General features: G+C 37.9%; 2 protein-coding genes across 6 annotated transcripts; both read right to left on the bottom strand.

Annotated features, from left to right (window-relative positions):
• Positions 1 to 32,554: 32,554 nt before the first annotated feature.
• LOC104907435 (co-chaperone protein p23-1) lies at positions 32,555 to 36,724 on the bottom strand. Of its 5 annotated transcripts, none has more exons than XM_010696365.4 (6): positions 36,478 to 36,724; positions 34,283 to 34,463; positions 34,045 to 34,198; positions 33,926 to 33,960; positions 33,073 to 33,157; positions 32,555 to 32,922 (listed from the first exon to the last, which is right to left on the bottom strand). In XM_010696365.4, exons 1-6 carry the CDS (start codon positions 36,480 to 36,482, stop codon positions 32,768 to 32,770), a joined length of 615 nt encoding a protein of 204 aa, XP_010694667.2. In that variant the 5' UTR covers positions 36,483 to 36,724; the 3' UTR covers positions 32,555 to 32,767. The 5 variants fall into 5 exon arrangements, with proteins under 5 accessions (XP_010694667.2, XP_048499028.1, XP_010694666.2 ...); XM_048643071.2 differs by having other exon boundaries at positions 33,073 to 33,145; XM_010696364.4 differs by having other exon boundaries at positions 32,555 to 32,925; positions 36,478 to 36,723.
• A 15,207-nt stretch (positions 36,725 to 51,931) lies between these two features.
• Positions 51,932 to 58,776, bottom strand: LOC104907436 (histone-lysine N-methyltransferase, H3 lysine-9 specific SUVH1). Its single transcript, XM_010696369.3, has 2 exons — positions 56,124 to 58,776; positions 51,932 to 52,345 (listed from the first exon to the last, which is right to left on the bottom strand). Exon 1 carries the CDS (start codon positions 58,265 to 58,267, stop codon positions 56,147 to 56,149), a length of 2,121 nt encoding a protein of 706 aa, XP_010694671.2. The 5' UTR covers positions 58,268 to 58,776; the 3' UTR covers positions 51,932 to 52,345; positions 56,124 to 56,146.
• Positions 58,777 to 72,089: the final 13,313 nt, after the last annotated feature.

Below are 72,089 nucleotides of genomic sequence, written 5' to 3'. Positions count from 1 at the left end.
TATATAAATATAGTTTGGCTATGCTGAATGCATAATGGTGATATGGTGAATAGAGAATATAATGCTGAATAAATCAAAAAGTAATTGTTATTGGAAGGGATTAAGGGAATCTGAAACAACAACTAGCAGGTAATAATAGTGAATACTAAAAGAGATGGGATATAACCAGAAAATTCAATAACAATATGAGTAGGAAAAAGAAAGGGGGAGGAGCAACCACATTGTGAGGGACAGGGTGATTGGAATGATGAAGAATGTGTTGCAACTTATGAAATCCGTTCTTGAAGATGCCAAATCCAAAGACGAAATCGATAGCGATAACGAGGAGAATGAGGCAGATGCAGAACGATCTGTATGGAATGAACTTTATATTCCGACGACGAGACAAGACGGTGTGTGGTGTGAGCGACGGGAGCGAAACGAGACGGCGAGTACTAGTGGCATGAGCGACGTGTTGGTGCACGTGAGGAGAGACGAGAAACAAAGGGAGGAGAGGGTTGTGGTAGTTTGTGGTTGTTGGTGGAGTGGAGAGGATAGACGAGGGAGAAAAGGGCTGGGCTGTGGTGGCTGGTTCGAAACAAGGGAGGAGAAGGTTGTGGTGGTGGTTCGAAGAGAGGGATGAGTGGACAAAAAAAGTGAGGGTTGATGTGACATTTATGAGAGAGGAGAGAGAATGACGGAGAGGAGATTGTGAGAAACCCTAGCGCTGAACATTTTAAGCCCACCACGTGAATTCTTTTTTAAAAAAAAAGAGCCCACTAATGATAAAGGGCTGCGGTTAGCCCAAAAACCGCAGCCCTTTATTACTTATAGGGCTGCGGTTTTCGTCTAACCGCAACCTTCATTAAAAGGGCTGCGGTTTTTGCATTGACCGAAAGGGCTGCAGTTTTTTGGTTAACCGCAACCCTTCACTATTAAGGACTGCATTTTTCAAAAAACGCAGCCCTTGCACCGCAGCCCTTCTGTTTTTTTCCCTAGTGAATTTCTTGAGTTGATCAAGATTAGTTACATTGTGAAGTTCTGTGTCGTCCACGTCAATAAGTTGAGTTGCTCCATCAAAGAGGATTGTCTTGACAATCTATGGACCGACCCAAGTAGGTCTGAATTTACTGCGAGGATCTAACACATTTTCCCTTAATGCCTTAAGCACTAAGTCACCCTCTTTAATATTTCGGGGTTTGACCTTCTTATTCAAAGATCACACTATACGATTTTGATAAACTTCCACATGATGCAAGGATGCTAATCTTCGTTCATCGAGCAATATGAGCTCTTCGAATCTAGCTTTGACCCAGCCAGTTTCGGTGATTTGACTTTCCAAGACAATGCATACGGATGGTATTTCTAGTTCAATAAGTTGGACAACCTCTACTCCATATACAAGGGAATAAGGTGTAGCTCCGGTAGATATTTTAATAGAAGTACGATATCCTTACAAGGCAAAATGTAGTTTATCTGGCCCATCCTTATAATTTTCTTTCATTTTCTGGATAATGGCTTTGATATTTTTATTGGCAGCTTCCACAATACCATTAGCTTGGGGTCTATAAGGGGCAGATTTATGGTGCTTGATATTATATTTTTTAAGGACTTGCTCACCTTCGGCTTAGAAATGGGTACCTTGGTCACATATGAGTTCATGGGGTACCTCATAACGGCAAATGATTGTCTTTTACAGGTTTGGCTGTCAATTTGGCATATGATGCTGCTTCCATCTACTTTGTGAAGTAGTATATGGCTACAAGGATGAACTAATGCCCCCAGTACCTAGGTGGTGTTATTTTCCCAATATGTCAATTTCCCAAGTTGAAAATGGCCAATGTGAGGTAAAGGTATATAGTAACGAGGGTGGAACATGTTGCAAGTTAGCGCATAGTTGGGATCTTAGACAGGTTTTGACATAAAAATAATAGTTTATCTCCATTGTAGTCTAGTAGTAGCTTAAGCGAATGATCTAATGGGTTAACTTGCGTTTGTTCATGTGTGTACCACTTATTCCATTATGGACTTGATCCATAACTATCATGGTGTATAATTTATCTATGTAGAGAAGGTCCACATCTTGTGATGCTCTTTTGTATAGTATCCCATTATATTCGACATATTGGGAGGCCAGGACTCTTAATGCACATTGGGCTCTTGTTGAAGCTCTAGGTGGATATTGCTTTTCAATTAGGTAGTTGAGGATGTCAGTGAGCCAATGTTCAGAAAGAGTTTGATCTGTCTCGGTGTCTAAGGTTTGAATGTAAGCAAGCTCTTGCTGTCTCTCAATGCAAAAGGGCATTTCAGGCATGGTGCAAGGAATCCAAATTCTAGAGGCTAAACGGGCCATATATAGCCCGCATCGACAAATTGATTTTCTTCTCGAGTATGGTATGTGTATTGTATTTCAGGTATTTGTACCGCCATGGCTTCTGGATGGGCTTGGTATTCCAATAGGCTTTGATTTCTAACATTCCATGTTTTAGACATTTGGTTGATGATCAAAGGTGAACCACCATATACCCTTAGTTTCTTAATTTTGAGGGATACCGCGGCCTGGAGACTTATGATGCATGCTTCGTATTCGGTTGCATTATTAGTAACGCCAAAGTCGAGTTTAACATGTAGAGAAGTGTGTTTGCCTTCAGGTGATACCAAGAGTACCCCAACGCCATATCCTTTTTGGCCGGACGCACCAACTTTTATCTTCTGTCATTGATGTTCCACATTTATACATAGATTTTAGGTGCATTTAGGTTGCACAAGTTCATATTAGAGCATTTAGTTGCATATTTGCATGATTTACTCAAGTTTGCTTGTTTTGATGAATTTCAGGTGATATTAATGCAAATAAATTATGGTAAGCTAAGATTAAGTGAAACAAACATAAATAAAGAAGGTAGGTTGCATGAGGATCACAAAACGTCTCTTTGGGACGAATTTGGGTTAGAACGAAGCGAACAATCACTACAAGAAATATGAAAATTGACTCTTATGCACTCTTTTACTCATAATTTTAGATACACAAATGCTAATGGATTTATTCTGATTGGGTTGAAAAGTAGACTTGAAGATCTTTCCAAAGATTGGTCACACGCTATATTTCAACGAAAGACGAGAAAGTTATGAAGTATTAAAACACTAATACAGAATAAACAATTTACGTCGGATGCGAGCCGCCTATTTGCGTCGGACATGGGTTCGACGGCAGAGGCCTCGACGCAGATCAAAATCCAAGAACTGTGTCGGACAATAGTGCGACGCAGTTAAGCAGCAATCTGCATCGGACCCAACTACCATGCGACGCATATTGTCTTTCATCTGTGTCGCACATTGACCATCATGCGACGCAGATGGGGAAAGCAGCCCAGCAAACCACAATGATTTGCGTCGCATATGGGTTTGCATGCGACGCAGATTGTTAACTTTGTTTTTTAAAAAAATAAATCACATATGCGAGAAACGCATAGCATACAAAATACAGAACACAGTCTGAATACAAGAATGCCAAAAACAAAACTAAATCCTAAATTAAATTCATTAAATACTAAAAACGAAATTAAAAATTTAACTGACATAAAAACGCATAGCAGCGAGAAATGCTCAGATCTAACACAAAAAACGAAATTAAATCCGAAATTCACTTAAAGTATGCGCGAAATACAAAGTCAGATCTATACAAAAAACGAAATTAAACTTAAATATTCAGATCTAATACAAAAAACGAAATTAAAAAAAAGAACTTGAAAAAAAATCAGATCTAATATAAAACAATGAAAATGAACTAAATATATTATTAAAAAAACCTAAATCGCTAAAATATCGAAGTTGGTTCTTGTTCTTCTTCAAATCTCGTTCTTCTTTCATTTTCGTTCTTGAATTTGAGAAAATAATAGCGAGGAAATCGCCCTGCAATTTGGGGAAAAGATGAAAAATACCATGTTCGTTCGCTGAAGATTCGTTCGTTGTTCGAAGTGTTGTTGTTGGTGTCGTCAACACTGAAGATTCTCTCACTGAAGGTCATGGCGTCAAAGATTCGATCGTCGGAAAACGGAAAAGGGGCTCGGTTGATGCGAACTGAAGCAGATGTTGAAGAGAAAATGATTTGTTCAACGTGGAGAAGAGGGACGAAAGTGAGAGAGAAAGAGAGGGACTTCCTGATTCGTATTTGAGAAATTTTAGGGTTTGAGGGAGACGGGTTAAGAGGGACGAAAGTGAGAGAGAAAGAGAGGGAGACGCTAGGTTTGAGAAACTTTAGGGTTTGAGAAATGTTAAGAGAGAGGCGCTGGTTATGGGTTAGAAATAAATTGGGCTTTTGGGCTGATCTATGTCGGATGGGCCAAGGGGTCCGACGGAGATTTGCCTTTTGGAACGCATTTTAATAAAGTGCGACGCAGATATGGCTTAACGATGTGCGTCGGATGGGCTTCAGTGTCCGACGCACATGAGCGATATGTGTCGCACGTCTAGAGGGTACGACGCATATGGCTCTATTTTGCGTCGCACTCTGGCTCCCATGCGATGCAAATTCACTTTTTGTGTCGTTTCCGTTTTAGTGTGACGCACATGGGGGGATGCAAATCGTCCTTTTTCTACTACTGAAAATGAGCAGTTTTGGTATTCGTTGTGGGGATGTTTTACTTTTTCTGCTAGTTTTGACCTGACAAGCGCTCCACTGGGTGGGTACCGCCCCGGTATTCCGGGCTGGAGATTTTATGCGTTTTGAAGCGCGTGTTGCCCTCTTTACGATTTTAATATAAATACTTGTCCATTTAGTGGAGAAAAACTAAGTTTTCTTATGATTATTTCAGTCATTAGTTTTTTAAACACATTTATTCTCTCAAGAACCCTAGTTTATTATACTTTACAAATTCATTCAAGATTCAATAGAGTAATTGTTTCCGATATTCGTTCATCAATTGGTATTATTTCTCATCCCTTACTATTCCCTTTGCAATTCTTCTTTGTTATTTCATTATGTTCCCATCTTGTTTAATTGTGATTACGTTATTCTTAGTTATCTGTTAGTAATTTACTTTCTAAGGATTGGGGATCTATCTATTCATATGAGGGATTGATTGAATGATTGTTTAATTCATTGATTTATTTGATTCTTGCTATTGAGTTATTTATGTTAATGTATAAGCAGTTTGGCCAACTATGTTGATTACAGTTGCAATACAAATATAGAGCTCGAGAGGCCGGTAATATTTTGTATAGGTTCTCAATAGTAGGCTTAGCGATCTATAACCATGCGAGAGTGGCTCAGTGAGTTTCAGGGAGGTAATGTTCGAGAGAAATTACACGTGCTCTTGTTAGATTTTTTCATTAAATTCTTCTATCATTCTTAATATCCGAAATTGCATATATGGGAAGCATTCCCTAATCTTTCCCTTATTTAATATTTGTGATTTAATTATTTGCTTAGTTCAGTTATCAACCATTTTCATCTAATTTAGTTAGTATAATATTGGAGTTCATATATAATAGTATAGGTATCTCCTAGTGCATTCGATCATGACTTTTCTGACTTCTAGTTAGTGGAACTTAGGTTATTTAGATTAGGTGATACGACTTAAGTCAGTCAGACATGACAAGGTTTTCATTAGGAAATTCATACTCCGTGCCAGATTTATATACAAAGAAATCTACTAGGAAGTTTGAAACTACGTTGCCTTTGATGGATTTATGAGAATAAATTTTAAGTCAAATTCGGCCAACATTACTACCCAGCGAGACAGTATACTACTAAGGGACGGCTTTTCGAATAAGAACTTTAGAGGGTCTAGTCATAACACTATGTGGATTATGTGAGTGAGCTTAGAATCCCTAAGCTTCTTAGTTGCCTAGACTAGTATAAGGTAGAGCTTTTCTAAGGGAGTGTAACATAATTCATAGTCTTACGAGATTTTCACTAAGATAGTAAATGACACACTCTTTTCCATCAACCTCTTGTGCCAGCATGGCCCCAGCTGTCGTGTTAGTCACAGTCAAATAGAGTTTTAAAGGTTTGTCAAGTAAGGCATACGCTAAGACAAGTGTATTTGATAAGTATTCTTTGACTTTTCTAATGGCTTTTTGGCAATCCTCATCCCATTCGGTAGTGACACTCTTTTTAAGCTTTTTAAAGATAGGTCAGTTTAGAGATGAACCTACTGATGTATTGAATTTTGCATAAAAACCCCCTAATCTGCTTTTCATTTTTAGTTGGAGGCATGGTCAAGATGGGTTTTATCTTAGTAAGATCAATTTCAATCCGTCTAGAGGTGGTGACATAACCTAGGAATTTCCCCAAAGGCACATGTTTGTGGGGCGTAAGTCTCATGTTATATTTTCGATGTCTCATGAAGAACTTCTGAAGGGTGATATGATATCCCTCCATATCTTTGGACTTAACTATCATGTCATATACATAGACTTCTACCTCTTCATGCATCAGGTCATGGGGAAGCGTAGTTGGAGTTCTTTGATATATAGGTTGCCCATAGTTTTTTGATCCAAAAGGCATAACGATGTAGCAAAAGGCTCCCCACGTTGTGATGAAGGTGGTCTTTTTCATGTCTTCCTCGGCCATTTTTACCTAATCATATCCCGCGTACTCATTCATAAACGAGAGTAGGGCATGATTGGCAGTATTATACTAGGATATTTATGTGAAGTAAGAGAGATCCATCTTTAGGAGTTGCTTTGTTGAGGTCTCTATAATCAACACATCCTAACCCTTCCATCCTTTTTAGGCACAAGCACAACATTAGATATCCAATCAAGGTAGTTAGCTACTTTATTAACCAAAATGCATTAAGTTGTTTAGTAACTTGTTCTTTAATTTAAGGCTACGTCAGGTTTTATTCTGCGCAACTTTTCACTAGTACGAAAATAAACCATTTGCGTCGGACCTTGGACAACCATTTGCGTCAGACATCAGTCCGACGATACATGTCTCGAAGCAAATTAAGGATACATGATCTGCGTCATACAAGGACACTACGCAGTTGATGAGCTATTAGCATCAGACATTGCTCAACATGCGACGCAGATGGAGACACTAAGCCACATTAGCCCAGCAAGCCAAACTATATTTTTTTATATAAAAAAGTCCATTTGCGTCAGACTTTATCTTACATCCGACACAAATGGGTAATTTTTGTTAAAAATAAATAAATTTGTGTATATATGAATGAAATACAAGAATGGAATACAAAGTTTGAATTTACACAAAATTAAACCTAAAATCTAAGAATGAAATTTCTGAATGAGATGCACTGCCCAGAATTCGTGTGACACGAATTAAAGAATGAAATATACTTTTTGTTTTCCGAGGAACAAAGATTGATTAAAAAAAAAGTATATGAAAAAGACCTTGATAGAAAGCAGAAGATGCATAGCAACGAAATATTGAACCATCATCAAACAACTATGTTCAAAATCAATAAAAGGAAGATTAAAACCTCTAGTAATACACAATACAAAGCTTAATACGTCAAAATTGAATCAACTTCACTTAACTAAAAATGAAATTCAACAAAACTACATAAGAATCGAAAAACACATCAATCTTTCCTATTCAACCTCTACAATTTTCATTTGTTTCGTCAAGCACTTCACTAAATTCTCACTCGACAAATCAGGCTGAAGAGCATGACAAAACAATGCAGCAAAAAATATTGAACCATAATTAAAAAATTAAAAAACGAAAAACTTAAAGATTCAGATCTAACATACAAAAAACGGAATTAAAAAACTGAACCTAAAAAAATCAAAATCGGATGTAACATATAAGAACAAAAGTGCATACATACATATATATATATACATACATACATACATATATATACATACATACATATATATACATACATACATACATACATACATACATACATATATATACATACATACATATATATACATACATACATACATATATATACATACATACATATATATATACATAAATAATATTATATATATATATATATATACATCCATTAATATATAATATTACATACATATATATATATATATACATACATATATATATACTAATATATACATCAGTATATATATATACATACATACATATATATATATACACAACACACACACATATATATATATATATATATATATATATATATATATAATATATATATATATATATATATGTGTGTGTGTGTATATGTATACATATATTTATATATATATAACCTAGATCGCCAAAATCAGGTTGAACTTCGTTCCTGTTTCTTCTTCAAATTTGGTTCTTCTTCAATTCTCGTTCTTGAATTAGAGAAAATAGTAGCAAGAACATCGTCCTTCACTTTGGGGAAAAATCAATAGCAGCGAGGAATTCGCAGGACTCGTCGTGGAAGTGGTTGATGATGAAGTGGTTGTTGGTGTTGTCGTGTCGGAGGATTCAGTGGTTGTTGGTGTTGATGAATTGATTAATTATGTTGATGCATTCGTGAATGGTGAATGAAGACAAAGGAGAAGAACTGGTGGTATGAGAAAGAGAGAGAGAGGGAGATTATGAGTGACAGCTGCAAGAGATCATGTATTAATGTGTTTGTTAGGGTTTGAAATAATAAGGCGAAGTAGGCCTGCTTATCTGCATCGCCCATATAGCCCATGCGACGCAGATAAGGCCAAATCATTAATTCTGGTAAAAAAAAAGTACGTAGCATTTTTTAGGTTATCTAAAAATCATTCCAAATCATCTACGTCGGACGGGCCGTATAGTCCGACGCAAAAAACTTTTTGTACCACACTAAATAAACGCGCGACGTAGATAAGGGAGCATCCAGGGTGTAGATAGATGCAGTTATGTGCATCACATCTTCTCAGCACATGACGCAAATATCCGAATCCCAACATGTGAGATGCACATGACCAACGTGCGACGCAAATCGTGTTCGTCATTTGCGTCGTATCCTCATTATGATGCGACGCAAAAGACCGTTCCAGTCATTTGTTGTGGTTGTTTGCGTCACATGTTTTCTGATGCCCGATGCATGCAATTTGACTCTTCCTGAGCTTTTGCGTCAGTTTTTCGAGTGAAACAAATAAGTCGACGGCAATAAGCCGACGCAAATTGACAATTCTGTACTAGTGTTTGACAGACTTCATGCCTTTGATTAGAGGTATAGTATGCTGAGCGATTTCGCGACAATGCTTGACATGTTTAGAAGAACCATGCGAATACGTCGATATATTCAGTTAACGTTTTTGAGTAAATGTGAGTGTTCACATTCGTTTAAAGTTAATCCAATTTTTACTTTCTTTGGTTCATTATTTCCTCAAAGATTTATTTTTTCTGTTTCTTTGATGATTGGACTCTTATTTTTATGTTCTTCTAATGCTTTAATTATTTGTTTTTCAGATTCATTGCTGCAATCGGAAGCACACTAGGGGAAAAAAATAGGAAGGGCTACGCTGGAAGGGCTGCGCTTTTTCTATAAGCGCAGCCCTACTAGTGAAGGGCTGCGCTTTTCTTTCAAAAGCACAGCCCTACAGAACAGAAGGGCTACGCTTTTGAAGAAAAGTGCAGCCCTTCACTTTGTAGGGTTGCGCTTGTAGAAAAAGCGCAACCCTTCTTACATTCAGAAGGGCTGCGCTTTTTCTACAAGCGCAGCCCTACTTTGTGAAGGGTTGCGCTTGTTAAAAAGCGTAGCCCTTCTGACTTAGTAGGGATGCGCTTGTAAAAAAAGCGCAGCCCTTCTGCTATGTAAGGCTGCGCTTTTTGTTACAAGTGCAACCCTTCGTTAATTTTTTTTTATTGAATTAGTGCACGTATGTACAGTATCCAGAGCAATTCTATTTCCCTCTTTCCCTCCCTTAGAGTAATTACGAGTGAGAAAATCACCACCATGAGCGCGACCTAATTCGAGTGCACCACCACCACCACCACTGCTCACCACATTGCGCGACCTAATTCGAGTGCACCACCACGACAAGCACCACATTGCGCGACCTAATTCGAGTGCACCACCACTGCTGCCCACCACAATTTCGAGTACAGTGGGTTTGCGCGACCTAACTCGACTGCTCCACCACCACCTTGCGCACCACCCACCACGTGCAACCACGACCTCCACCATCACCACTACCCTTCTCTTCTATTCTCTTCTCTTCTCCACCATTTGAGTGGTTAATTAGGTATGAATTAATTTTGTTTTTAAGTTACTTTTGTTTTTCTTAATTGAATTAAATGATTAATGTGCAATATGGGTTTTGTCAATTGTAGGAAGAAGAGGCTAAGGAAGGCAAATAAAGTTCCAAGTATCTCTTTTCTCTTCATTGCTCGTTGTTGGTGTTAAGAGGTAATTAGCTAGTTTAACATGTAGACAAAGTTGATAATTTATTGATGTATATATGTATTTTTATAATGTATATTATAATTTATTGATATGAGATTGTATGAAAACGCAATGTGATTTAGCTATATATGAAATCTACAAGTTTTTGAATCATCATCATATGCCTAGATACCCGTTCAAGACTTACTCATTAGGAGTAAGTCATGAATAGTCCCGTTTGGGACTGTTCTTGGACGTTTGATCTCACTTAGGTGGTGAATGTGTGTCTTCTTTTCAATTCTGAGGAAATTCTTGGCTTATCGTTTCTCTACATTGTTCTCTGGGTACATATGTAGATAAGCAATTATCTACATTGTGTACTTGGAGAACTGTAGGGAAATGCTGCCAGATTTTCCTTAGAATTGAAAAGATGGCATATATATTCACTAGTGAGATTAGACGTCCAAGGATGGGTTAGGTTGGAGTGCAAAGGACCTTCGGCTGCATGCATACAATTGAACATGTCACTATCTTAGCTTGCTGTATACGTGTGTGATTTGAATATGTGAGTGTATGTACTTTAATAATGATTGATGCATTATAATGAATGTTGTGTTTAATTATTAGAGGTGGTCTTCTTGAATGAGATGGATCGTACTTGGATGTATGGTAGTCGTGAATCGATTGAGTTTGTGAATGGCGTCTCGGAATTCTTGGTCCAAGATGCCCCTCGAGGTACTCACTTTGCTCCCTTGGTCGAGCTACTTACTCGCTCCCTTGGTCGAGCTACTTACTTGCTCCCTTGGTCGAGCTACTTACTCACTCCCTGGTCGAGCTACTCACTCGCTCCCTTGGTCGAGCTACTTACTCGCTCCCTTGGTTGAGCTTCTTACTCGCTCCTTGGTGGAGCTACTCACTCGCTCCCTTGGTCGAGCTACTTACTCGCTCCCTTGGTTGAGCTACTTACTCGCTCCCTTGGTTGAGCTACTTACTCCCTCCTTTGGTTGAGCTACTTACTCGCTCCTTGGTTGAGATACTCACTCGCTCCCTTGGTTGAGCTACTTACTCGCTCCCTTGGTTGAGCTACTGACTCGCTCTCTTGGTGGAGCTACTCACTCGCTCGCTTGGTCGAGCTACTTATTCGCTCCCTTAGTTGAGCTACTTACTCGCTCCCTTAGTTGAGCTACTCACTCGCTCCCTTGGTCGAGCTACTTACTCGCTCCCTTGGTTGAGCTACTTACTCGCTCCTTGGTTGAGCTACTCACTCGTTCCCTTGGTCGAGTTACTTACTCGCTCCCTTGGTTGAGCTACTTACTCGCTCTCTTGGTTGAGCTACTCACTCGCTCCCTTGGTCGAGCTACTTACTCGCTCTCTTGGAGGAGCTACTTACTCGCTCCCTTGGTTGAGCTATTCACTCGCTCCCTTGGTCGAGCTACTTACTCACTCCCTTGGTTGAGCTACTTACTCGCTCCCTTGGTTGAGCTACTTACTCATTCCCTTGGTTGAGCTACTTACTCGCGCCCTTGGTTGAGCTACTCACTCGCTCCCTTGGTCGATCTACTTACTTGCTCCCTTGGCCGAGCTACTTCCTCGCTCCCTTGGTCAAGCTCCTTTTTTGCTCCCTTGGTCGAGCTACCTACTCGCTCCCTTGGTTGAGCTACTCACTAACTCCCTTGGTCGAGCTACTCACTCGCTCCCTTGGCTGAGCTACTTCTTTACTCCCTTGGTTGTGCTACCTACTCGCTCCCTTGGTCGAGCTACTCCCTCGCTCCCTTGGCAAGCTACTCCCTCGCTCCATGGGTCGAGCTACTCACTCGCTCCCCCAGGGCTTATTTGAAGTCTAGCTAAACCCATTGTTGGAGTACAGCTGCACCACCATGAGAATCTCTCCTCGCTGGAGCTCTAACTCCCAGGGCAATTCATGCCCAAACAGAGGCCAAAGACCTACCTTTAGGCACCTCACCGAGATCGAGTGGGGGATATCTCGTCCACCGCCGCCGCTGAGATCGACACCCGTCAAGAGCTACGGTGTCATACCCCTCGAGTGAACCAGGGGCCCATGGGTAACCTCGAGCGAGGTCTCTTCCCCGAGTCACCTAGGGCTTATTAACCCCTGGGTAACCTCGGGCGAGGTCTCAGAACTTCCTCGAGTTACCTGGGGCTCATCATCCCCTGGGTAACCTCGAGCGAGGTCTCTGAACTTTCTCGAGTTACCTGGGGCTCATTGGCCCATGTGTAACCGCGGGCGAGGTCTCAGAACTTCCTCGAGTTACCTGGGGCTCATCAGCCCCTGGGTAACCTCGAGCGAGGTCTCTGAAATTCCTTGAGTTACCTGGGGCTCATCAGCCCCTGGGTAACCTCGAGCGAGGTCTCTGAACTTCCTCGAGTTATCTGGGGCTCATCAGCCCCTGGGTAACCTCGAGCGAGGTCTCTGAACTTCCTCGAGTTACCTGGGGCTCATTGGCCCCTAGGTAACCTCGAACGAGGTCTTTTAACTTCCTCGAAGTGCTACTATTGGAGTCGACGCTCGTCAAGTGCTACGGCGTCCAGACACCCCTCGAGGTACATGGGGATCATTATCCCGTGAGACATCTCGAGCGAGGTCCAAGATGCCCCTCGAGATACATGAGGCCCATTATCCCCTGAGACATCTCGAGCGAGATCCAAGATGCCCCTCGAGATACATGGGGCTCATTATCCCCTGAGACATCTCGAGCGAGGTCCAAGATGCCCCTCGAGATACATGGGACTTATTATCCCTTGAGACATCTCGAGCGAGGTCCAAGATGCCCCTCGAGATACATGAGCTCATTATCCTCTGAGACATCTCGAACGAGGTCCAAGATGTCCCTCGAGATACATGGGGCGCATTGGCCCCTGAGACGTATCGAGCGAGGTCCGAAATGCCCCTCGAGATATATGGGGCTTATTATCCCCTGAGACATCTCGAGCGAGGTCCAAGATGCCCTTCGAGGTACATGGGGCTCACCAGCCCCCAATTCATCTCGAGAAAGTATCATCCCTCGAGTTCCTTGGTCTCACCGGCCTCCTACTCACCTCAAGGAAGTCCCATACCCCTCCTCCTCAGCGAAGTCATCTCGAGGAGGTTTCGTGTATGTCCCTCGAACTCTTGGAGCTCGCCAACTCTTGAAAGAGCAATTCCGCATAACACTCAATGAGAAGGAAAGTCCCACATTAAGAGTTATGCGTGGGGCTAATTGAATGAAAGGGGAGTCACATAGGCGAATCACTCGGTCTCCATAACACAAAGATATCTTCGGTTAATTAGTGATATTCTCGAGCGACACGACAAATAATTCTCATGGTTTTCATTTGAACAAGAATATTCTTTGGCACTCCCTCGTGCTAGTTGGTATTCTCAAGCTACTCACCTCGCTCGCTTGGTCGAGTTATTCACTCTCTCCCTTGGTCAAGCTACTCACCCTGCCCCCCTTGGTCGAGCTATTCACTCGTTTCTTTGGTCGAGCCACTCCCTCAAAGCCGCTCATAAAGCCACCCTCAACCTCGATGGCAATCCCTTAAAGTTATACCATCCTTCGAGTACGCTATGTCATGCCTCGGGTCAGTTCTTCGGCTCATGCGAATGTCATGCGAATCACATAAGTGAATATTTGCACGGTTAGTTCTTCGGCTCATGCAAATGTCATGCCTCAAGTTCATTAAAGAAGCTGATCGTCACGCAAAGACACAATCGTACACCATCCTTGAGGGCCCAGCTTGTAGCTCAAACAACCTGAACACGTCTCGAATGAGTCCAGTTGCAGCACCAATAGTTCAGCTCGAACATGGCACTGCCTCGGCTCATCTAGTCAAAATGCAACTCATGCTCCTTTTACCTCCCTCGACCTTTGTCCTAAATTCATGGGGCCACCTCAAAACTTAATCATCTTTCTCGGACAAGACTTCGTATGTTTGCAAGATTATCGCCTAAGCTCGACGAGTTGTAATGCTCAAGCAACATCCATGCCAAAGCCTTCTCTACTAGGTCATAATAAATAAATGGGCTCTTACATAATTAGTTAGTGGAATGTATATGAGAATGAAAAAGTCAACCCCCATTTGGTATCTTATAATGTGAGGTATATTACTCTCGTACTACAAAAGGCGGAAAATTCAAATGAATCAAACCTCACCACTGCAGCTACTCAGCTTAGCTTCGCATGGAGTATATTATAGAAGCCATGATCGCTACTTTCCTTCGAAGAACAGCCATCGAGCTCGTTAGAGAGTTTTTGCATGACCATGTCTCTTCCTCAAATGTCAAGTCCATCGAGCTACTGAAGTTTAGCATGGATCCTCCTCGTGCATATAATTTTGGCACGACGACGGCACACGAGTACCAACTCTATTGCAGCCCTTCGAGTACACACATTGGGTCTCAAAGTCTTCTCTCTCTCGAACATGGAGAAAAGGGGCCATTCGAGTATACCCACTTGGCTCATGTTCGTCGCAACACTCGGTTCATGCTCGAGTTCGGGTTTGCTTAGTTCATGCCTATGAAGTCATAGTCTTCTCGAAAAAGATACAAGTCTACTGCTAGCTTGAGCTACTCATCCCCTCTCCTGCTCGAGGCTCGAGCTACTCATCCATCTCCTTTGCTCGAGCACTCGACTGTCTCTCCTGCTCAAAACAATTTGTCAAGTCTCGGTCCTACTCGACGTCTTATCAATCCCATGTCACAAGCTTCCTCGTCGACGGCTAGCTGCACTTCCCTCGACCTTTTGATTGCATGAAGGCGCTTACGTTGTTCGAAGGACGCTAGTGCACGAATGGAGACTTCAGTATACTCGAAGTAAGTTATAAGCATTTGAAAAATGGAAATTGGCGCCTAAAATATCGACCAGTAGCACTATTGAATTGCTCTTAGTTATTTGTTATAAATTATAATGGCCCACATGGAATGCAAGTCAACGTTAATACTTGGGTGTCAATAATAGATGCTTACATTTCACGAGGCAACAAGTTACAACCTACAAATACATATGTTAGCAATTGGCACGTGCATTTTAAAAGCCACCAAAGTTGAATTCTAAATGCAAATTACAAAGCAACTATACTGGCACCTGGCCCACTTGTATGTATTCTATACTTGGGTCCACAAGGTCAAAGCTATTTTCGAAGTATAATAATCAGCGAAATTCCGCTCAACACACGATCTTCACATGGGTCTTCCATCGTATATTGAGCGTGGGGCTAATGTTTGGGCCCAAAAATATGGCGAGCCCAGTAACATGTGACAAGGTAAAAATACCCTCACCGGGAATTAAGCCTAACATATATAATACAATTTTTTCACCAAGTACCCCCGAGTTTTCAAAAAATTCACCTGGTACCCTCCATGTTTTCAAAATTCACCAGGTACACTTAAGTTTCAAACTAATACACGGGGTACCCTTAAATGCCCTTAATGACTAACGGCGTTAACCGCCGTTAGTCATTAACCCTAATTTTCTGTTTTAAAGCCTAATTAACCCCCTAATGCTAACCCTTAGCCTAACCCTAATCCTAAACCCTAAACCTAACCCTAACCATCCCTCCCCAACACTCCCACCACCCCTGCAGCCTCCCCCACCCCCACCCCCACCCCCTTCCCTCCTCCCCCCCGTCGACCCCTCCCCCCCGCAAGCCCTCCTCCTCTACCTCATCGATACCCCGTCCCCACCCCCCCACTTTCCTCGATTTCCCCACCCTCTCCCCACCATCTTTCCCGGCAACGAAAATCGATGGGGTGGGGGAAATCTAGGCAGCGACGGGGTGGGGGAAATTTGGGGAGCAACGATAATCGACGGGGTGGGGGAAACGTGGGCAGCGACGGGATGGGGGAAATCTGGGAAGCAACGAAAATCGACGGGGTGGGGGAAATCTGGGCAGCGAAGGGGTGGGGGAAATCTGCGGAACAACCAAAATCGACGGCGATGGCAGGGGAGGGGTTGTGAGGGTCGAGCGGCGGTGGAGGGGAGGGGGAGGGGCTGCGACGGTCGAGCGACGGTGAAGGGGTAAGGGTGGGGGGAGGCTACAGGGGTGGTGGGAGGGTGGGGGAGGGGTAAGGGCTGGGGTCGGGGAGGCTGCAGGGGTGGTGGAAGGGTGGGGGAGGGGTTCGAGTTAGGTTTAGGGTTAGAGTTAGATGTTAATTAGGGTTAATGACTAACGACGGTTAATAACGGTGGTTAACTTCGTTAGTCATTAAGGGCATTTAAGGGTACCTCGTGTATTAGTTTGAAAATTAGGGGTACCTGGTGAATTTTGAAAACATGGAGGGTACCAGGTGAATTTTTTGAAAACTCGGGGGTACTTGGTGAAAAAACCGTATATAATAGCCTATAGCCTTGCTAGGCTCAAAATCACTGAAGGGACGAAAATACCCCTGTCGGCAATACAAATTGCAGTTTTCATATGGAACAACTCTCTATAAATAGGGAACGTATCCCCATAACACAGGTATCTAATCTCTACCACTTGAGAACTTCTCTCACTACTTTCTCCCTCCACAAAGTTATTTACTGACTTGAGCGTCGGAGGGGCGTTCCCCGGGAACCCCCCGGGGCATGTTTCCTTATTTTGCAGGATTATGGGCGAACAAATGAGGCCTACTTAAAATGGACGGGGGCACAGCTCGAGACGACTCCCCAAATATCATATTACAAGTTTTTACCCGAAACAGACTGTATCCTCATCTGCACCATCAATTTCTTCTTCCGCAACTTGATTTTGCTCTTGTTGCACCAAGATTTGTCTCCTTCTTGACGGACGTTGAGATTTCTAAAACCAAGTAAATTCATCAAGTTCTTGAAATACCCAGATGAACAAAAGTGAAGTTTGTGCTTCTTTAACGGATTCAGTGGGGCCCACTTGATTTGCCTTGTTTCTAAAACTTCTGTAAGCCATATATTCTTGTGACTTTAATGTATATTAAACTATAAAATTTTAACTCGAAAAAGCTCGAGAGTCGACTCGAATTCAAGTAAAAGTGTTATGAGCCGAGCCGAGAAACCTGAGTCTTGGTCTTGACTCACCTCGGTCTCGGCCTCGGCTAGGCTCAGGCTCGGCCTCGACTCGGCTCCATACACACCTACTTGCTGCTCAGTATTAAATCTACCTTGTAGGTTGCAGCTCACCTATTCCTCATTGTATGTCTTGAGTCCTATTAGTAAAGATCGAAAAACGAAGGCAAAGGGAATTAAATCATCAACTAACCTTCACTCTCTAATTCCATTGCCCACGAGCAAACTGAAACTCAATTACCCAAAGTATCTAGTGTAGGAAATAATAAGTATGATTGATGTACTCATGAAGATCAATTATATAAATAATATTGATATACAATATAGAGAAGAAACTTATGTACAGATAATAATCAACTGAACTTGATTGAATTCCACAAGAACAAAGTCGTGTAGTGGTATGGAGGCCACTGCCTTAGAAACGTATTTTTCCATCTCCAGTTCAGATTCAGATGGTGTTCCTCCCCCAAGGTTCACACAACGATCCCCAACTTCGTGCATGCGGATCAACGATTGGAGTTTCTCAAGAAATGCTCAAATCTCAGAGAGAATAGATCGGCTTGTGTTTTAGGGTTCAAGAGAATTGAATAAAATAAATTTTTTGTTTTGGGGTGAGGTACTTATATAAAATAACAAAAAGAAATCCCAACAAACCGCGTAAATCGCAGCTCGTTCAAAGCAAAGCGCGCCCAATCGGGTCGAGCGGAGTCTGCCCGATCAGGCCCGAGAATGAAAACGACAAAGGGCTGAAAAAGGAATTCGCCCAATCGGACCTGAGAGCTTAATATTTTTGCGAACGAGAAACATCGTCTCGCCCGATCAAAACACAATTGAAGTTCGCGTTCAATTGGATGTAATCCAACAATCCCCCACAAACGCGAAATTAGGAAAACAAGAAATGAGTTGTATAAGGAAGGTTTGATACTTACAAACTAATAGTGTTCAAAGATTGAACTAGCATGTTAGTGAGATAGGGTGTCCCCTCACCTACAAGTGTCCACCATGGATTTAACTTGCAGGAGAGAGGAAGGACCCGATAACATATATCTCACCTTCATAGCTTAAGAAACTCCGTCTTATCCATGAATTGCCTCTTGAACAACATACAACACTACTGTTGATCATACAATTCATATTCCCTATTAGATAAGTCACATATCTTTCAAATGATTATGAACATAGACACAGATGATCATGGCCATCACCTTGGGATTCCAGTAACCACTCTAGAAATGCCTACAAGTACGACATTTGACGTAAGGAGGTCATCTCTTCACACTCAAATATGATGTTCTATTACATTAAAATAAATTTGAATCAGCCACGAAGGCCAGAAAAACATCAAGTCCATTACGTTCAATCAAATTGAATCTTTCATGAAGGCCATGGACTTCAACATAGCCCCTGCCGGTTGCCGCGGAGTAATATCAGCTCCACTCGTCAAACCACCATAAAGGTTATAGACTCTCACGATCCATTATGTTTGAACTAAGTAGACCATCCATTTTACAGGACTATGATACTAACCATGTGAGATCATGCACAAGGCATCACAATGGTGTAACCATCAAGTCCATTCCAAGGACCACCCAAGCCTATTGGGATATGGAAATATTAAGAGCGGTCATGCTCATCCTCACATACAATTTCTCATCGTATTCCACATACAACATCACATTGTATGCCATGATGTGTCAATAAGTCCCGTCTTAGAAATATAGACACATTAAGGACAATCATTGTCCAACCTTATATCTATGAATCTACCAAGTTCAATTGCCAGTTGAACCACCCAAAGGTTATAAATTCATCAATCCATTAAGCTCAAACAAATTAAGCCACTTCAAAGGTAATGGATTGTCCTGTCACTATACCATCAAGCTCACTATTCAAACCACCAAGTCTGGTAATGGATCCTCACACATCCATTAAGTTTGAACGAGCTGAGACACCAAACTAGTTATGGTTATGTGACCCCGTGTGAGAATGGCAAGTCCCAACCTTGGACCTCAAAAGCATCCATTAGGTCCTCTAAGTGAACACAACATCAATCTGTGCATGCTTTTATCCATATGTGCCCCACTACCTTCACATGAGAATGTACATAAGCACTTGAAAAATCACAATGTAAATAAGTGAGTATTTCATTACCCCCACAATGGGTAATTTGCCAATGATTTCCTCATCAATCGGCTTCTTGACTTAATCAGCTCAACTCGATGAACTTATTATTATGGTTGGTTACGCAACACATTTTACTTTGCATCTCGTCAACAATGCAACAAGTCAAGAACAATATGCCAATATATATATATATATATACGCATAATCATTTTGAAAATCACTTTCTAAAACCAGTTCATAAACTTGTATATAGAACATAACAGTTCATGCTAACTATTCAACCTTCTAGTTGAACCTATTTCAAACCATGTTGTCTGAACAAGATTGAGATGAGAGATACCTTTACTAATCTTTGTCTTTTCATCCATTAACCACATGAATTACCTCATCTCCAACTTCCATCTTGACATAAGAGTTGTAACCTTTAGTTTCATTAAAGATATCAGGAGTGTGAACACCAAATACATAAAGTAGTAACAAGTTTTTAATATATGCATAACTAACCCTCAAAAACCTCTAGAGGTGCACGTTTAGGAGTGTATGCTATCGTGCACCTCTTGGTGCTATGGGGAGGAAGAAGAAGACGGCAGCTCCGGTGGGAGGTTCGCTAGAGCCAGGGTCGTCTACAGGACCTATTTCTGAGATGCAAGGAGATCTTCATGAAGGATCATAAACGCAGGACAATGGAACAATAACTAAGAGAAATCCATTACAATCACCATTGATGAATTCCTCTGTCCATGTTGAGGAAGCTCATAAACGATGGCAAGGATTTACGGGGCAGAATAAAATGTCTGAAAAAGGTATGGGATTAATCTTTGTAGCACCTACCATTGTAGATGGATCAATGACAGCTAAGCTTGATAAACATAAAGTTAAGAAAATGGATTTTAAGTGGGAAAATGCAATTATAATGTATGTTGTGGGTCAAAATCTGACTATTACAGCCATGAGTGCATATGTTAAATCTTAATGGGGCATTAACAGCTTACCTTCGTTGTTCAAGCATGATAAGGGGTTTTCGTGATTCAACTAAGTAATAAAGAAGAAAGGGACTTTGTGCTATACTCAGTCCCTCACTTATTCTATGACAAACCTATGATAGTTAAATAGTGGACATCTAACTTTGATTTCCATAAGGAAATACTCAAGGTGGTTCCTATTTGGGTGAAACTCCCAAATCTTCCTCTCAACTGTTGGAGTGATAACTCATTAAGTAGAATAGGGAGTGTCTTGGGTATCCCTATTTATGCAGATGAGTGTACCACCAAGATGTTTAGGGTTTCCTATGCTAGAATACTGGTTGAAATAGATGTAACAAAATCTATTTCTAATGAAATTACGGTGAAAGATTTCAGTGGAAGGAAGTTTGCACAAAGGGTGATATATGGCTGGCTTCCAGCCTTTGTAATAAATGTCAAAAGATAGGGCACAATAGTGAGATTAAAAGGAAAATTCAAAGCAAGCCTGTTCAAAAATGGGTGCGTAAGGTAACAACTCAGCCTATTCAGGGAAATTCAAGCATTAAACCTATCGTGGTGGAGCCTATTCCACATGCAGTTGATCAGGTGGTTAACAATACATCTGTAGATGGTGCTCCTCCCATTAAAGTAGATCTACGTGCTGGTGATGCTTCCTTGGTATTGGAGCCTATCTTAGATGTCACTCTAGCTAACACACCTACTCAAGCTGAAGAATCAGAAGAACCTTATAAGGTTGTCACTAGGAAATCTAAAGGGAAGCAAGTGGGTTTCCAACGTGCTAGAATGGTTAATTATGGATGTAATGACTCGGGTAGGCCTGGGGGTGCTAGAGGACCAAACCCATATCTATCATGATGAATTTGGTAGGATGGAATGTTAGCAGCCTTAATGACCCTATTAAAATAAAAGAAGTAAAAAACTTCTTAATGAACAAAAAATCAGCATGTTGTGTTTTGTTTGAAACAAGCGAGAGAAGACAAAAGGAGGGGCTCATACAAAAGAAGTTTGGTAGTCACTGGAGCTGGAGTAGTAACTATGATCATTCTCCAAGAGATAGGATATGGTTTGGATGGAAACCTAGGGAGATTAATGCAACATACCTGGAGGCTACATAATAATGTATGGCTTTTCAAGTTATAGTGCGTAATAAAGTTTGTATAATTGTTGTTATGTATGGTTTACATACTATCTGAGACATGAAGGAATTATGGGTAAATGTCTTGCAAATCATGACTCATTCAGTAGATTTCCTAGCTGATTGTGTTGGGCTATTGTCTTGCTGGCTTTCAGTTTCCTTTGTAGTTCAGATCTCCTGTGGTATGTTGTTTTGAATTGCTAAAAAAAAATTACATAAGGTAGTGGTATAAACCATAAACCACCTATAGACCATTCAAGTCTTCTTATCAAGGAAACCTCACAGGTCAGCTCCAAATCTAGGAAGATCTAATGACTCTTCCTTTTCTAAGATGTCATTCAAGTATGCACTTTACGAATCAAATTGATACGCAATCAAATAATAACACAATCCCAATGCAAAAACAGCCACTGGCCTTGAAAAACTTAGCAACAGGTGAGATAACTACATAAGTCAATATCAAAACATTAATGAACCTCAAAAACATGCATGTACCTTGCCCATAGCTTTTCAAGCTTACAACTTCAAAATCTATTGAAGTTCAATACACACCCAAGGTATCAACTATGGTCCTGCAAAGATATAAACAATGAGTATGGCAAGTCACTAATGAGTCATCTTCGAGCTTGCTTTTCTCTAAGCACCAGTCTTAATCAGAAGTTATAAAATCCCCTTGTGAATTGATCATCACCACCAAACAATAACCCTTATACTTCACATAGGTTATCAACAAGTGTCAACTTTCTAACCACGAAGGTTGCAAGCAAGACTGGACTTTGCTAACTTAGAGAATTAACCTTTTCCTACTCCTTTGTTGAACTACACATCAACATTACTGGGAGAGACACAGAGGAGAATCAGGTAGTAAACACATAATCATGACTATTGAAAAATCGTACTAATGACTAATAAATCATCAATGATATCATGAGATTCATCCACCAAAGCTCGTCTAAGAAGAAATAAACACATCATCAAATTCAGCATAATAACAGCCACATAGAACTAAATTCTAACCAGTTGTGTAAAGGAATAATCATAGAATTCCAACCATAGCTAGAAAGCCCCCCAACAATGAGAACATTCCAGGTTATTACCTTTACCCTCATCACAAAGTGAGAAGAACTAACAGCTCTTCAACTTATCTTACGCAAGTCATAACTTGTCGAAAATGACAATAACCCCCACATGAGATATGACACCCAAAGATGATCTAAAGAACACTCATAATCGTTTAAAAGCCCTCATGTTCCTTCAACCAATAATGATTTTTACTCTCTTGGCACAAAGCCATATTAATCCCAAACTTCTGCTTTTCCACAAGGACTCCCAAATAGTCTCACCTAGACCCTTAACAAAAGGATAGGAATGCTAGCCTCTAATCATCAACACACAAAACATGATAGCATTCACCAATCATTACTCCAAGTTTACCAAAGAAGCTAAGTCCTCATGAATGAACTTAGATAATTCAATAACCCTAAGAGACACAAATATAGGGTTACTTTGAGACACGACTTAGCACTAGAGTTGCAACTAATAAACCCAAAGTTCATTTAACTAATCAAAAAGTCCATATGACTAAACATGATCAACAAATTTAAACTCTACAAGAATTTTACAAAGCAACTCTGAACAGCCGAATGTACAAGATGTGTACAACATATACAATACAATTGGTGGAAGTAAACAATTCTCAAACTCAAAAAAAAATAACGAAGTTTGCTTTTTCATCACGTCTACTCAAGCAACCCAAACTAGCATACTCATTAGTTTCAAACATGCACAAACTCATTCCTCAAAGAAAACTAACACTTTTTAGGACACAATATAGATTAAATGCCAAGCAATGGGCACACAAAATAAATTATGCAGAAAAGCTATACTTGAAGTATTAACAATAAGAGAAAAACCTCCCTTTCGCCAATCTTGTTGAATGTGCTATGAGTTCCACATAGTTGTCACTCCTCCAACTCCTCTTTACTTGCTTGAACATCTCAACCTCTAACTCGACCCCCATATAGACTAATTTGTCAGTTTTCACCAAAAAAATTATTATATATATCATAGAGGCACGTAAAATACGTGAGTTAGAAGTCTGACAATAAATGAATTAGAGATGAAACTTACATGAAAGTGACGCAATTACTTTAGCAACCTACTTGTGCTCCCACTAGGGGAAAAAAAAGGAAGGGTTGCGCTTTTCCTAAAAGCGCGGCCCTATTAGTGAAGGGCTGCGCTTTTTTTAAAAAGTGCAGCCCTTCACTTAGGAGCGTTGTGCTTTTAGGAAAAGTGCAGCCCTTCCTGCACTTAGAAGGGCTGCGCTTTTCTACAAGCGCGGCCCTACTAAGTGAAGGGTTGCGCTTTTCTTCAAAGGCGCAGCCCTTAGCGCAGCCCTTCTTTAAAAAATTGTGAAATAAAAATTCGCGGGCTTCAAATATTAAGCGGGATTCGTCAAATATATTATCCCCCCTTCTCTCTCCTCTCTCACGTCCCTCGCTCCTCCCTTTTCCTCCTTCTCTCTCATGTCCCTCCTCCCTTTTCCTCCTTCTCTCCCATCCTCTCTTCTCTCTCAAAAACTCCCAGAAATGCGACAAAAAGCCTGAAATGATTTGCACTAATCATGCTGACGGAGTCCGATTGCCTATTGTGATACCTTTTCGGAAGCGGAACGGGCCAACAAGTCAAACACATCGCTACGCCGTGACGTATAGGCTTTTTAAGCCATCCGAGTTCGTTTAAGGCTCCAAATAGGCATTTTAAGTATTTCCGAATTTTTTTATTTCCTTAATTATGTATTAGGGTTTTGTTTTACGTATTTAAACATTATTAGGTCAATGTTTGGAGGTAGTTCTTGACTTTTCAGATCTATAATTTCTTAATCTTTGTTTTGATTAATGTTCTTGTATGTTCAGATATATAAGTTCTTCTCTTATGTATATTAGTTTTTGTTCCTTTTTTTTCATTTTCGTTTCGTTCTTTTTTTTCATTTTCGTTTCGTTCTTTTTTTTCGTTTTGGGTTTAGTTGCATTGTAGATCTATTATTTCTTCTCTTCTGTATATTTGGGCTTAGTTGCATTGTAGATCTATAATTTCTTCTCTTCTGGATTTGGATGGTTTACTTTAAAGTTTAATGCAAATGTCAAAATTCAGAAAATGTGAGATTAATATATGACTAAAAAATTGTTAAAAAAAAAATAAATTTTTGAGAGTCTAAGCTTGAAGTCTAAGCTTGAAGGGCTGCGCTTTTACCTAAAAAGCGCAACCCTTCCTTGTAATGGGCTGCGCTTGTGTAGCGCAGTCCTACTTAAAAAGTGAAGGGCTGCTATTGAAAGGGATGTTGTCATAAAGCGCAGCCCTACAGGCCTTTTTCAGCACAGCCCTTCTTCATTTTTCCGCTAGTGTCCATCACTTCCTTTCGATCTATACTCGTCGTGAACTTTTATTGAACAGTTGGCGTGCATCAACAAAACTAATTTTCCTTTCTTGGAAATAAAACTTGCAGGCACTTTCCATATAACAAGTATAATATGCAATCGAATCTATGCTCCTCCAAAAACAAGAGTTTGAGAAAGTCAACCTAATATTATAATGGCATGAGCCATTCTTGCCGGCACCAAGAACTTCACGAAGAAAGTTAGAAAATCGAAGGAACCAAATTTCCTTGATTCCAACAAAGTCAATTGGAAAAAACATCTTAATTATAGATAAAATATGCTTCAAAATTTTCACCTCAAGTATATTCACAAGACTCAAATTTTTTTAACCATACCTAAACAGATAATCAATACTCAAGGAATCCTTTCCAAGGTAGATAATTGAAATTAGGTTAGAACAAATTGTTCATGAACATGAATACAACCATCTGAATAAATTTGTTTCTAAATTGTATGAAATAATCAGTATGATTGATGTACTCATAAAGATCAATTACATAAATACTATTGATATACAATATAGAGAAGAAACTTATCTGCAGATAACAATCAATTGAACTTGATTGAATTCCACAAGAACAATGATGCGCCGCGGTATGGAGGCCACTGCCTTAGAAACGAATTTCGCCATCTCCGATGCAGATTCGTGATGACGTTCATCCCCCAAGGTTCACACAACGATCCCCAACTCTATGAACCGGGATCAAGAATTGAAGTTTCTCAAGAACTGCTCAAATATCAGAGAGGTCGGTTTGTGTTGTAGGGTTCAAGAGAATTGAATAAAATAAAATTTCGGTTTTGGGGTGAGGTGTTAATATAAAAGAACAAAAAGAAGTCCCCACAAACCGCGTAAACCACAACCCACTCAAAAAGAAGCTCGTCCGATTGGGCCAAAAACGAAAACGATAAAGGATGAAAAATTAAAGGAACTCGCCCGATCGGGCCCGAGAGCCAAATATTTTTGCGAACGAGAAACATCATCTCACCCGGTCGGGCGCGACGAAACACATTTGAATTTCACATTCAATTGGATGTTATCCAACATCTTGGAGATTCTTGCTTCATATCATTTCCCTACCACATCCTTCTCCGACTCCAGAAGTTCGGATCACTCAAGGTAGTCGAAACTAGTCATGCAAACAGAAAATTAAGGTAGGAGAAATAATTTAAAAGTTGTTTTCTTGATTGCATGCACTAAAATATGGGTCAATATTTTTATCAATGAATAATCATCAATCTACATAGAAATTTAACATGCAGCATAAATTGAGCATATGAACTCGCTATATTCCACACCGTTATTCCAACTTATTATACATGTTTTTAAAGTTAAAAAAATTGTATTTAGTCATTTATATATAAGTAAAAGAAAGATTAAAATCTAAATTAATTTAATTTATTTGTTAAATTAACATGATTTTTTGTATTTAAATTGTAGGTCAAAGGATGGACTATAAAATTACGGCCCAATGTAATAGCCTTCCTTAAATAAGCTAGTACATTATTTGATTTGTCTATTTTTACCCACGGAGCTCGCACATATGCAAGACACAAGCTGTATATACTTGATCCTGAAAGATTGTCCCAAGACCCAAACTTGACTACAATGTCTAGAGAACTAGCTAGCCTTTTGAGAGCGTTGAAAAAAAAAACCATTGGGAATTTTGCAACTGAGATGGAGGTTTTATGAAAGGACAAATCTTGAAACTCATAATGTACTGCGATTGATGAGATAAAGCGAAAGTTTATATGGGTTGGAAGTAAGGAACACTTAATTACTTATTTAAAATGTGGATTGTTGAACATCGCTCTGAAATTACTTAAAATCGCCCCAAATTTATTTTTATCGAGCATTTTACCCTTTCCACCACCCACCACCCCCACCACCACCACCTACCTCCCCATTGCCCTTTCACCCTCTCCTCTTTTCCACACCCCCCACCACCACCTACCTTCCCACTGTCATTCCCTCTCCTCTTTTCCACACCACCCACCACCACCACCACCTACGACCTCTCCTCTTTTCCACATCATCCACCACCATCACCTACCTCCGTCCACCTCACTCCACCACGCACAAAACCTTCTGAAATTTTTTAAAAACATCGAACGTCCGGCCAGGACGTTTGCTGTTTTTAAAAAATTTCAGACGGTTTTGCATGGGGTCTGCAGTGGTGGCGCGAAGGTGGTGGTGGTTGTGTGCGACGATGGAAGTGAAGGTGTGGGTGGTGCTACACATATGGTGTTAAAGAAGGAGAGAGAGGGGTAATTTCAATGGAGGTGATGGTGGTAGAGTGAGGTGGGTGGGTGGTGGTGGCAGCCAGGAGGAGGTGAGTGGTGGTGGTGACAGCCAGGTGTCGTGACTTGAAGTAACGTGTGGATTAGAGTTATTAATGTACGTAATACATTAGTGAAAGAGCGCTTGCTTGGGCTCGGAACGCTCGCACGAAATCGGCAGGGATTCGAGAAAAACCGGAAAAGGAGAAATGGGGAGAAGGAGCGCACACTCCTCCTTGGAGCGCTCTGCGTTCTTTTAAACGTTGAAAAGGCTCTAATCGTTCATATGATTCATATGTGAATGAAAAGAAATCAGAGAAAACTCTCTCAAAGTTCCATAAGCATAATTTCTCTTCATTGCAATAAATTATTATTCTCTTACTCTCATTTGACGAATTTCATAACGAGCGTGATCTTCGTTGTTCTTCTTTGTATCTCGGAAGTGAATTCCTCGTAACCCGTGCTCAGTTTAGGGTAGGAATATTGCTTTTGAGAAAGTGTCCCAACACGCCTAGAAGATTCAAAGTTCATCTAGTAATCATCTTTGTCACCCTATTACCTTTTTCTAACAATGTTATCATTATCATAAATTTACTATTCGGCTATTTGGAGAACAAAGATAGGACATCAATCTTCCTATTGAAGAAGAATGTATTCGTTCTCAATTATTAAGAATTCTATGCATACTAGTATCCTAATGTTCCAAGGAAGTGTGTTGTATAGTTTCTTTAATTTATACTTTCTTCTTTTTTTTTTACTTATAATTTTTTTTGTCATCGACTCCAATGCAATTTTTTGGATATAAAAGAAGTGGAGAGGAAAAAAGAGAAGGCTCATGTAATTGGAAATAGATAGAGAAAAAGAAAAAGAAAAAGAAAAAATAGAAAGTGTTGTAAGTAATTAATTATTTCTATTTTAGCAAAATATTGCGGGTAAAAAAAAAGGAGGAAGTTATTTGTAAACCAATTGTTGGAGTTTAGTCAACATAGAACGGTAAACTTAGTTATGTACTATTTATAATATACATGGCTAGGTTATTATTTTCCTATAAATAGCCTAAGAGTTAACAGAATTTAGATGGACAACGATATAAATAAATGCTATATATTCCTAACGCGAAACATATTTGTTTAAACTTTAAACCAACATTGAATAAACATGTTTGTGGATATTTTCTAACTTCGCCTGTAAAAAGGGATGTTGGTAACTTGGGTACAATCTACCAAAAAGTTCATCTCCTTTCTTTTTGGAGTTAAATGTCAGATATATTAGACGATGTTCCTAGATAACGAATGACATTACGTGACACTCTTTTTGAGGTGTTTTACAAGATGTAATCCACATACAATGATAATAAAAAAAGAATAAGAAATATGTCATGTGTAAGATTCGATCTTGTGGCTTCAAGATTATATAGTCAAATCATAACCACTACACTATTTCAAAGTAAATATTGATAAATGAAAACTATAATTATCTGGAATATAACTCGTACCTAAAAACCAGTTATATGTTAAAAATGAGAACTTAACAAAACATGTCTTAACTATAGACATCCTATCATAAAAGGTGTTATTTATGCATTATTCCAAACAACAAGCCAAACTTTGTTGTATATTTCACTCTACCTCTTTATTTTATTCTCTTTTTAAATCATTTTTTTCTAATCAGTCATCAGTAAATTAACATGATAGAAAATAGTTTAGGTCTTTTGAAATCAAAGGGCCAGACTAGAAAAAACAAATACTTAATAGAGACAATTTTTATTTATATAGCACAAGAAAACCATATCTAGTTTTCTCATGGCTGGCTATGATGGACCATAAATTCACACGAAAATATTACAGCAATTAAAGACAACCTGACACACTTAACAGCGACGATAAGGGATGAAATAGAAAAGAAAATTGCATAGAACAGAAAGAAAGGTCCATCAATATGCAGGCAAGAAATGTCACAAAATTTGGAGTTGACATCGCCGACACATTTACATGCATCGAAATCCATTAGACGAGGTAGCAACACATTGGCGTCCTGTGTTAGGACAACATTCTCTAACTTTTGGAGTGCATGGATGCCCATGGTGCTCTTCACACATAGGATTTTCTTCTTGTGCTTTCACAGCAAGGATTTGCACCATCACTATCACAAAAATAAAAATAAAAATTCAGTTTTACTCTACAAAACTAGGTATTTATAAGTATAATTGCAAAACCAATATTGTACACCACGATTAATTTGCTGCTCATTGCTCATTTCCTCATTCATTATGATGAAGAATTAGAGTTGGTTCAAATGTTGTGCTTTCCTATATTTCCTAACAAATCTAGGGGTCAATTCATACCCCCAAGCATTTGCTTGGGAATTAAGGGGATTGGAGGGTGTTTGGCTTATAATGGACTTCTGGACGTGATTCTTGTGTAAGGGCAGTCTAGAAAATTATCAATAATGAGTGAACAAAGATTGTTTGGTGTATAATAGACCTAGGCTGGGTGTACAATATAAATTGCAATAAAAGTGAAGTTTGGTCATTGAAAAAGCAATGTTATCATAAAACATTTTATCAGTAAAAGTAAGTCAATCAATAATAACATCTTATTGCAGAAGAATGGACAAGGAATAAAAATTAGGAAAAATGGATCAGAATACCCCCAACTCTGGGCGGTCCGCTTTTAATACCCCCAACTTTGGATTATTTTTAAATACCCCCAACTTTGGGGGTGGTCCGCCAAAAATGCACCATTTACCTGTTATGACCGGATGAACTGGTAAACCAAAAAACCTCCCCCCTCTGCTCATCTCTCTCTCCTCTCGTCATCCCCCACCCCCCCCCCCCCATGCCACCTTCCCTGACCACCACCACCCATCGAATTCCCCCCTTTCCTAACCCCCTTCGAAACCCCTACCTGCACCCCCTCGATTTCCAGCAAACCCCCACCGAAAGACTTCAGTACTGTGACGAAGGAAGAGGTCAGAAACCGAGAAAATCGAGGGGGAGGGGAGGGAGATTTCGACGAGGATTAGGGGAGGGGGTTCCGAAGGTTGTTAGGGCAGTGGGGGGGGGGAATGCTGCTGTGGGGGGTGGGGGTTGGGGGATTGGGGGCTGCTGGGTTAGGAGTAGCGAGGAGGGTGGCGAAAATCGAGGGGGAGGGAGATTTCGACGGGGGTTAGGGGAGGGGGGTTCGAAGGGTGTTGGGGCAGTGGGGGGCTGCTACTGTGGGGGGTGGGGGTGGGGGTGGGGGTGGGGGATTGGGGGATGCTGGGTTGGGAGTGGCGAGGGGGTGCGGGGGTGGAGGGAGTGGGGGGACTGCTAGGGGATGGGAGTGGGGGGGTTCTGGGGTGGTGGGAGTAGGGGGATGGTTGGGCTAGCATGAGGGTTTGCAGCCGGGGAGGGGAGAGGGAGGGTCTGGGGTGGGGGGAGGGGTGGTTGAAGTGGTGGTGGGTAGGAGTCAAAATTAAAAATAATAGAGAAATAAAAAAATTACCTTGTTAACAGGTTACAAGTCATCTGGGTGCATTTTTGGCAGACCACCCCCAAAGTTGGGAGTATTTAAAAATAATCCAAAGTTGGGGGTATTAAAAGCGGACGGGCCAAAGTTGGGGGTATTCTGATCCATTTTTCCTAATTAATATTAAAATATTAAATAATAATATTATTATAAAAACGGGTAAATGAATCTGGATCCGGTTAATAATGTAGGACTCGGTCTATCCGTTTTTCCAAGGATGCTCAGATCCTACCCCGGTCCATAGGATCCAAAAATTTGAGGATCTAGATCCGCAAAAAACGGATCTGGATCCACGGATCCGAATAGGGTCCATTACCCATTGCCCTCTCTAGTTGTAGCTCGTAGAGCAGCTACCTAATACTACATGTGTGTGATCGCCTTTCAATTTCATCAAAACTTATCAAAAAAACTTTGAAAGAAGCCACACTAGAAAAAATAGATACATAAAGAAATCCTGAAAAATAGACAAAACCATCTTGGGTAAGTCTCTTGTCAAACGTTGACATAAATTTATCGTTAGACAGTCGACATCATTAGTGATGGTCACTGGTGCGGGCTGGGCGGACTGGACTGTGGGCCGTAGTGGGCTGGGCTGAGATTTCACGGCCCAGGACCGAACCGTGAAATTCATGGGTTGGGCGGGCTGGTTCGCAGGCTGAAAAATCTTGGCCCACACCGGTCTGTTACCGGTTTTCACGGTTCATGGGTCTTGTGGGCTGGACCGGGCTGACGGGTCGGCATGATTTTTTTTTTTCAAAATTATTTAATCATTGAAATTGTTCATTATTGTTACATAAAATCTTTGAAATGAATTAAAAATATATATATACAAATACTAATATTAATGAATAACTTCATTAATTTTAAATTTGATTGAATTATAATATATGCAATTTGATTCAAATATATACAATTGATTAAAATATACACAATTTGTTTCAATATTTATTTGGATTGGGCTTGTATGGTTCATGGTCCGGGCTGGGCGGTTTTAGTAGTGGGTTTTAGTGGGCTGGGCTCAAGGAATCTGGCCCACGGCCCACCCACCAATTTCACGGTTCGAGCTGGGCTGGATTGGGCCTTTTGCTGGCCCGGCCCACACGGCCCACGAGATGGGCTGGGCTAGATGGGTTGGATTGATCCGCATTGTTGGCCATCTCTAGACATCGTACATGTTGATGCCATAGAGCCTTAACTAAGAACCCAAATACAATCATTTTTTACATTGATAATATTAACTATTAACCCAAAAATTTGCCCCCAATATTAGAGCCCCTTAACTATTAACATGAAGTTTGTAACTTTTGACCTAAAATTATAACTATCAAGCAAGAGGCATGTGTCTGTAGGAATGTGAAGTGAAATGATGGATAATGCTGGACTTCAATATAAATGGGCCTATTAAGTTCCGCCGACTCTTAATTAGATATTACAGTATTATACAGGAATTTGTGAAGTTTACTTGGTAATCGCCTAAGATATATGGCATCAATATTCATCACCATTAACAACAATAGGATATTGTGCGTCTGCTGCATCATAATCTTTGCTTCATTAGCATAAAGCGTCCAAGTCCCTTATAGCCTGTAGGTAGGGGCACAGGGGCATAGAACCTGTGAAGTATGACAAAGAATTAGACGCGTCCACTCCTATCATACAGTTGCCCAGTTGGGTGCATTCACTCCACCATCTTCAAGACAGTTGCCACTCTCGATAATGCCATGAAAGTATACCCTAAATTTGCCGAGACTAATTCGCACAACCACGAAAATTTGAGCTCGGGCCACAAATTTATCAAGTTTCTGGTTATCCCTTATGATTTTATTACCATTCGATTATGGTCAACTACTAGCTTAGAATATTTACTCCTACGAATGACCAACATGCAAAGAACACACAACACAGTATGCTAATCATGTCTACCTAATCCAACAAAAATGAAAAACTTTACATTTTAATGCAATGAAGCTGCAATGTTTCATCACTATTGGTTTTTAATGCAATCAACCCTTAGCCTTTTCATCCACTGGTTCAATGGGTTCTTCCTTTGCCTTAGCCTTTTCATCCACTGGTTCAATGGGTTCTTCCTTTGCCTTAGCCTCTTCAGCTGCTGCCACAGATTCATTTTTTGCCGTTTCTTCATTCTCCTTTGGTTTGTCTTCTACATGTTACGCAAAATATCAATCAGCAGAGATTCATAAGCAAGCAAGCAGCACATTCAACTTCATACAAACACCATTATGTTCACTGAAATATATAGATGCTTCACCATATTCTACACCTTGATAGAACGAAGCTAAACGCTAACCTTTTTCATCAGTTGAATCAGAAATATCAGAGGAATGACACCCGGCCCCAGCAATGTCCCCAGCCATCAGTTGCTGCATAACAGACTTACAAATTTGCAAGTGAAAATATATATACATGATTTCCCTTAAAAAGAATACAGAATGTGCATCATAAAAAAAAAATCTAGAATGTTAACGCAGATAGATGCCACACAAAATTTTGTAACTTGTCCAGCAAATTTATATGTCAATTCCAGACTTTAGATATCTGCAACTAATCGCGATTAGTATAGGTGGGTTGGATGTGAACAGGATTTACTTGCCTATTGGTACAGAAGAGTTTTTTGGGCAATCAAAGAAGTCCAAATCAAAATGGAATTTTTTATCATACAGATTTTGTCACAAATTTTTTTTTTTCTGGGCTTCCAACTAGTGCTTTATGGAAAACAGAAGGAAGAAAAGGCAACCAGCGATCAAACCATAATAAGAAGCACGACTGTCAAGTGAAAAGGCAATCTGCAGACTCTGGAACATTTAAAGAGAGGAAAGAACATGCAAAGGTTTTCCATGAGGGAGTTGAAACTAAGCCCTACTCTAGGTGAGATAGGCCATCGACAATGGATCAAATCCTCAAGATAGAACGTGAAATTGCATGTTACAAATTTCTATGACAAAACTGCAACATTAACAACATATTTGGTATGAGATTTTCAAGTGTTGAAAATGGAAACAAGAAACCAATTCTGTAACACGTTTGGTATAATGGCTGGGGTGAGGTATTCCGTTTCTTAAGAGATACTGATTGTTAGAGATTCACTTTAAGCCTTTCACATATTATAGCAACCATTGGAAGATACTGAGCATGAATCTTACCGAGAGAGACAGGCCGCCCAAGTCAGAACCATTTTCTGTTGCAAAGTCATTCAAAGATTCCATGAATACAAGAAATTAAAGTAAAAAGGGAAACTAAGCTTATATAGAACAATGCTTACTATTCTCTTCATTTTCATCGACCCATTTATCCCAGTCAACCTTAAGAAATATTGGAGGATTCCCTTCCTGCTTTATCAGCCTGCTCCACCATCTCTTCTCGGCCTTCTCAATGACATACTCTATCTGTCTAACCCCGATGTTGTACTTGCTCTCCTGAAATTGAATTTTACAACGTTTGGTCAACCACTCCGACTTTTCTACTGATTAGTAGGGCTCTAGCCACAGTAGATAATATACCTCTACATTGATCTTATCCAACAACTCGATATCAAATTCATAAGGATGGGCATTTTTTACAGCTGAAAAAGCCATTTTTCCTTCAGGTTCAAGCTTCAACTTTACATCCTTGGCATCAGGTAACTCAATTGTTACATAGACTTTGTCAGAACTCTGAGCCCACTTGACAGATGGGTGTCGACTACAACAATTATATAAGGTGTGAGTTCTTTTTAAGCTTATCAATGTCATAGTTCAATATGTTAATGTCACAGATCAAATACAGCATTACAATCAGATCATAATGATAATATGTAACACCTTTTTTAATCATAAAGACGATTATCTCTACCACCTCTGCTCAATCTGATCTTTATAACAACCTTGGTTGCTCAAAGCACATAGCAATATAGAAGCCAGTACTACCTCTCCAGCTAGCATCCAGTCGATGTCACTAATCTCCCGAAAAAGTAATAAGCCCCACCACTCCCTTAATTATATTCCAACGAAACTGGTAGCTCCAAACAACATTCATGTCCTGACATATTCAACCTTCTGACAGAAGCTAAAGTGTGAAGAATAGTACTAAGCACATCCAATGATCTACCAGGGCCAAATAACATAAGTCTTGCATAGACCCATACTATGGATGCAAATCCTATTTCTGACCTCTGAGTTTGTAAAAGCTCAAAGTCCAAATAGAGGAGTTTTAAACATCCGATCCTATATGACCCATCAGCTGTATTAAATATTAAAATAACCTTTTAATTGACAGAATCACTCCGATTTCAAAACACATCATTTTAAAATTGCCCAGAGTTGGGTAGGTCAGTGTACCACATATAGGCCATTGTAAGTAAAGAAACTACCATAACTGTTGCTCAGCTGTGTCTAGCATCATCTATGGAACAAAAGGCGACATAATTTATGTCCTGTCATTCAGTTTAGTGTATAATACATTCAATTTCATGCATACCAACCCCAAACATTAACCACAATCAAGAAAAGCACATACATCTGTTGAGTAGGCCGTCATAATTTGTATTAATCAGAAAAAATTCACTTCTAATATTAAAATTTAAAAAACCAAACAAGTGTCCACGATATGATCTCATTAGTATCATTCATAACTGCCTAACAAATGGTCTAATTGATAGAATCTTTACAATATTATGTGACATCGCTTGATCATATCATGCTTACATTTTAGGTTGAATGAACTTCATAAACCAACATAACTAATTGCATAGAAATACTAAACAAAAAGAAATCAAAGTTGATCAATCATAATGATGGATAACAAACATCATCATCGGTAGATTATAACTGAAATGACAAGATTACTGATAAGCAGTTACTTAGGTCTTATTTGCATTGATGCTGAGCAATCAAGAACAAATTTGCGCATAGAGAAACCACATATTACAGAGGAAATTGATATCATCAACAAGCTTCAATTCAATCCAAAACCTAAAACAGATTAGTCAAAACAAGAAGAAAATTCATAAATTCTCCATCAACCATATGATTCCAGTTTCATACTGATTAATGACGACTAAAGGAATGAGATAACCAAAAAACAACAGAGGAAAATAGCCATTGACAAAGAAATTCAAGTATCTTATGACAAATGTTCACAAAAGATAATCAGAGTGTTAGGAGGCATTAATAGTTCCAGTTCTTGATCAGCAACACTAAGATCACCAAAATCCACAATAAACAATATCAATTAACAAAGGAAATTATCAGCAAGTTTCAATTTCGTCCGAAAACTGAAACAAATTAGTAACATCAAGAAAAACTTATTAATAATCTGACTTTGTACTGATAAATGACAACAAAGATAATGCGAAGAAGAAATTCATGAATTCGCCATGCATATATCAGACAGAGCGTTTGTACGAACAAACAGTTCATCAATTACAGTTCCAATTCTTGATACGCATTTAAGTAGGTCTTTATTTTTCTAAATGTTGAGGAAACAACAGTAAGATAACCAAACTTACGCAACAAAAATCACAAAAAATTAATATCAAGAAGCAGCAAGTTTCAGTTCTATCCCAAACTAAAACAATTGTTATATCAAGAAGAAATTCATGAATGATCTGATATCATTCGTGAATTTGATAAATTACAACACAAAGAACGCTATGCAGAATTCAAGCATCCATCGAAGATAATAAAGAAAATTCGCAGGAAAATGAGAGTTGTTTTACCTCATTGTTGCAAAACAGAGAATGCGAAAGAGAGAACGCAAGAAAATGAAGGAAACGCAGAGGAGAGTTTGTGTTGTAATGGAAAAATTGGATAGGAAGGGGGTGAGATTATGAGAATTTGTGATGTGTTCTGGAAGCTGCTGAGCTTTTTGAATTCTGATTGACTAGAAGAGTTGGACGAAACACTAGAACGTTCAAGAAATGAAATTCGGTTTGCATGCTTCTTTGTGCTCTTTACATGTAGGAGTTTCTTGATATAGTTTACCATAGTTTACCAAAAAAATCCCCTTTAGAAAATCAGTCAATAATCATCATCTAATTTTTTTTTCTTTTCACTAAAGATCACCTTTACAAACTAAAGATTTTTCGGGAAAAAAAAATCAAAAAAAAAGAAAATAGTGAAGCGCAGCAGTGCAACATTAAACGGCTAAAATGTCAGTTTCTGCTTCTTTTTGGCCCACTTTCATATATTAATTATAGTGGTCCCCAATTTCCCAACTCCCAATTCTTATCAAATTTTAAATTAAATTAAAAATTAAAAACCATTTAATTTTGAAAACTATCAATTCTCTCCTTCCTTTCCAAATTCTCACGCTTAAATTTTTTTTACCTCACTCTCACTGTCTCACTGAATCGCTGCCCACTGCCCAGACGCCCAGGCTTCGCCGCCGTCCGCCGCACTGCACCGCACCGACACCGCAACCTCCTCCAATCTCCGACCAACCCGCAGCCGGTAGCCATCGCCCATCAGGTACGTATTATTGTAAAACTATTTACAAAATTTAAATTTTAATTCTTTTACATTATTTATTTTCTAATTCCTAAATTGTATATTTAAAATCTTATTTGGTTGATATTAATTGTAATATTTGCATATATGTGTCATGTGTGAATTTTCGAATTTGTAAGGTGTGATAAGTGATTGATAGCATTTAGTTAGTTTGCTGTTTATTTTTTTTGTGAATGTTGAAATTGTGAGATGTAAATTTGTATAAATTATGTACTTAGGTAGTGTTAATTAATTTATAATTTTCTATGATGATTTAGTTTCTTTATGATGGTAATTTATTGATTGATTTTCATATAATTTAATAGTTAGTTCATGTGTTAATTTGTATTAAATAATGAATATAGGAAACGATGAGTGATACACCTAGATGAGTGTTGATTTGTATTAAATAATGAATATAGGAAACATTGTAAAATTTTCAATATTGAATATCCTTTGTCTTTTTCGTGACCCCTCGATTTTGAAATTCTGGCTCCGCCACTGATATTGATAAGTTGGGGTCAAAGTTGTGTTTTGTATTAGTTTACCTCAATATATCTCTACTATATAAAGCAACACATGAGAGACACCAAAAAATAAAAAAAAGGAATAAAAAAATAGGGAGATAACTAACTGTTTCATTTGAATGAAAAAAAAGGAGAAAGTAGGATTTTTAAAGTAAACATCAGTTTTTTGACAAAACAAAATATAAAGACCGTTTTCTACCAAATTAATTTTATTTTCTACTTCACACGATATTGCACACATTGCGTGCATGTAAGGCTAGTATACAACTAAATCAACGTAAATATATAAAAGCTATTGCGCCTAAATACAATTATATAAGACTTAACACAACATAAATATACATGGGTGTAATACCCCCCTTAAGTTGGAGCATTTAGATTATGAACGTCCAACTTGGCAATTCAATAAGATACGTAAATTGCTGACGACCTAGTGCTTTGGTGGAAATGTCGGCAAGTTGCTCGTAGAGACATGGCAAGGAGAAAGGAGACCATCTGCAATGACATCATGCACAAACATAATGACAATCAACTTCTATATGTTCGGTGCGCTCATGAAACACGGGATTCCGAGCGATGTGAAGCGCAGATTGACTATCACAGAACAGAGGAATGGCGGTCGAATGAGACACACCCAAACTAAGAAGCAAGGCCTTCAACCAAGTCAACTCAGCCGTATTAGCAACCATAGATTTGTAATCAGCCTCGGCAGAGGAACGAGAAATATTGTGTTGTTTCTTAGTTTTCCAAGAGAAAGAAGAAGAACCAAGAAACACAAGCCAGCCAGAGAGAGACCGCCGAGTCAAGCGGCAACTACCCCAATCAAAGTCACACCATCTTGTCAAAAGCAACGGACCAGAAGAACTGAGAAGAATACCTTGTCTTGGCGCCCCTTTTAAATATCGAACTACCTACAATGTTGCTTCCCAATGTTCATGATGAGGAGAGTGCATGAACTGAGAGAGAATGTGAACCGCATAAGCCAGGTCAGGGAGAGTAAAAGATAAGGCGCCGATACTGATACAATTGTGAAAGGATTTCACTAGTAGCAAGCCCCAAATGATGATTTAGTTCAATAAGAGATGAAGCAGGACGAGCCTCAAGCAAGTCGGTTTCAGACCTAATGTCTATGGCATACTTGCGATGAAAAAGATAAAAACCTTCGGGACTTCGGGAAACTTCAACACCAAGAAAATATTTTAGAGGCCCAAGATCCTTCATGTGAAAACAATCTCCCAAATACTTCTTGAAAGTTGTTAGTGCAGTAGAACAACTTCCAGAAATAATAAGGTCATCAACATAAATAAGAACATGGAGACGAATAGTGCCACACTGGTAAGTAAACAAGGAGTAATCAGAGTAAGAGCGACTAAAGCCATACTAAAGCAAAACGAAAGTCAACTGAGCAAATTAACATCAAGGGGCTTGGCGGAATCACTGACAGAAAAACCATTAGGGGTTCATATACACCTCCTCATCCAAATCACCATGAAGAAAAGCATTGTGAATGTCCATTTGATGGACTGCCTAATTTTTTAACCGCAACAACAGCAAGAAAAGCCCGAACGTTGACCATTTTAGCCACGGGTGCAAATGTTTCATGATAATCCAAACCTTCCACCTGATGATTGCCAAAAACCACAAGGCGGGCTTTTAACACTGTGCCATCTGCATTATATTTTATTTTGTAAGCCCATTTACATCCAAAGGCTTTCTTTCCGGGAGCAAGAGAAGTCATGTCCCATGTACCATTGGCCTCTAGAGCCAGAATTTCACTAGTCATGGCAGCACACCTCGTCTTGTGTCTCATAGCCTCCGCAAAAGTGTGTGGCTCAGTACCCGCCTCCACATTAGCGAGAAAGAGCCGATGTGCCATAGAAAATTTCTCACTAATCACATAATGAGTAAGAGGATACGAGGTACCTAGGAAATCTGATGGAAGCAAGTCGTAAACAGATAAACTTAACATAGTATAAGCAACATAATCATGCAGCCAAGGAGGGGGGTGTTTCACTCGCAAGCCACGGCCTAATCCCTCAACTGAAGCAGTAGAAGAGTCCGGCCCAGACTCGGCCACGGACGAAGAAAAGGGAGCAGGCTGGGGTGTGGTAGGAGTAACAGTGGGAGACACGAGCCCAATTCCAGTGGGCAGTTGGTCGGTGGGGATGATGAGATGGCCTAAGTCCTCAAAAGAATCATCAGTTACAATGGGGGAAGGAGTTGAGATTGGGAAGCTAGATGATGAGGGAGGAATAGAATTCGAGAGGCAAAAGGAAGTTCATATTTAACAAAACGAACATCTCTCGACACAAAAATTTCCTTGGTGTGCAAATCATACATTTTCCATCCTTTTTGAGTATTATTATAACCACGAAAAACAAATCTCCTACTGCGAGATGGAAACTTGTCCCCTCGTGTCTTTTAGTTATAAGCGAAAGCCAAGCAACCAAACACCCTTAATTCATCAAAATTCGGTTTCTTCATAAACAATATATCATAAGGTATTTTGTATTTCAATAAACGAGAGGGAGTGCGGTTAATCAAATAAACATCACTTAATACACATTCACCCCAAAAATGAATAGGAAGATCAGCTTGGAACATTAATGTCGAACTCACATTTGAAATGTAATGATGTTCTCTACACTCTCCCATTTTTCTGAGGGGTCCCCACACAAGAAGTTTGGAAAATAATACCATGCTCTTGAAAATAATCATGCATGCATTGAAACTCAGTCCCATTGTCACTACAAACATATTTAACATCAAGAACAACTTGTCGTTTAACAAGAGCCAAAAACAGAACAAAAAACATAATGCACTTTAGTTTTAGATTGCAACAAATATACCCAAACTCCACGAGTATATCATCCACAAAAGAAAGAAAATATTGTGCCCCACATGTAGATAAGGTACAGTGTGGACCCCACAAGTCACAGTGAATCAGTTCAAATTTGCTACTTGCTCTACTGGTACTAAGAGGAAAACTATGGCGATGTTGTTTAACTTAGAAACAACTTTCACATACCTTATTCAAATTATGACTACTAGGACTATCTCAAAGAGCTAGGATCATCTTAATGACACTATCAAACGGATGGCCCATCCTATGATGCGACAAAGCAAACTCATCCTTCTCTAGTACTCAAACAGCATGCATAGCAGGGATACCACGATAGAACTAGAGTCCACCCCTGCGCTCACCGGCTCCAATCAGGCTCCCCGAACACCGGTCGTGCGTAACACAAAATGAATCACTGAATCGCACAATACACTTGTTATCATCAATCAACTGAGGACCAGACAACAAGTTGCAAGTGAGCTTTGGGACAAAAAGAACATTCTGGAGAGTAAGGCCACCATCAAGTGTGACTTGCCCTTGCTTGGTACCAACAATGTTTCGAACCATCAAGAAGAGTAATGGGACTGCTAACATCAACATAATCATGCAAATATTCCAAGTAACCAGTTTCATGGTTAGACGTCCTCGTGTCCACAATCCAAGAAAAATAAAAATCCTTACCCATCATGCATTCGGATATATGTTCATTAACAAGATTCATCAAGAACTGAACTCGATCTGAAGTTAGATTGTTGAGAGGGGGGTTGGCTGGGCTTGGGAAGAAACGACGGGATAGAGGAGGAGACAAGGCATGGGGAAGGCTATTGGGTTGAGTGGTCAGTCGTGCGTCAGTTTTCGGTGGTAGTTTATGGTGGAGTGAAGTAAAGTATAGGACGAAAGAAAGAAACAGGGAAAAAAGGGTTCGAAAGAGAGGAATGGGGTGGTGTGCGGTGTGGATATCGGCGATAAGTCCGGTGGTAGTGCGCAGCATTGGTGACAGAGGTTACAATAGTGTGCGCCAGTTCTTGGTGGTCGTCGGTGAGTGGTGCGGCAAGAGGGAGAAGGTGCTGGGTGAAATAAACGGAATACGGCGATGGAGTCCGGCGATGTGCAACCGTTGGGGCGATCGTGAAAAAAAAATTTGCGCGGGCGATTTCTCTCGCTTTCTTCTTCATTTTTTCTATATTTTATTTTTTTTAATAATTCAATAGTAATCAGCTAGCCAGCGAACGCCGACCAACTAGCGGGCTGGGTAGATTTTTGTTTTTCTGATTTTGTTGTCCTTGCCCATCAAGACTTCGACAATTGTTTCTGATTTCTTTTCTTAATCTCGATCCACCTACAACAAACACAAAAAAAAACGCACCAAAGTGAGTGAACTCACTCAAATGGAAGAAACAAAGATAAAAATCATAATAAAAAGTAAAGAAAAAAAAGAGAGAAAATAAGTCAATGCTCGGATTGCCTCCCGAGAAAGGCAAATTTAAGGTCTTGCATGACCGTTTAAGACTAGTAGATCACTCATAATAGTTCAATGCTCTAAGAAGCTTATCATATGTTCCTGCATACATCTCAGACCATATTATATATGAGTGAAAAGGAAAAATAAAAATATTAGTTCTAAAAATCTATGAAAACTACAAAAAGAAAAATCAAATGAAAAATTATATTTACAAGGAGAAGAAAAAGAAAAATTGTTAGTCTTTTTACATGACTCAAAAGAAGGAAAAGAAACTAACTATACATTATTTACATTATCATGAAAGTCATTCAAAAGGGGAGAAAGAAGAAACGATGGAGGATATAATATGGGGGAAGAAGGAATAAGATCAAGTTTTTGAGAGAATGGAACATGAGACTCAAAAACAGTAGGTGGTACTGATAAAGACTCATAAATCACCTCACACTCAACTTGACTTTCCTCCAAAGAGGAAATGTCCACTATGACTTCTTCCTCCTGGAAAACATCCATCACATTAGTCGTTCTTTTAATCTTTTCATCATCTCAATAACTCTCATTTATTATCCACCCCTAATTATCATCATATATAAAACGGGTTGGGGCTAGAATTCTGAGCACATTCAAATTGGGAATATGGGTCAAAACCATCTACTAATATCACATCAAACGAAGAAAAATCATGAGAAGTAGACTGACAATTAGAACAATAATGGGGTGGTGTCATGTAAGTTTGGGGTGAAAGAACATATGAAGACATCTCCCACTCATAAGTATCCCTATCCAACCACTCAATTAAATCCCAACAATAATCGGGTGATTGGAATAGAAAGCCTCCATTACAAATAGATTTTACCACCATCCTAGTTTCTTATTTTAAGCCCTCATAAATCACTAGGCACATATCCCATAGTTCAATTCCATGATAAGGACCAATAAAATCACTAAGCCTATGATAATACTTCTAAAACACTTCATTCTCATACTGAGGAAAAGAAAAAAAAAATTGCTCTAGAATTACTAACATGTACATGGGTTCACATAACATATGAGGTGATTCAGGAGAACTCGTGCAAAAATTAGGAGGGTTTTGATATGATGCATCAAAACGGTAAACATGAGAATTTCAAGAATTATTACTATGTTGCCTAGCAAAATTAATTATCCTCATTATCAAAATAGCATGACTCCATGATACAAAAAAAGTGATAAAAAAATATAAATATTCACAAAAAGGGAAAAAAATATATACAATTTAGTCTCACCAACAATAAAAAAAAAAAACTAAATGAAACAATACCGTCTCCCCGCAACGACGCCAAAATTTGATAGGTTGTCGTACACCTGTCAAAAATTTTCCTGCAAAACTTTCTAACAATGTAGTAGAGTAAGTAGGGTCGAATCTAAGAGATGGGCATTTTAATCTAACTACTAAAGTATGGGAAAACTAAATAAGATCATAAATATGTGAATTAATGTTCTAAACTAATAAATAAATTAAGAAAATCAAAGTAAAAAGATCTAGGGCAATGGTTCACCATGTTTATACTTATGATCTATCAACATGTCATCAATAGTTCAATTAATCAGAATTCTAGAGCACATATTAATCCTATGGTCGGGTCTTAACGCTCTCAAATCAACATATGCTAGTATGGTCGCTCAATATAATCAGATTTGCTAATTGTAGGTAAGCCTCTAAAGAGTACTATCTCTCGATCTATGACTTGTTATTAACAATATTTAATCAGACAATTGATCAGATTGCAAGATTAACAATAAAAACACTAATCAATTAGAGAAATCAATAACTAATCAAATCATGAATAAATATTAATCAACAATCATATCATATAAACATGGATTCACAAACCTTGGAAATAAAAACTACTCTATCATGAAATAAATAATGAAATCTAAATCTAAACAGAAAAGCATAATCAAATAAATCAAAGAAAGAAACTAATGAAACTCATGAATTAATGAAGAAGAATAAAAACTAGGATTTACAACTAAAAACTAGAGAGAAAGAGATGAGAAAACTAAACTAAAACCTAGAAGATGAAAATAACGTGTGAAGGGAAAGGAGAGATAAATAATGAAAACTAATCTATCTGATATTCAATAACCTAACATGACTAGGAAAGTAATTTTATAAGATAATAAAAGTCTTAAATAAATCATTAATGGGCGGATTACTGATTCGCGCGTACGCGTGGCAGATTCCAGCAGAAACAGTGCAATCTTCCGAAAGGCATAACTCCTTGACTAGAAGTCTCCTCGGGGTGTGCTACCTATCGTTGGAAAGTTCTTCAAGTTTAGTTTCCAAATCAGCTGGAATTACTTGATTTAAATAAGCACATCAAAAGTAATGATCAGAAGAGTAGACGTGACTCCTTTTTCACACTTTTTCTAATGATTTTCCGCTTCGTTTTTGCTCAAACTCGTACTATGACATATCCGTATGATCCTTATTCATTGTAGCTTCTTTCCAAGTGCTCCTAATCCACAATATTAGCTAATAATACTCCAAATACATTCTCATTAACTGAAATTCATCAAAAATAATAAAACATACCGAATAGGAGTAGAATAACATAACTTAAGAATATGATGCAATAATGAACCTAAATATGAAACTACATACTCTAAAATGCAACCTAAATGCACCTAAAAACTATATATAAATATGACTTATCAACTTTTTAGCAACATCACAAGTGCACTTCTCACACTCACACCCGTGCAAAGGCTTCAACCGCGCAAATTCGTGATAGGGGCTCATTAATTTCTAGTAATAGTCCTCCAAAGAATGATCTTTGCCTTGTTTGCAATCAACAATGGTTACTCTTATTTGTTGAAGACGAGGTCCGTTTGACACGCAAAACCTCTTATCCAGATAATTCCACAACTGTCTCGTTTCTTCATGATATGGGATTAAAGCAGCAAATTTTGGTTCAACACTCCCCATTATCCATAACAATCATGCATGGAATTCACGGTCACTCGGTCCAATAATCTCTTCTCTTTGCTCGGCTTTGTCTCTGATCCATCCAAAAACACAAACTTTCTGCATGCCTTCAATGGCTGATGGCCCTTGCCCATGAAACGTAATTGGTTCCGTTTAAGATCATGTGTGTGATCAGATTTTCGGGCTATTCTTCTTAATTACCGGGAAGTGGTGTCACTACCCGCGACTACAATCTTCTTTTCTTCGTCTCCCATGATTGTTTACAGTTCGTTCAATCGAGGTTCAATATCAGGATGTGAAGCGCCGAAAAATAATTCTTCACATTTTAAGATTCTTCGTCAATGGACGAAGCAGGTTGTAGAGTTGATGAGTGCTTTCACCGCCGCTCTGATACCATGATAAGTTGGGGTCGTACTTTGCCTCAATATATACACGATGAAGTCAACGTAAATATATAAAAGTGATAAGGCCTATATACAATTATACAAGGCTTAAGACAACATAAATATACATGGGCTTGACAGATATTCAATCGATTCGAATTACTTTTGCTAAGTCTATTTTCAATTGTCAAAATTGAGATGAGCAAGTAAGGTTCTTTTAAGATACAATAAAGAAAGTTAAGGTGCCCTTCTCTTAAGGGGAAAATCTAACGAATCTCAGAAAATTAGATGATCTAAAGCTGATCTGAAACTGAAGCAACCTATGGAGAGACTTTTTTTTAGAGAGAAAACTAGTTTTTCGGTCCGGATTATTCCCCAGATAAATATAATTCTATTTACTAATATCTTAGTTTGAAATTATAACAAAACATTACTTGGTTTAGTGGTTAAGAAATAAATATAATAACTTGAAGTCATAGAATCAATCTTATACCATGCATGTTATAATCTATATCTATACAAATATATTAAAAGGCGAGCGTGATAATGTATACACCCCACGTGACACCTCTATTACTCCATTAGAATTGTTCAATGTGTACCTAAGTCATGTCAATTAACAAATGTAAAATTAATTAGCTTGTAACAAGATTTGAACTCATGACCTATTGATATTATATCTGACACAATTGCCATCTCAACAAACTTTTAATCATGCTTTAAGTGTCTACATTATTATATTTGTACATTTTAAATGTTGAGACAGTACCGACCCGGAACAACATCCGGGCCCAAATACTAGTAAATATATTAAAAGGCGTTCCTAGGCAAGAAATTGTGCCACTTGACGCTCTCCCCAGGGAGGTTTAATTCATGTATGATAAACAATTAGAAATTGCAAAGTATAGGTTTTGATACCGTAACCTCAGGTTCATATACTAAGGTTTTAACCACTAGACCAAGTTGTATTCACTGTTATCATTTAAAAGTACAAGTAGTTATTAGGCTCGGGCTATGTCCCGGGTAAGAAAAAATTTCATGGTTGGATATAATACTTTATGATAATAACACTACAAACAACTTTCATATATGTACTTGAGGTCTCGGGATCCAACCATATACTACGCAATTTCTAAAAAAAATTATTGACATGGATTACATGAACTAAAACTCCCTAGAGAGAGTGCCATGTGGCACAGTTTCTTGTCTATGCACACCTTTTAATATATTTGTATAGATATTAATAGATGAAATTTTTTCTTTCCGGGGCATATCCCGAGCCTAATAACTAGTTTTGAATTGTATGTGGTTTACATGAAGTGAACACTCTAAGGGACAGCGGCTAGCGTCGTGTGGCATTGTTTCTTGTTAGGAACGTCTTTTAATATATTAGTATAAATATGTTATCTTATTTCTTCTATGAAAACGTGCGTAATGTCAACTATGTTGAATTGAGGAACAAGAATAAGAATGTCGTAAATTATGAATAGACCACGGACAAGTATAACGTTATTTCAAGATTTGAATTTCTACTTGATTGTCGCCTTTGATACGGGGGACTTGATATTATGTTGAAGCATCGTCCGGATGTGATTCCTAAGACCCTAGACTTCTACTATAAGGGGAAAAGTAGGACCAAACCGATAGGCTCGATCAACAGCCAAATGGCCCAAGTGAATTCTGGTAATAGAAGAAAAATTAGTCGTGCCATCGAAATTTAACTTGTAACTCTCGGTGGTGGGAGGGTACAATCGTACATGGAATATTATTGGGTTCTTTCACAAAGAAACAGAGTTAGTGGTAAAAGATTAATCGAGCATTCCATTCAAGATGTAAGTGCAAAGTTTTGTAGTAATTACGGTCAATATTTCAGGGACTATTGTAAAAAAACCAAAACATTACATTCTTTCTAGATGCTACTGAGGTTGTAACTTAGGAAACATAGAGCTTTTGGCTTATGACTTAAGGCATTTAGGTAGTTGTGAATGTCGGATGGTAAGATATTCTCAATATTATTCTTAATACAAAGATAAGTTCGAAAGGAATGAGTTTAAAAATAGCCCGGAGGAAGAATATAATAGTCACAATTCCATTAGCAAAAAAGGCAAAGGAGCATAAAACTTCATTCTTTACTTTTGGTGCGCCAAGAGTAGTCACTAAAGGTGCACCATACACCGTTTTAAAGAAGCTCCCATATAAAATTTTGCACTTTTGTTGTGATATCATTATTCTAAGTCTAGTAATAATGCCAAGCAATTATTATATGCACTGAGAAATCACCTATGCTACTAAGACCCATAAAAGAGTATAAAAAAGATGAAGGCTGGGGGAGAGTAATTCAATATTCTATTGGTCTACAAGCATGATAACATCACTTTTAGATCAAAGTTGATGATGTAAAATATTTTGAGATCAAGAGTTTTGATCAGACCAATTTTCTATCTGGTACTTTTCTAAGTACATCTCAAGTTAGATGAATAGAGCATCAAATGTATGGGTCGGAAAGCTTGGATTTTGTTGAAACCCATTAAGTGCCCACTTGTGAGTGTCCCACATTGGAGAAAGAGGAGAGAATAAACCACTTTTTAAGATTAAGAGTTACTCCTCCTATCACCAATTGGTTTTAGGATGGAACCTTCTAGCTTGTAAGTGGGTTAAACTCCCCTCCTCCTTATTGGGTTACCCAGGCCTATTTTCATATAAATCTAAAAATTAACATGGTATCAGAGCCCGGGTTGCGGGTCTCGTCTAAATTGGGTGTTTGATAGCTACTGGATAAAATTATTGCTCTAACCTTTCCAGTTAGCTCTGAATTTCTAAGGACACTCACAAGTGATGGGGTGTGTTGAAACCCATTAAGTTCCCACTTGTGAGTGTCCCACATTGGAGAAAGAGGAGAGAATAAACCACTTTATAAGATTAGGGATTACTCCTCCTATCACCAATCGGTTTTAGGATGGAACCTCCTAGCTTGTAAGTGGGCTAAACTCTCCTCCTCCTTATTGGGTTACCCAGGCCTATTTTCATATGAATCTAAAAATTAACAGATTTATATTCGAAGAAGGAAGAGTGCTTCAGAGATATTTCTGATGCATAGTGTTGGCCAAAGTATTGCGATCCAAGAGAACTGTCACCCTCACTTTAGCAAAATAAGCGCATTAACATGAATCATTTTTCAAAATTTAAGCTACATATATTTCAAGTTGACACGATGGTGACCATAATATTAGAGGAAGAAAATTGGAGTTAGTTGCTGATCCCCATAAATGTTTTCGATTAATGCAATCGTTTTTGAGCATATTTGAGAAGAACTTATGCAGTGTCCATGAGGTAGGCTAGAAAGGATTCTAGATGGCTTTGAATCAAGATCGCTTTTCTTACTACGGAGAGGAAGTGGTTCTGCCAAGCTAAGAGTTGATGTTGCTATCACTTCTTAAATTAGGCTATGACAATATGGCGATACGGGCTTGTAATGAGAAAGAACAGCGCTAAGGTAGCTTCCCTAAACATATTTGGGGTCATATTGAAAATACTAGCATAGCTCACTTTCATTAATTTGGTACATGCTTGGAAAGGATGATTGTGGATTTATAAAAGTTTCACAAGTTATTCAGTAGTGGAGCAAAAAACATGAAGGACATTTTCCAACCGAGTAGCCAAATTAAGGGTATACTTACAAATAACACCCCGTCATTTGCAAAAAAAAAAGTCATGAAATTGTTTAGAGTAAGGAGCTAATTGGATCCCTATCCCTGAATGAGGCGTTAGGGAAACAAAAAACAAGTGACGGCATACGACATCTATACAAAGAATGAATAGATATGGTGATCGTGGCTCTCCTTGAGGTAGCTTCCCCAAATAGATTTGGGGTCATTGAAAGTACTAGCATAGCTCACTTTCATGATTTGGTACATGCTTGGAAAGGATGATTGCGGATTTATGAAAGTTTCACAAGTTATTCAGCAGTGGAGCAAAAAGCATCAAGGACATTTTCCAATCGAGTAGCCAAATTAAGGGTAGGTTTACAAAAAAACACCCCATCATTTGCAAAAAAAAAAAGTCATGAAATTGTTTAGAGTAAGGAGCTAATTCGATCCCTATACCTGAACGAGGGGTTTGTGAAACAAAAGACAAGTGGCAGCATACGATATCTATACAAGGAATGAATAAATATGGTGATTGTGGGTCTCCTTGACGTACTCATCTTGACGGGTAAAAAACGGTTATCGTATCTAAATTTTAACCGTAAATCATAAGTAACAGAAGAGTCTTTATGAGGCCTAATTAAAAAAAGGATAACTAGCCATCAGATAAAAAGAAAAAGGACGTAATCGTTTGTTTTATTAGACGATTTCTTCATCATTATGTCGTCCAACAATTGTTCCAATAAGCTGCTTTAACTTCTGATTTCTGATTCATGCGTTGATGTGAAAGAGTTATGAGGTTTTGGAAATTTCTTTTGTGTGGTAGTGGAAGTCCAAACACTATCTAAATAGGATTCTAGCTTCACTCAACTTTTTGAAATTAAGGAAGCATCATTTTGGTTACCAATTATATTATTATAAATTTTAGGCGTAATAACTTGGTTTCTCATTTCTCTATTATCAGTTTTCTTCATATTTATTAGTAGTGACATGTGTTCCTCCGGTGAAGAAGACGACGACATTTTGGAAGTAGATGAGCATAAGATCGACAACGGTGAGAGAGAGGCCCAACTTCTCGAGCTCGTCGATGAGAATGAGAACATCGGTTTAGAACGGAGGACAACATGTTGCTCTTGTTAACGTTTTACCTTAAGCGAGGAACTCCTCCATTTGAGTGATATGGTTGTGCTTCTCATAGAGAACACGAAAGGTGAAACAAACCAAATAAAGCGCCCAAAAGGATGCAATGATACACAAAGAGCATTTAAGCCTTTCATTATAAGCATCAGTTGCATCATCAACACTAAATTAAAAGCTAAAGGCTTGTTCGTTTTTATTTTTTTTTGGACGGGATAAAGGCTCGTTTATTATTGTTTCTTATTTCAAATTTTCAGTTTTTTTTTTAAACAAAAAATAAAAACATGAAAACTACAAAAAGTAATTTCTAATTTTTTGAAACTGAATATTTTTATAGGTAAGAAGAACTCATCTGACTGCCCTCGCATAGGTTCCCAACCAAAGGCCCACTACAAGCCATAAACCCCCCTCCCCAAGCAAAAAAAAAACAAAACCCCTCCCCCATAAATCTCAAACAAATGCTTAAGGGTAAACCCTAAAATTTACTAGAGAAGATGAAAAAGTTCACAACTTGAGCCAACATTTTCAAAACTGAAATGTTTTGTATAATTATGACTAATTTTAAGATTAATCAGAAGTATATGGATATCTTGTATATGAAACAAAAAAAAACTTCGATTACCTTTGAGAGAAATTAAAAACCAAGCGCCATTACATATCCAATTTGACCTATGGACAAATATGCAAGTATACATTTCATGCTTGTTTAAGTAATAACAATGAGATTCCACAATATCATACTAAGAATAGCTAGGATTTCCAAAAGTGAAATTTCACTATCTCGATTATATATGGGAACTCTTGATAACTTAGATATACACACTTTAATATACCCCTAACTAAAAAAAATACAACACTTACCACTTTATTAGTTTTAAAAAAAAAAATCCATTAGTTTAAAAAAAATAATAAAAAAAAAAAAGAAAAATCGATCAAACAAACTCCAAACCAACTACCACTCATCCAAGGCTAGTTTTCTTCAAGTGAAGAGAGATTTTCTTCAAGTAAAGAGATCCCAAGTTAATATTTCTTTCAGTTGGTCTTGTAAGAGACCGTCTACTTTTAATTTAAAAGTAGGCGCGGCCCAAGCCCAATATTAAGAAGAGAATAGATCATATTTCTTAATATAGTGACTACTTTAATCTATTTAGTGACCATTTTAATCTATTTAGTGACCAGTTTAATCTATTAATTAATAACATTCTTTAATTCATTTAGTGACTGATTTAATCCATTTAGTGACTAGCTTAATCCATTTTGTAAGACTGACGGACTATTTTTAAAAATTGTTTGTTCTGATTCGAAATTTAGAAGGGAAATAAAAGAAGGAGAAGAGAATGGACGACTAAGATGGTGCAAGATACCTAAAAATAGTGTTAGGTTAGAGAGAAATTGAATGGGCTTCTTAGGAGAACGTAAGTTTGCATTGTCTAATTTTATATTAAAATTAGACCGTCTATTATAATAATTTGTGTATTTCTTTTCTTCTATAACTTCTTGCAAAGTTTAACTTACAATTTTTGTTAACATTTTTTTTTTGAAGTGAAGAAAACGCAATTTTGATATTTCCTTTTGTCCTTTTAAAAACTCTTGCAAACTCCCGTTCTACCCTTGTTTTAGAACTCCCAGAGTTCCAGCTCTATTTTAAGGCTTTATACAACAAACAACGCTTGCTTACTCCGTCAACAGAGGCAAATGCCAAAGAACAATGAGCAAGGATCATTGAATCAACTAAGACACTACATATCATAAAATCCCAGAAGAAATTCATCTAAACATCTAATATATAACTTACATGGCCGAGTATGGGCCAACTCCAAAAGCCACTTGTTACCAAGATATGGGCTACAGGAACCAACAAACTATTGCTACATTACATGTAAACTAACATTGTAACATCACAATATATCTTGAGCATAAAAGCTTCCAGAGCTAGAATACTAACAGACTGAACTACAGTTCACTAGAGAGAAATTAGAAGTCAGGAAGCACATTGGAAACATCTGCTGCGCTATTCGTTTGGAAATGACAAAATAAGACAATTAATTTCATGTACCCACAGACAGATCCTTCACTGATGTAGATGATTAAGGAACTTGAATCCCAATGAGCACGCTGCTTCCATGAAAAGATAAGCTGTCCACAAGTAGTAGCAGAGTTAGTCGCTTAAGTCTAAGTGCAATATCTAAGCAGCTTGTAAAGATGATGAGACTAAACATTAGACAAGCACATACAAAAAAAATATACGACGATCAGTTATCAGATTCACAAAGTTAAAATCCCGAGAAATTTTCAGCACAATCATCGTGTGACAAGATAACAAAGGCATTGCTGATTGCAATTATCCACTTACAATAATGCCTCAAGAGCTATTAGACAGCCAAAATGACATGCTTATTTAAAACTAACACATACTTCCTCCGTTCTAATTTACTTGCAAAGTTGCAATATGGAGGGAGGCACACTACTTAGAGTGTGAGAGAGAGAAAAAGGTAACCCACATGATGCGAAGAGAGAGAGAATATTCCAAAAAGGTAATGTTTCAAGTAAATTGAAACAATCCAAAATGGCAAGTGTTGTTGCATGTAAACAAGAACAATCAAGATTGCCCTAGTGGTTGCAGGCCCTAATTCCACCCCTCTGAGGAGGATCAATTCTCAACCCTTATAAGAGGGATTCCCAATCCCCCCCACCCCCCAACCACTACTTGCTAGGAACCTCATCTGACCTTTAAAAGGGACACAACATTAGTGATAGAGAACAAGTTACATAGAGCACTGAAACCCATCAAGATTCACAACAGCCAACCAAGAGATTATACTATCTATATCATGACTCAAAGGGATAATTGTGCTACCACTTTCACACTTGTGCATAGAAGCTTATACAGTTCTGCACTTCTAGAATGCTTAACTGATCCAACAAGTTCTAGCGTTTACAAGAAAGCTTCACTTATCATGAATGTAAATTCCACAAACTCTCATCTTTATTAAACTATGTTTCAGCAAGTGTTCTCATATGCGAAAACATTTTTGAACAAAATAATGAATCAACAGATTCCTAAAGTATTTTGTTTGCAACTAAAAATCTCCAGCAAATATTTTGAGGCACAAAAACAAATGGTGCATCACCTAGTAACCACTTTATTCTCCATCATGTGTCCAAGGAACACCAAAAAAGGAGATTTAAATGAGCTACACTGCTCGGTGGCTAAGATCAACAACCGCAACCAGTGTTACTCCAACACCTTCATTTACCTAAAAAAAGGTGTCGTGTCGTGTCGGACACAACACGACACTTTAATTGGATACTTCATTTTAAACCAAAAACTTGACTTTTTTCTAAAAAATAGCCGAGTCGGACACTTGGACACCCGTATCCGAGTAGACACTCAATCCGTGTTTGAGTAACATAGACCGCAACAACTGATTAATGGCTAAGATCAACACCTAACAAAGCCTTCGTCCCAGTATTCCAAACTATGACCCTAAGTTTCGGTAAAATACTTAAGGAGTTAAGGAATCTGATTGGTCCAATTCCAACATGAGTGCTACAAATGGTTCTAAGCATCAAGAACCAAATAAAGTCATATGAAAGAAGAGTGTTAAGTAAATAGCAAGATGAAACGAAAAGACCAAATGGGTCAAAATAACCAATACTCCAAATACATTCTGAAGATATCTCGCTACAAAGATGGCAAGGGCATTCCCATCAGCTTATTATGTGTTATGCAAACAAATAAAGAACACCACCACCTTGAACTGGGGAAACAACTCATCTGCCTATCATTTTGCTCATGGACGCAGAAAGGAGGGAAATGAGTTAGTGCAATGAGTAACTACTCTCAGTTTCATAGATTGTTTCTTACTAATTGCCTAAAATGAATCATTTTTTAAATATACATGCATAAATGAGATCATTGTCCAATTTTAACTTGAGGGCTAAATCAAGTCTGAGGAGATTGATATAAGTCAAAATGCAATGTCACTTCGGAGAAAAAGAGAGACCTGCAATAGCAACATGGAAAGAAAATGATAACATAGGTCCAAGTAGGTCCCATGTTACTTAGAAACTTAAAGGAGCACACCTCAAGAAAATAGAAAATGAAAAAGAATCTGAAGTTATCCAGGGCAAAGAGTGAGTGAATCAGCAGCGAGATGAAAAGAAATAGGCCATTTGGGACAGAATTGCTCAATGTAAAACAAGCTTGAAGAAATAAGGCCCATTTACACAAGTAAAATGCAGCCACATATTTCTCCTTGCAACATCCAAACTCTGTCCAAGCCATAAATTAAATTCCATTATACGACTAACCCAATCCCAACATCAGGTCACCACAGTTAAAAACACAAGTGTATCTCACTGTCTCAACTCTACTGATCTCCCTAATTATTGTTCTTTAACTACTATTTTGCTCACAAATCGGACGAACAAAGCCCCAACGATCTGCACCTTGACAGAGATTAAAGCATTTACAAAGGACTAATTTAAGTCACTCCAGGGCGTAAAAGTGAGTAAAGAAGTACTCCCTCCGTCCAAAAGATCTAAACACTTGTTGGGATACGTAGTTCAAGGTGACAAGTTGTAATGTGGTTAACAATGTTATTTTACCAAAAAATATGTGACGGGAGTTGGTAAGGTATTTTTTTAAAAGGAGAAAGAAAGTTGGTTTTTTTATTGATAGAGTGTGGGCCAAAGGAGTATTAGACAGCTAATATGATGATAGTGGGACCATGTCAACAAGAGAAGTGTTAATGAATAATTTGGGATAATCAATACAAGAAAGTGTTCAATTTCTAGAGACGGAGGGAGTAGCAAGTAAGATAAATAAAAAAAGGTCATTTGATTCAAAAGAGGTTTACAATATTAAACTTCATAAGCCAAGGCCCATTTATACAACTTTTCAACATTAGTATTCTAATTACGATGCTTGTTGATATTTATAAGTACAACAGTTATTGCTGTGGCTGCTGCTACTACTAGTACAATTCATCCTTACATTCTTCATGCAAAACTCATCCTTTGTCCAACCCAAATATTTCCCTCATATCCTTATGGTTACAACTCAAAGTCAATCTTACATTATCACAAAGCTTCTTATTAGTTTTCCTACAATTATCTACTGTTACTATTACTCATTTCCCCTTTCCCCAACTTCGTTTCTCCTCAAAAAAAAAAAAAAAACAAAAGATTTCCTTATACTTTCACCAAGTAAAATTTTCCTTTAGAACAAAGAGAAGAAAGGCTACTGATACAGCTATACGGTTATTGTTGTTGTATCAAATATTCAAATGCCAAAAAGCATCATGCAAAGATAGACCTAGAGCATAGCAGTCTATACCCTGAAGTTGATTTTGATTCCTAGTACATTATTTACAGCAATATATGGTGCGCAAATGGACTTGGACACCAGAATTAAGTCAAACAGAGAATTCTTGCACGCCTCAACATCAGTAATGCAGGATAACCACGGCAAATCATTAAAATACTACAGAGAAGGCCTCAATTTAGAGTAATAGATTTCAAAGATGCCCACTATGTCTCACAAATGAATAGCCAAAACAAGGAAAAGAAAAGATGGTTTTCTCACTTTATAATTCATCAAGTCATCAACTCATTATCTAGATGTTAAGTTCAAGACAGACAGTTTCCAAGGGTCGACAAAAACAAAAGACTATGTAAGAGATGTTAAACTAGTCTCATTGGACAAACCAGCTAGTTCATAGTTGCAACTTAGATCAAATGATGATGATAAAACATATGTTAGCCTCCAAGGGGAAAAAAGCATGATCGAACAAACCGGGCAGAAACAATTAAGAACAGTAATGGAATTGATGACACAAGGGCATACCAAAAAATACATAAAAAGAAGTGCTCTGCAGCTTTAGAACTGAAATGCATAACCTATGCATACCTGCAATCAACACATCAGAGGTGTCAACCGAAATAACCCTTGCATTTCGGTGAACCACATAAGCACCGCTTCCTCCTACTTTCTGACTGGGATATACCATAATCATAAGTGAGCTCAGTCATGGGAGGAATGTGTCGCATCGCAAAGAAAGCAATATGAATAAGGGATTCACCATTATTCTCATACACAATAGGTTGCCAGAAAACAGTAGGGGAACAACTATGGTTCATAAAGCGAGCCACGTTCCCAGAATCTTTGGCACTAATTACCAATGGAGTAGGGATGTCATAATCCTCATTCCATTCACCCCCAGCAGCAACTTCCTCACCCACCAATGGAGGATCATAGTTCCATTTGAAGGATTTATCATAAGCACGACTAGTATCAAAGACATAATCACTACTATCACTACTTTCATCTCTATCATATTTGGCTTTGTCTATCACTTCACCAGCAAATTCACAAATGAAAATCCCAGATCGAATGGCATCCCAAGAGCGCAAGCCCCAACCCTTATCCTTAGTCTTAAAAACTTCCAATCGCACCTTTAGACCACTCTGTGACACTCTATTCTTGCAATTAGGAAAGCACGGACATGAAGGTCCACATTCATATACAAGTGGTTTCCTACTCACAAAGACACCATTTGTAGTATAAGGGAAATCCCCTCCATTCTTGCGAATACAAGAGCAGTTAAGATCACCAGCAGCACAAGCACTATGGCAATTACACCCATAGGTTGGCTCAGACAAGTTGAGTGACTTTGTATACTTAACAGAGCGTAGATAGGTAAAGTAAGGAGGCCCCTTTTCGCTATCGAAATCATTAACAAGGGAAACAGGAAGACTTTCAGCACCTGAAGTAAGGTCAGGAAGAATGAGTCCCGGCCTCGATGAGACACTTTCTTTCCATTTCAAAATAGATTGCCAAACTCCAAAAGCTGGAGATTGGCCAGCTAACCTAACCATCCTATACTTGAAAAGATTGGCACCAGATTTGGCCTTATCAATCCATGAATCCTGAATAGTATAAAGTCCATCATAAACATAAATTTTAAGTGACGGATTCGAGGTATCTCTTATACCCCTAATAACCCTAATCTGATTCCCACGGCGAGCACTCTTCTCTAAAGCAAGATTTCCCCTCTCAAGCTTCTGATCAGAGGCTTGTTTACCACTATTACTATAATTTCCACCACCTTGTCCAGTATAAACAAGAACATCTTGATCCTCAGCGTCGTCATCGTACCCACCTGAAGACACAATACTAACAGCAAGTGGCTCATCTTCCATATCAGTTTTAACAGTCATATAATCAATTCCAGCCATAGAAGGTGCATGCAACCCTAAAACACACATCTCCATTCGAAAAAAGAATATATCACCAATCTCAACACCAGGAACTGCACCTATTCTCTTCTTACTATTAGTCCTAAACCCAGCAGTCATCAAAATGTTACCTGCTTTCAAATCAGCACGCTTGATCAACCCGGTTGACGCTTCCTTCGAGTCCTCCAGCTGGCTTAACCGCCTCCGAACCCCATCAAACTTCATTATAACAAAATTAACAACTTCCCTACTACCATCTTCCCTTTGTGGTTGAGGCAATCCAACCACATTCGCCAAATTCGGTTTCCTTGCTTCCCCTGAAGCAGCAGCATTCGCAGCCTTCCTTTCCTTCCTCTTCGCCGCGGCATCCGGCTGACTGCGTGTCGCTGCCCGTTTCTTCCTCCCAGAGACGGTACTTCCCCCACCACCCTCTCCGAAATTAATGTCCATCGAAGACTCGGTATCGCCACCGCCTCCGCCTCCATTCGAGAAATGTGTACCCATTTGAGGCGTCCCAAAGGAACGCAGAGGTACAGCAGCAGCAGGAGTTGAATAAGCACCCGCACCAGTACCGGTACCGGCACCCGAACCCTCTCCGTGTCGGGCCTCGGAACCGGGCGGGCCCATGCTAAAGGGGTAAAAGGGAGTGAACCCAGATGGGAATGGACCAAATGGAGATGAACAAACAAAAGGGGGAGCTTGGGGTGGGTTTGGAAACATGGGTACCAAAGTTCTCAAAGGTTTCACATCTAAAACCCTTGATTTGTCCAATGAAGACGGTTGCGCTTGCGTGCTCGGACCCGAAACACCATCCATTTTTTTTTCAATAATTTGAGATATGATATAAGATAATTACACCAAATTACACTTACAACAAAGGGAAAAGAGAAAAAACAACAAGAGTACAATTTACACTTGAATCACACAAATCACTAGTACAAACACAGATTCAACATTTGAAACATGGTGAAAGTTGGGCACGGCAGATCAACCGGTGTCGACCCGATTTGAGAAGATAAATGGATCTGGAAATTGGGTGGGCGAGATAGCCCGTGCACATCTTCTTTTGGGTTTGGGCCAAAAGAAATTTTAGATCTAGGGTTTATGAAAGAAGGGGGAAGTAGAGAAATGAAGATTAATGGAGGGAGAAAGAGGGAGAGAATTGGGAATTTGGACGAGAGAGAAGTTGGCCGGAGAGGAAGACGTCGGTGTCTGGGAAAAGTGATTTGATGATGAGAGGGAGCGCGGAAATGAGGAATGAGTGGATTAAAGATTACTTGTAGACATAGTTAAATTACACTAATGGAGTAATGGGTGTTCTTTTGAACCTGTTTTTACTTGAGTTTAATTTCTCGCGGTTCACTTTATATACTTTCTTGACTAGTTTTTAGATTTGGGTTATGACTTATGTTCCGAGTAATCATAATTTTCATTTAGACTATGTTCAGTTTACCTTATTTTTACTTATTTTAGATCTAATTAGGTCAGATCAGAAAAAATAAGTTCAGATCATGCTTATATTTAAAAATTATTATTATTATTAAATATCTTTCATTACATATTAGTAAAAATTACAATAATTGAATATTAATAAAGTACTAATTGAAACGAATCAAACAAGACCCCACATGACTATAGTTTTTCTTATATATTGAGAAAAATCTAAAAGATAAGATCTTGTAAATCAAATCAGTTCAGTTCAGATCAGATCAGATTAGAAAAAAATAAGTTCAGATCAGATAAGTTCAGATCAGAAAATTTCAGGTGAACTAAACATAGCCTTAGTAGTATTTTACATTGAAATTATAACACCATACATTATTTGATTTAGTAGTTAAGACTTTAGTATACAAGCTTGAGGTCATAGGATCAATTTTTATAGTGGAGCACATGAAGTCAATGTTTTAACGAATAGCGCCACGTGGCACATTACTTATTAATGTACATCTTTTAATGTATTAGTACTAGCTTTTAATGCACGTGATGCGTGAGACGATATTTCTCCCAAATAAAACCACTACTCCCCCAATTACCATACCCATATTTCTGAATTTTACTTTCACACAATATTTTTTTCTCTCTATTAAATTGAACATCATCTTCATCAATTTCCCCCAATTCAAACCACACACTCGATTTTTTCTCTCTGTTCAATTGCGATCGTCGATTACTAGCTGACGATTATCTCAAGCAAGTTGCAGAGTTGGCTTTGGCGGTCATGGAATTGGCTTTCGCTCAGCCCGTTATGGATCGCCGAGCTTGCTTGCAGTCATGGCCCAAGCTATGCAGTTTATGTTGAAATTCGATTATGGGAACAATTTTTTGATTTGATATATAGGTTAAGTATTTTTTTTATTTCCCTCAAATTCGAGGTCTCATATTATGTCTCATTTTTTTTTAATATTTGGGAACAAATATTAAAGTTATATTGACTTCATGTACTCCACATACATTAAAGTTATATTAACGAAATTTGATTTTTTGATTTTAATATATGGATTTAAGTATTTTCTTTCTCATATTCTTTTTAATATATGGGCACAAAAATAATTCGAGTTCTCATATTTTCTCTCAATTTTTTTTTATATCCAGGACACGAATATTGAAGTCATTTTTGACGAAATTTTATTTTTTTCGACCATTTATGATGTAAATTTAATTTGAATTTCAACTATCTTCGAATTTAATTTTAAATAAATTGTAATTTAAGTAGAATTTTTTTTTTTGGAAAAAATATAATACAACACATATTCATAAGAGTTACTGTAAGTTGAGTTTAAATTTACTCAAACATAGTACATGTTTTTAAGATTTGCTAAATATAGAATATCACACATAATTTTATTTTCAATAACGAACTTCGTACTTGATTAACGGTAAAGAATCGACAAATTTCAGAGTTTCGTATTTGAGAATGTCGTGAAGCTCCAATCTATGAAGAGAACTGATTTTTTTTTGTTTGGAGTTTGTGTTTTGTAATTGAGTTTGTGTTATGGAAAAATTGATTTGAAAGCATGTTATGCCGTGTTTTTTTTTTTTTTTTTTTGTGTATGTAATATTAACGTTTGGTAAGTTCTTGATTATAATATTTTTGATTGAATCTTTTTTATTGGCAAGTTTATAATATTGAATCTTATATGAGTGTAGGCATAAATATTTTATTATATGCCACGTCACACATTTAATTGACCCATTAAAATCTTAAAGTCAAATGCTGACTTTTATTAATGGGTGATCATCAAATTTAATTAATTTGGGCTTATCACTATATTAGGCCTATTTTAATTAATCATCTATTATTGGGTCATGGCTCATCAAATAAAAGGTGGACTCTTAATAGAGTTATGTCCATAAGGCCCAAGAGGCAGGATAAGTGGAAACCCTAGGGTTCTCCTTACTCTATAAATAGAGCTCTTCTATTCACTTATGAAGGAGGAGAAGAAATCAGACTCCAGAGCCATCAAGGAGAAAAGCAGAAAGCACAACCTAAACCTGTCAAGTAATCTCTCTGCTAGTCAAGTTACATCAAATTCTCTCTTAGAAGAAGGAAACAAGATCAACCTTGGACGAGATTAAGCCTGAAGGCCCTCATTCAGGAAGATCATATTGCTTCGTGAGCAACAAAAAACCAACATCAAATCCTTCCAATAGAAGAAGAACAACAAGCATACAAATTGACGTGTCGTTCTATTCTACATCAACATCCTTGAATAAGATCAAGCATGAAGGCCCTTATTCGTGAAATTCAAAGCTGTTCGTGAATTGCAAAGTTCAAATACACGTGGAGATGAATCAGAGGATTAAAACATTAGAGATTGTAACCCAAAAAATACAAAATTAATAAAATATTATTTTGTTCACATCTTTTGACTCTCTATTTTGCAGATCTAAAATTTGTGTTTACAAATTTGGCACGCCCGGTGGGACAATCTCTACCTCTCATGTTTTTCTCCATTCAAGCAATAAAGAAAATTCATTCGACCATGGTGGCCAAGAGAAGATCTGTTCATGACAGCAACAAATCCTTTCCTCAAAGCGTGGATCCTTCGACGGAGTCCATCAATGGAGCGACAGACGTTAATGTGAATGTAATGACCATTGAAGCAAATACAATGGAGGAAGAATTAGCAAACATGAAGATGCTCATTCACAAACTCGCCAAAGAGAATGAGGAAAAAGAAGAACAAATCAATTTCCAAAGCAAACAACTTGCTGCTCTAACAAAGAAACTTGAGAAACGTCCGATTGGTGAAAGCGAAGGCGATAGTGGTGGATCCAAATTTAGCATGAAGTCAAAGACTAATGCAAAGGATGGAGCTATCCATGGCGATTCATTCAATTTCCAACAAATTCAAGATATGATAGCCACAGCTGTCAAACGCCAACTTGGTGGAGATTTTGACGGGAACGACCACTACACCAAGCCTTATACAAAGAGAATCGATGCCCTAGAAATGCCTATGGGCTATCAACCTCCCAAATTCATGCATTTCGATGGCATTGGCAATCCCACAACAACATATAGCACACTTTGTTGAAACTTGTAATAATGCAGGTACTGAAGGAGACCTACTCGTGAAGCAGTTCGTTCGATCTTTGAAAGGAGTGGCATTCGATTGGTACACCGACTTAGCTGCTAGATCAATTGATAATTGGGAACAAATGGAAGAAGCATTTATGGATCGTTTCTTCAGCACTCGTCGTATTGTCAGCATGACTGAGTTGACACAAACCACCCAACTGGAGATGACCTGTTATAGAATATATCAATCGATGGCGAACATTTCAGTGCAAAGATCACCTATCTGAAGCATCCACTGTAGAGTTGTGCACCCAAGGCATGCATTGGGACCTGGCTTACATACTGCAAGGAATTAAGCCAAACACATTCCAAGAACTGGCAACTCGGGCTCACGAAATGGAGATGACCATCGCCAACCATGAAGAGAATTATGATTAGACATCTATGTCGATGTTGTTCATGCCTGCAAAAGGACAAAAATACCCAAAAAAAAAAAGAGCTCCCAAGTAAGAGTATAAACTGCATACCTTGAACAAAAAAAAATCTCCTAAGCAAGAGTATAAACTGCAAATTCAAAAAAAAACAAAAAAAAAAAAACACTCCTAAGCAAGAGTATAAACGGCATAAACCAAAAAAAAAAAAGAACCAGAAACTAAACTGCAATCAAACCCCCTAAAAAACTCAAAACCTTGAACTACGTTTGGCTTGATCCAAATAAGTACATATCGAATACTTATTTAGTACGTAGGCATCTTGAGTATCTTAGCTTATTCAAGTGCAGCCACATTAAAAAAAAAACCAAACTTGGGGGCATGGGAACGTTGAAATTGTTTCGCCTTAACCTCTGAGATTTACAATGATGAAGGATGAGCACGAGGTCGTTTGTTCGAAGATTGGAGACAGCTTCCAAGCACCAATACTTCATTAAAATTCCACGAAGACCTGGAGAAAGCTTCCAAGCACCAGAGATTCGACAAAAATGTTAAGCATGGAGATTGGAGAAAGTTCTCAAGCACCAATACTTAGCTTCATCAAATTTCCTCGAAATTTTAGAGAAAGCTTTCAAGCACCAGAAATTCGCCAAAAATGTTAAGCCTAAAGATTGGAGAAAGCTCTCACGCACCAATGCTCCATCGAACCTTTTAAGATCCCGAGAAAGCTATCAAGCACCGGAGATTGCAACAAAAAGGAAGACAATGAGTTTGAAGAAACCTCAAATATATGACTGAGTCGTCCCTGAGATCTGGAGAAAGCTTTCAAGCATCTGAGATCTAAAAGAAATGAGAGTTGGAGTAAACTTCATGCAACATCTTGAAATTAAACAAAAAAAACACAATATACAGTAAGATTTGGAGAAAGCTCCCAACCACCAAATCACCATGATCAAACACCATCCACATGGCCACAAAAGGTCATGTCAAACGTGAAAAAAATGGAGTAATGATGATGCACCACTTATCTTGTATTTAGTCCAGGCTAGATTTCATGATATTATTTATAATAGCGTCAAAAAATGATAGCTCATCTGGTCATGCGCAGCACCTCTAAGATGGCTCGATGGCAAGAATGGTAACTTCTCCGGCATTACAATAGCAACAAGGGGCAACATTTTTCCCTTCGTGACCAAGGTTGTGAAAATAGTGGACGGCAATATCATCAAGATTAGGTCTTCATGTTCCGACAAAATTGTGTGAATGTTCCCATGGATTAAGTTGCATCCTTGCATATTCTTCCTGAAAAGATAAAACTCACAAAAATGGAAGAATAAAAAAGAGGAAAAAAAAAAAGCAAAAAAGAAAATGCCACGTACTTAGTCGTGGGCATGTTGGTGAAATGGATGATAGCAGTATATAGTGCCATGATAGTATATTTGTTAATCATCCTTCTATTAACATTTCTTTAAAGATGAAAATGTGGTGCCAGCACCAACATCACTAATTCATCATGCATGATGCATGTGATCGTTTTTAACAAGGAATACCACACAACACAAATCCATAAAAAAAGAAGAGAAAAAGGATTATGAGAAACATAAGTGGTATTGTTGCTTGCCATAACTATCTCACTCCCTCATTTTCTATTTCAAAATTCACACAACTCTTTGAGGCCTCTCATTTGGTGAAATACAAAACAATGAGACACCAACCGAGAACTTGAGTACAGAAGGAAAACCGAGAAGACAAACAAAGAAGAAGCAAAAGTCATGTCTTCTTGATCGGACAACTTCACGGTGCAAATGAACCAAGAAGCTTGCCGTAATCTCGTCAAACACCAGGGCCTCGGGGCTGTGTGGTTATGGCGACACGACAAGGCTCCGTCAAGTCTACCACGTCTCCAGAAATCGCTCGGGTATGGCCTCAAGTATCTTGTTGAAGTATAGTGTCGAGCTTGCCTCCATTTTCTTTCTTTGGGGTTCGCAAGCGATGTTCGCACTTCATGGCTTGAGTATGGCGTTGGTTTCGCGTCACAACAACAGCAAGCATGGCATACATAGTTGCACTCCTTCACGGCATCAAAATTTCGATGAGAATGGCATCACAACGTCGACAAGAGTGGATTGGCTCCTCTGTGGCGTCAAAACAATAGGAAATTGGAGGGCTTTGCTTGTTACATCGGCTCATGGCTCAACTCCAGCCATATGGTGAGAGAGGTGGTTTGGTGTGATCATCGTCACTCCCTGATTGAATGTGCTTCTTCTCCATCAATGTGTCAAGGCACGGGCGCATGGCTCGGCTTCAATTTCACGGTACCAAAAGTTAGGTAGATCAGTCCTCACTCCTCAATGCCAGAAGATTACAAACCTGCAAAAATAAGATGGAAATGGAGAATAAAGAAAATAAATGAAAAGGTAAGTGCATCCTCCATGGCTCCGCTGCGGTAAAACATCAAAACGCTTGATGGTTCTTCCTTCGTCATCTAGAGGCGTCAGATGTGGTTCATCCGAGCTCTTTTGTTACTTTTGTGGCTTCATGATTACGGGAGAGTTGTATGGCTCTCTTTGTCGTACCGTGGCTTCGCGTCCTAGTGTGGCTCGCCTGAACACCTCCATTGAGATGAAGTAAAATAAAAGCTTTTCGTACCTACTGTATATATAGAAGACATAAGGCTAGGGTGGAAGTTGGAACCCTTAAAAGGATAAATAAATAAAAAAAATCTTCAGTTTGTTATGAAGATATTCTGATGCGAGATTCTGAAGATTAACTAACAAAGATAGAAAAGGTCAACTTATGCTTATTGGTTAAGTAAATTAATGAGTTGTTCCAAACTGAAGGAGATTTGGTTATCAAAATCTAACGTGACGAAGTAGCCCATTTTCTATTATTATTATTAAAAAAAAAAAGATTAAGTTTTCAAGACTCGATCACGCTTAAACACTTCAAATCGTGTATGTGATCCAGTTTCGAGGGGGCAATTTGTAGGCATGAATAATTTATTATATGCCACGTCACACATTTAATTGACCCATTAAAATCTTAAAGTCAAATGCTGACTTTTATTAATGGGTGATCATCAAATTTAATTAATTTGGGCTTATCACTATATTAGGCCTATTTTAATTAATCATCTATTATTGGGTATGGCTCATCAAATAAAGGTGGACTCTTAATAGAGTTATGTCCATAAGGCCCAAGAAGAGGCAGGATAAGTGGAAACCCTAGGGTTCTCCTTACTCTATAAATAGAGCTCTTCTATTCACTTATAAAGGAGGAGAAGAAATCAGACTCCAGAGCCATCAAGGAGAAAAGCAGAAAGCACAACCTAAACCTGTCAAGTAATCTCTCTGCTAGTCAAGTTACATCAAATTCTCTCTTAGAAGAAGGAAACAAGATCAACCTTGGACGAGATTAAGCCTGAAGGCCCTCATTCAGGAAGATCATATTGCTTCGTGAGCAACAAAAAACCAACATCAAATCCTTCCAATAGAAGAAGAACAACAAGCATACAAATTGACGTGTCATTCTATTCTACATCAACATCCTTGAATAAGATCAAGCATGAAGGCCCTTATTCATGAAATCAAAGCTGTTCGTGAATTGCAAAGTTCAAATACACGTGGAGATGAATCAGAGGATTAAAACATTAGAGATTGTAACCCAAAAAATATAAAATTAATAAAATATTATTTTGTTCACATCTTTTGACTCTCTATTTTGCAGATCTAAAATTTGTGTTTCCAATGAGATGATTGGGTTTAGATTTAGTTTGATTGATATTTTTTTTTTGGCAAGTTTATGCATGAAATTGGGGTTGATTAGGTGGCCAGAGGGGCATTTAAGTAAATTTCAAGGGGGACACCATTGCTTCCCCCTTGGCTTATATAATAGAGATAGATGTTAAGCTTTTTAGTTCTGTTTAGTTTCTTGTAGTTTATTTCTATTCTGTTCAGTTTCTTCAAGTCCAAAAAAGGAGCCTAATTATAGTTTTGTCGCTTTGGGTCGGATTTAGCTACAAAAAGTGGACAATTTTTAGATGGGTCCAATTTTCGGGTATAATTTTTGTATCCAAATCTAAGAATATTGGGCTGGCCTAATCGGGGTTATTTTACAGATTTAGTGCTTGGCTTGATTGAGATTGGTCGAAGCTAAGGGATCTATTGAACCAAAGCGAAAGGGAGATCTTAGACCTCTTCCTCTATAAGTTGAAAATTATACCCAAAGCCTAATTTTATTGCGAACAAATCGCGCCGTAACGTGGTTTTTTTTTGTCTGGACTTTTTTTTTGGTAAGAAGAGTGGCCCGGACCCCGCTCGGGTCTTAATGGACCAGTCATTTTAAGAGTAAGGGGGAAGGGTAAGGGGAATCCCTACCCTCAAAGTGCTTCTAGTGGGGATTGAAAATTCAACCTTGAGGTTGGAAGGGTGCTCTCCTTACCACTAGACAAAGTACTACTTGATGTCTGGACTTTGTTTATGTTACAACAAATAAGTGCAGATGAATTATTGCAAGTTCTAATAAATTCATATAAGTTAAAACTAGTTTGAAATTGTATGATGTATGGATTAAGTTAAAAGTGTGTTCTATTTACCTTACAAATATAATATTTATATTAAAATAAAATTCAAGTCGCAAGTTTAGAATAATTTTAATATGTTACAATCCCTCCATCCCATATTAATCATAACATATATATCGTTTTGCACAAAGTTTCTTATAAAGTAGGTGTATACACAAATTTTGAGTCAAAACAAATAAAATAGGAAACAAAGTAAAAAATGAATTTTATTAACCAATATATTGAGTCAATATATATATATATATATATATATTTGTAGACAGTTTATATTAAAAAAAAAAAATTGATTCAAATAATTCAACCTTTTGGCCATTCACTCAAAATAATCCGACCTTTGGATTATTATTTAATAATCTAACCTTTGACCTTTTTAATTTTTAATGCACCAAAAAAGTAATTTACCTAAAGAAGCAGGTGACCTGTACTCTCTCTCCCTTGTATCTTCTTCTTCCTCCATTTTCTATGATTTTTTCCCCATTTTTATCTCTTCTCCCCTGAATCTTCTTATTCCTCCATCTTCATCAACCATTATGCGAAATTAAAGGTAGTTCAAATATGTGGGGGCCAATATCTAGTTCTGGGTGTGTTCCACGAACTCAAGGAGCCCAAGAGTGAAGTGTAGATGTGGAAGAGATGTTGTAGTTCTTACTATAAAGAATGGAACTAACATTGAAAATGAAGTTTTATGGTTGTCCTTTATGGCTTCTAAGTTAATTTTTTCTTTGAATTTTCAAAATTTCCCCTCAATTTGAATTTTACCATTCAATTTACCATATATGATTGTAATTGTGTTGTAGGACACTAAGTGTGATTTTTTGAGGTGGATAATTGACAACAGTGAAGATGATGACTTGCGTTATCAATTACTGTAGAAGGACAACACCAGAAGTGAACTAGAGCATGAGAAAAAGTTGTTGAGAAACTGAAGTTGCAAACGGCGATGAAAAGTGATCTATGTGAGACGTGTATGGAGTTGATGAAGAGTTCAAGGAAGGAGAAAAATCTGGCAACTGCATTGATTTTATCTTGGATTGTATTTGCAATTGTTGTAGTGTACTTTTAGTAGACAATGAACGAACCTTAAATGTGCTCCCCTCATACTAGTTTATGTATTTTAGCTTGTGTTATTGTGGTCTGATTTTGGAATTGAAATAGACAATGGAGCCTCATTTTGGATTTGTAAACTGATGCAATATCATGGAATCAGCAAAAAAGCAAAATAATCTAACTGATATGATTCATTGTGTACTGTATAGTACTCCCTCTGTTTCATTTTAATCTACACACTTTGACATTTTGCACTATTCACAAATTTCACTTTGACCATCATTTGTGATTTATATGCGGATGAAAATATAGTCATGTGAGATCTTGTTAGATTCATCATAACATGTATTTTATTAATATGTACATTTTATAATTTTACAAATACAAAGCTAAAGATATATGTCCTCAAAGTTTTACATTGACATGCGTGAAAAGTGTAAGTGTGTAGATTAAAATGAAACGGAGGGAGTATTAAGCAACAACAAAAAAAGTTCATCATCCAAAATACACACTAGGCTTTAAAGCACTAAGTTTATAATAGTCATATAAGTTCTTCCTAAGATGACAGCTAAGACACAAAGTAAGCTTTGTTGAAGATCCACTAAGCACCCACTGTATAACCCCCCATAATTTTATTATACATTCATTATATATATATATATATATATATAATATATAAATATATATTATATAATAATATTATAATATATATATATATATATAATAATATATAATATATATATAAATTATTTCTTAGAATGTTGACTAGGTCAAAAAAATTATTTAATAATTTTAAATAATCAAATATTTTATTTAGTTATACTTTGAAAATTATTTAAATAGTTTAAACATGTTTGAGTTGTGATAAAAAAGGATTTTAAAATGGGTTAGAGAAATCCAACTATACTCAAGAACCCAATCATTAAATGATTATTGAAAGCCGAAACACATTTCACTAAGCCCACAATGGTTAACCATATAAACCCCACAAAACCCAAAATTCCCATACTAAAACACTTTCCCTGAATTTTCTCTCATCTCTTTTCTTTCTCTCTCTCCTCTCCCATGACTCTCTCTCTCCCGATTTCTCTCTTCCCTCGTCGCTCACCGGCAGCCACCGCAGGCCAGACGCGCCGCCCAGCCTGCAACTCAGTCGTGTCGCCTTGCTGCCGCCAGTGGTCCCTCCCCTCGACGTCCTTCCTCCTCCTTCCTCTCTTTGGTTTATTTATTCCTCCTCTATTTTGTTTAATGTTAAGTTTATGTTTCTAAGGATTGATTTATTGTTTCATGATTAAAGTTTATAGTTTGATAATTTAAATATAAATTTCAGATTCTGTAATTTATATAGTGAAGTAATTAAATTTCAGATTTATTTATTATGTTTAAACTAAGGTTTTAAGTATGAAAGTATGGATTTTTAGGGTTTTATAAGTTGAAAATTGCAGTATTATATTATAGTTTATGAAAATTTAATACTCTTATGATTATGTTTAAGCATGTTTTAAAGGGTTTTAAACACATTATAAGTTGCTGGAATTTGTATTAGTATGCTTATGATTGAGTTTTAATTGTCAAAGTATGATTTTTGAGAGTTTTTAGTGACTAGTATGGTAGTACTATACTAGGAGACATTAATAGTTGGGGTTTTAATGATTAAAAAGGATTTTAAATACTTTTAAAGAGGGTTTAATATTTTAAAGTTGCTGGAATATTATTTGAGCATTGATTAGTGGTTTATTGATATTTGGTAGGTGGATAATTCTCTTTAGGCGACTTCTAAGGTTGTTAAAGTGGCCTCGCATATTGTCTACACAAGGTACGTACTTACCTATGTGTTGGTTGGACTACTATCATGTCCTAAGGATAGGATTGATGTAGTATCATGGATATGGAAATATTTATAGTTCATATATGATTTATATTCAAGTGATATTGCATGTTTTTATGCCGTTGTGTGAAGCATGTTGACTATATTGGTTATATTATATTTGTATGGATGATTGATACAAGCATATGAGATTGAGAACTTTATTTTATTTATTCAAATGAGGGATTAATAATTATGTTGTTATTGGATCATGTTGTTTCCTTTGGATTATTTTATTTACTTTATGAGGACCGAGGGCCTTATTTGGTAAGTTGGTTATTCACCTATGAAAGGTTGGTTGATTGTTGACTTAAATCAACAAATAAATAATGGTTACGGAATTAGTGATGGAATTATTGTTGGATTGTTAAGTTAATGATCACTTTATCTAGTACTAAGATAAAAATGGAAGTTTTATGTATACTTGATGATTATATTGTTTGTATTGCTTTTGTGAGTCATAACAATTAAATAATTCATTAATTATGCACTTAAAGTGGAAAGTGAATATCAATAAGTTTTAGACTTGTGCACGTCTAAAATGTTGGACTAGTATGAGTTGGAGTACATGGTGGTTGCCCATGACTTTTCTTGGGACCGAATTTATAACAACCCAGAAACTCAAAAGTGGAAAAGAAAAAGGATTAATATATTCAATAGGACGATGATGAAAACATCGTATTCTGAGAATGTCACTACTACAAGAATAGTGTTTAAATAACTAAGTGATAAAAACAAACTTAAAGAAATACTATATATAAATTAATTACTTAGATTAAATGAGAAAACAATCTCAAACTAAAAAGAAGTCTAGAAAAAAACACCTAATAGATTGAAATAGCAATTTTAAGTAAAAAATAAATGTTACTACACAACAACATGCTTTTAATAACAATAAGTAAATCAACAATAATGTACTTAAGATAATCATACAAGATCCATAACATAAGACTTCAAAATAATTAAACAATATAATATAATAGATTTTGAGAAAGAGCAGAACGCCACTAAATCACAACCCACTTCCTAAGGTGTTGTCTGATCGAAATCTCCAGACAGCTTATGGGCTTACGTTTCCTACTGCATGTGTCTAAGAATGGTCAAACTCCCGATGTAGGATAGTACCCAACGCAGTACTTCCCAACCTCTCAGACGACAACAATTAACCCAGGTAATACTGACAGGCTAAAGTCGTATCACCTAATCAAAAGTAATCCTAAAGTCCTCTAACAAATAGTAGTCAGGGAAGTAGGGTCGAATCCACAGGGAAAAACAGTGTTCTTTTCCTAATTGTCAATCAAATCTAGATTATAGGGAACGAGTGTTGTTGGTTATTATGCTAAACTGAACAATAACTAAATCAATAATGTCACTAATAAAAAGCCTAGGGTATGGGTTCACCAATGAACAATAATTCCAGGATGAAACACAACAATCAATCATTAATAATGCAGTTAAACAGGTTGGTTTGTTCTCTCGAATAGAAATCAACCATAGAATGATATTAACAGGTTCTCGCAATTTATTAATACCAAAACTACCTATTGAAACTAGCCTTAATATTAAGTTTATACCTCTCGGCGCATAACCTAATATTGCAATACTATAAATGAAATCTGGCCATATTAGATTGAATAGAGATAACACATCCGATAAGAATCAACAAACATCATCAAATATCAATACTTTATAAACATCCCTTCATAATTGATCATGGATCCCCTAAGCCCTAGAAATAAACTACTCAATCATATTTGAAACAAACATGCTCATGGTGAAATAAGTAAACATGATGAATTAACAATCAAGAACTAAACAAGAATAATAAGGAAAGAGAAAGAATACCAATTGTAGAAACAATCTTCAGAAATCCACACTTCTATTGAAAGTTCAATGAATAGAAAATGAGAAAAAACAATACTAGGGTTCTTAGGTAAATAAAAAGTGCTTAGAAATTAAAAGTCGAAACTCTAATAATAAAACATAGTCTTTTAATTCTGAAAAGAGAAGTATTTATATATCCATCAAAACTGGCGCAACACGCGCTCAAAAAGTGCCTTAAAAGCTCCCACCCGACTAACCCGGGCGAATTTAGCGCGATCGGGCGGTCATCAGGTGTTTAGTTTCTTCGTCGCCCCCGACCGGGTGGATCCCAGCTACTTCATTTCACTTGTTCTCGTCTCGCCCGA

Source organism: Beta vulgaris, chromosome 4 (assembly GCF_026745355.1).
Source record: "Beta vulgaris subsp. vulgaris cultivar EL10 chromosome 4, EL10.2, whole genome shotgun sequence".
In the NCBI taxonomy this organism is placed as follows: Eukaryota; Viridiplantae; Streptophyta; class Magnoliopsida; order Caryophyllales; family Amaranthaceae; genus Beta; species Beta vulgaris.
The sequence above is the reverse complement of the archived record's forward strand: the minus strand, read 5'-3'. Positions and strand labels throughout refer to the sequence as shown.

What these genes read in the sequence shown, in the direction of transcription:
- LOC104907436 (XM_010696369.3), bottom strand. Translation starts at nt 58,267, where the DNA reads ATGGATGGTGTTTCGGGTCCGAGCACGCAAGCGCAACCGTCTTCATTG.
- LOC104907435 (XM_010696364.4), bottom strand. An exon ending in TGGATAAGATCAATGTAGAG is followed by an intron (nt 34,199 to 34,282) that starts GTATATTATCTA and finishes ATTCAATTTCAG; the next exon opens with GAGAGCAAGTACAACATCGG. An exon ending in TGGGCGGCCTGTCTCTCTCG is followed by an intron (nt 33,158 to 33,925) that starts GTAAGATTCATG and finishes CAAATTTGTAAG; the next exon opens with TCTGTTATGCAGCAACTGAT.